The sequence below is a fragment of the Zingiber officinale genome, chromosome 6A (genome assembly GCF_018446385.1).
Source record: "Zingiber officinale cultivar Zhangliang chromosome 6A, Zo_v1.1, whole genome shotgun sequence".
Taxonomy (NCBI): domain Eukaryota; kingdom Viridiplantae; phylum Streptophyta; class Magnoliopsida; order Zingiberales; family Zingiberaceae; genus Zingiber; species Zingiber officinale.
In genome coordinates this window covers 106,014,022-106,085,320 of record NC_055997.1, presented here as the reverse complement: position 1 = coordinate 106,085,320, position 71,299 = coordinate 106,014,022, and the positions used below count along the sequence as shown (strand labels likewise).

The 71,299-nt window shown below is 35.3% G+C and overlaps 8 protein-coding genes across 10 annotated transcripts in view; 5 read left to right on the top strand and 3 right to left on the bottom strand.

Annotated features, from left to right (window-relative positions):
* The window catches only part of LOC121997264, a 6,425-nt gene extending 3,010 nt beyond the window's left edge, over window positions 1-3,415 (top strand). The window contains exons 4-5 of the mRNA XM_042551590.1: window positions 2,705-2,891; window positions 3,188-3,415. Coding sequence (XP_042407524.1) covers window positions 2,705-2,891; window positions 3,188-3,236 — 236 coding nt within the window. The 3' untranslated portion in view covers window positions 3,237-3,415. The remainder of the gene's footprint in view (window positions 1-2,704; window positions 2,892-3,187) is intronic.
* An 8,546-nt stretch (window positions 3,416-11,961) lies between these two features.
* Window positions 11,962-15,380, bottom strand: LOC121997263. Of its 3 annotated transcripts, XM_042551588.1 has the most exons (7): window positions 15,054-15,380; window positions 14,455-14,624; window positions 13,854-14,004; window positions 13,636-13,759; window positions 12,813-13,157; window positions 12,571-12,675; window positions 11,962-12,461 (listed from the first exon to the last, which is right to left on the bottom strand). In XM_042551588.1, exons 3-6 carry the CDS (start codon window positions 13,859-13,861, stop codon window positions 12,610-12,612), a joined length of 543 nt encoding a protein of 180 aa, XP_042407522.1. In that variant the 5' UTR covers window positions 13,862-14,004; window positions 14,455-14,624; window positions 15,054-15,380; the 3' UTR covers window positions 11,962-12,461; window positions 12,571-12,609. The 3 variants fall into 3 exon arrangements, with proteins under 3 accessions (XP_042407522.1, XP_042407521.1, XP_042407523.1); XM_042551587.1 differs by lacking the exon at window positions 14,455-14,624; XM_042551589.1 differs by lacking the exon at window positions 14,455-14,624 and having other exon boundaries at window positions 12,609-12,675.
* A 7,514-nt stretch (window positions 15,381-22,894) lies between these two features.
* Window positions 22,895-32,584, top strand: LOC121997262 (protein transport protein sec23-1-like). Its single transcript, XM_042551586.1, has 2 exons — window positions 22,895-23,664; window positions 30,812-32,584. The coding sequence occupies exons 1-2, from the start codon at window positions 22,999-23,001 to the stop codon at window positions 32,462-32,464; spliced, it is 2,319 nt and encodes a 772-aa protein (XP_042407520.1). The 5' UTR covers window positions 22,895-22,998; the 3' UTR covers window positions 32,465-32,584.
* A 1,238-nt stretch (window positions 32,585-33,822) lies between these two features.
* On the bottom strand, window positions 33,823-34,613 carry LOC121995117. Its single transcript, XM_042548943.1, has 3 exons — window positions 34,406-34,613; window positions 34,118-34,186; window positions 33,823-33,992 (listed from the first exon to the last, which is right to left on the bottom strand). Exons 1-3 carry the CDS (start codon window positions 34,611-34,613, stop codon window positions 33,823-33,825), a joined length of 447 nt encoding a protein of 148 aa, XP_042404877.1.
* Window positions 34,614-35,722: 1,109 nt separating this feature from the next.
* LOC121995116 lies at window positions 35,723-36,563 on the top strand. Its single transcript, XM_042548942.1, has 2 exons — window positions 35,723-35,806; window positions 35,907-36,563. The coding sequence occupies exons 1-2, from the start codon at window positions 35,723-35,725 to the stop codon at window positions 36,561-36,563; spliced, it is 741 nt and encodes a 246-aa protein (XP_042404876.1).
* A 6,837-nt stretch (window positions 36,564-43,400) lies between these two features.
* Window positions 43,401-44,583, top strand: LOC121997261 (LOB domain-containing protein 40-like). Its single transcript, XM_042551585.1, has 2 exons — window positions 43,401-43,696; window positions 43,786-44,583. Exons 1-2 carry the CDS (start codon window positions 43,507-43,509, stop codon window positions 44,379-44,381), a joined length of 786 nt encoding a protein of 261 aa, XP_042407519.1. The 5' UTR covers window positions 43,401-43,506; the 3' UTR covers window positions 44,382-44,583.
* Window positions 44,584-58,294: 13,711 nt separating this feature from the next.
* On the top strand, window positions 58,295-66,471 carry LOC121997259 (conserved oligomeric Golgi complex subunit 7-like). The gene is made up of 10 exons (XM_042551582.1): window positions 58,295-58,657; window positions 59,085-59,174; window positions 59,294-59,413; window positions 59,502-59,603; window positions 59,734-59,981; window positions 62,939-63,084; window positions 63,710-63,908; window positions 64,055-64,700; window positions 65,546-65,878; window positions 66,055-66,471. The coding sequence occupies exons 1-10, from the start codon at window positions 58,373-58,375 to the stop codon at window positions 66,334-66,336; spliced, it is 2,451 nt and encodes an 816-aa protein (XP_042407516.1). The 5' UTR covers window positions 58,295-58,372; the 3' UTR covers window positions 66,337-66,471.
* A 289-nt stretch (window positions 66,472-66,760) lies between these two features.
* On the bottom strand, window positions 66,761-67,933 carry LOC121997260 (phospholipase A2-alpha-like). Its single transcript, XM_042551583.1, has 4 exons — window positions 67,584-67,933; window positions 67,409-67,454; window positions 67,183-67,308; window positions 66,761-67,083 (listed from the first exon to the last, which is right to left on the bottom strand). The coding sequence occupies exons 1-4, from the start codon at window positions 67,710-67,712 to the stop codon at window positions 66,902-66,904; spliced, it is 483 nt and encodes a 160-aa protein (XP_042407517.1). The 5' UTR covers window positions 67,713-67,933; the 3' UTR covers window positions 66,761-66,901.
* Between the last annotated feature and the right edge of the window lie 3,366 nt (window positions 67,934-71,299).

Here is a 71,299-nt window from a genome sequence, read left to right as displayed (position 1 = left end):
GTTGCTTCTTCAAAAAAGAATGTTGTCTTCTTTCCTGGGACATTTAGCCTCAAAAGATGAACTTGTTCTTATCAGATCCATTAAATTCGGGATAAACTTTCCGACTTCAGATCTTACGGATAATTCTATAGAGAAAAATAATTAAATAATTAGGATCTTATCCGTCACTTCGGTTCGGTGTAATTTGGTCTGGTCTTGTCATGTCTGGTTTAATTTACTCTATCCACTTGAGGCGTCTTCAATAATTGGTTTGACACAGTAATCTTTCGGAGGCCATATCTTTTGACTTCGGATTCGGAATCAGGCTCTGTTAGTGGCCACGTGTGTAGGATTCGAAGATCTACATATGTATCTACAACACAGAGTTAGAAAAATATATGCATGAACAGTTTATATATATTTGAGTTAGATCCTGTCTTACCAAAATCAGGATCTAGTTTTGGTCTCAACCTAGATTTTCGAAATAGGTCTAAGTTGGACCAGCGTCCCAGTGTTCTCATTGGATCTCTCTCCTCCAGTCTTACCTCCACTTACCATTTGTAGTTTTACTTGACTCTGATCTCTTGACCTACCAGGTTTTCTTGCCAGATGCACCATTTGGACTTTAGTCAATCCCTGACCGAACTTCCTACTAGCTGTCTGGTCCTCTCTAACCCAATTGGACTTCTTGCCTGTCGTCTAGTCCTCCCTGACTCGACTTGACTTCAGCCTGGTGTCCTTTAGATCCATTAAGTCTTATCCTACACACTTAGCTCGAGGTTAAATCACAAGTCTAACTTTAATCTTTGTCATACATTAAAATTTGAGGGGACGTTTGGTTTAGGGGAATAAAGTGGGGAATGGGAATGAGAATCATTGATTGCCATTGTTAATATTTGGATTATAGGAATAGGAATAGGAATAAGGGAATGAATCCTTGAAATTGGGTAATAACTCATTCCCATGTACCTCCCCTTCAATGAGTCATTACCCTATTTTCATCAATCAAAATATTCTCTTATTCCAAAAATACCCTTGACCTAAAACTAAAATTTTCTCCCTTAATATCAAATATCAAAATTTATTTATTTATTTTTTTCTTCATATCACTGCTCTCTCCTTGTTCTCTCTCATCATATTTTCTCTCTCATCATTTTATCACACACTTTCTCTCTCCTATCACACTCTCTTTCCTCTTTTTTCTCATTACACTTTCTCTCTCATCATACTTTCTCTCTCCTCAATCTCTCCCATCACACTCTCTTTTCTCTTTTTTTTCTCATCACACTTTCGCTCTCATCACACTTTCTCTCTCCTCAATCTCTCTTGTCGCACTCCCTCCTTTTTTTTCTCAACACACTTTCTCTCTCATCATACTTTCTCTCTCATCATCTCTCCCATCACATTCACTGTTCTCTTTTTTTCTCATCACACTTTCTCTCTCCTCAATCTCTCTCATCACACACTCTCTCTCCCCTCATTTTTTCTCATTACATTTTCTATCTCTTCATCCTCTCCCATCATAATTTCTCTCACATCATATTTTATCTCTCATCTTCTCTCATCATGCTCTCTTCTATCACATTCTCTTTTCTCATTTTCTCTCATTACACTTTCTCTCTCTTCATTTTTTCTCATCATATTTTCTCTCTCATCATACTTTCTCTCTCATCATTATCTTTTATCATATTTTCTCTCTCACATTCATCTTTCTCTCACATCTAATTTTTTTCTATTATTTTCCTTTAAGGGTAAAAAAGGAAATATTGATTTATTCCGATAGAAAGTATGCAACTAACCAAACATTGCTTTTAAGAGTGATATCCATGCTCATACCCATTCCCATTCCACAATACAATGATTACCATTCCGATTCCCATTCCCATGCTCATACCAAACGCCCCCTGAATTTGATTATTGGTGCAAACTGCACCAACAATATTAACCACGCATTGTTGTCAATGCAAGCCATATTGCTCCATATATGATTGTTGCACCATGCATGGTAACAATGGGGAATTAGATTGGGCTTTGTTAACCTCTTCTTTTGCTTCTATTACTCTAATGTTGGAAGTTCCATCACACTCTTATCAATTGAAAGGAGAGATTGAGCAACGTTAAGTCTAAAGTGCCGCTTGTTGCCCCCGTTCATAATTTGCTTAGGTGGATAATTGATCTGGGTTGAGTTGTCTAAAGTGCTTTTGTTACAGCTCAGCTTGAATGATAGGGTCAACATGTACCACTTTAATGGGTGAACAACCCAACCCTTGGAACATATTACAGTCTCAGGCGGCGAAGAGCCGACACCCAGGTGTCAATCCTCCCCATCGATGTGAACTCTTCGGCAATTTCCTCTGATGATTCTAAAAATTTGTGTTAGTTCACTCTATCTATTAGGAAACCATAGTTATCCCAAATTTGGTTCTGCTGCCACCAAACTCCCTATTTCTCAACTTAGTAAGATTAAGGTAATATTCTGCTGCCACCTCCATTGAACAAACTCGGCTATATCACTGTTGATATTCGTATGTACTATCGGAGTCATACATTGCATCGCTAGATGTGTGGAGGTGGCTCCTAAGGGCACAGATTGTTAACGGTAGGGGTAAAAGCCTCACTCGAATTGGCTAGTGTTTGGTGGATGAGCATCTGCATCACTATGATTTTTTATAGTATATACTTTAAAAAGTTAGTTATCAGCCTTCAACTGTTTTCTTCCTTGCAGGAATTGCAATGCTGGAATATGCCAAAAACCATACCGAAAGTGTTCAATCTCCAAGCTTGAATAAAACATTGGCGTTATTTTACGGACATGGTTCAGCACGTTCGAGTGACCATGAACCTGGGACATCCAATGGAGGTTTGCAAACTCCAAGCAATGTCACTCCAAGGCGAAAGCGCATGTGGGAAGGGTAATTTATCATTATATGCACTAGCATGTTATAAATTTCTGCATCATAGACTGAAAGTACCTAGTATTTCATTAATCTGGCCAGTAAGACTGATTCAAAAGGATTGTTAGAAAACTCAATTATCTGAAATCTCATTTATTTCATGCTAAATGTTCTCTTTGAACATTCACATAGCTTAGTTATTTATTCCATCTACATCTTCTCATGAATATTAGAAACCTTGAGTTGTCGATTACTCTTGAATCTACTTGGTTTGCTTCTTTTACTAATAGTAAATTTCTGACATCCATTTATAGGTTATGTGAGAATGCTGCACCCAGATTCTCGAAAAGAAGGTGCTTGTAGGTAATAAAGGAAGATACAACCCTCACTAGTGAAGTATGAAGGCGTCTTTTGTTTATGTGCCCTTTATATGTTGTTCATCAAGTTCTCTTCTCTTTGTTGTTGTGGGGTTTGGGCACAATTCAATTTATCTATTCATTGAGAATTAAAATGAAACTAAATTGAAGTATTTTGATTTAAAATATCAACTTGAAACTAAATCAAAATTATTGTTTTTTTTTTGCAATTTGATCCGTAAATTGAACTAAGATTTATATCAAGAATAATGTATGAATTATTATAATTTAGAGTTTATGTTGATTAGTGAGTATAATAAATGAATAAATAACAAATATGCTGACATTTTAAGAGTAGGCTCAAATCCAATACCTAGCTTGTAAATCAATATTAAATTAATAAATAAAAATGAATTCTTTGGTTTTGATCGTTTTTTCCTATTTGGTCTATGATTTTAAGTTAAAGGTGCTGCCTCAGCCCTCCATGTCACTTCAGCTAGTTCTTGGATAATATTGTGCAAAGCATGTAAATTTGTTTAGTTCCGAATTCATCCTTTCAAATATATAACTTTGCTCGGTTTAAACCTCAGTGTTAATTAAATTTCCAATTTACCCTTAGTTTTTCAAGAAAAATAAAATAATTCCATAAAAATGCCTTTCAGGAGCAAAATCGTGAAGCCTTAACTCAGTTAACGTCAAATCATTTTTTGGGCAGATTTATGCTATCAAATGATAATATTAAACCTAAAGTGTTTTTGAAAGTGAACCAAGTCGTTGATGATAACGTTGAAAATTTTCAAATCCTGTATTTTTCCTTCTCAAAATATGTGTTTGGGAGTTTTTTATAATTACATTTCTAGATAAAAGAAACCATTCGATACGTCTTAAATTTTCATATGGCTTTCTTTGTGTGATTTTAGTTTATAATAAAACCATAGTACCATTTTATGAAGACTAATTGTTACTATGCTTGCTAATTAAGTTAACGTCCGGAAGGCAAAAACAAAAGCACACTTTGAAACGTTGAAAGTGATTAATACTAAAATTAAAATGTTGGTAAACTAAAATGAAGAAGTAATCATCTATCATTTTCTCCATAAACCTTTTATCCAATCTAAATCAACCACAAATAAGGTTCCAAATCACTATTTGTATGATATATACGATTAAATATGTATTTTGGATGAAAATAAAAGGGCATCCCTTTTATTAGCATCAAAAGAAGTCCCTATTTTAAAAAAATATCAAAAGGATTTTTCATATCCTAAAACCATCTTTGTTCAATATAGCAATTTTGGTTCAAAGCTATTATATATACGTATCAAAACTATTCGGATAGTATTTATCAATTTTGATAAATTAAAATAATTTTAATCAATGTTTGAGTAATTTTGATCTATAAAAAAAATAATATTAACTATAACTATTTAATATTACATATGTTGGAGTTTTGACCAAAATTAGTTAACAATGTTGAAAGATAAGTATTTTTGGATATTAGGCCCTTCTAATATTTATTCAAAATGAAAAAACCTTTTTATGATAATATAAGTTAATTAAGGGGCTTTTTTATTATCTATCTATATTTTATTTTTGTTGGGACAAGGACTCGTAAGGGTCACTTGTTAATATTTCAAAAATAAACCAACAAACAAATAAATGAAGCTACTATCGGAACCTTCTAAATCCCATTGAGTCGATCCAGAGCATAGTGAGATGTCCAAGGTAGATCTTCTCTCTCATAGTGTATATGATGGTAAAAAGTGAATACATTCGCCCCTAGCACCCTTTAATCTGTCTCAGGGCCAATATGGATGAGGTAAATCACGGACGACTACTAACCTTTGGAATAGTAACTAGCACATAAGGGAGACAGACGGGCCAACACGGATGAGGTAAATCACGAACGACTACTAACCTTTGAAATAATAACTAGCACATAAGGGAGACATTTATCTTTCTCATAATGTATATGATATGTCCCGTAGTGGTTAAATGATAGTGATGTTGATGCTCGATGGAAATTTTTATGGATCTATTGGACAATTTTACAAGAGATATTCTAAAAAATTACTAAATAAAAAATTATAGAATTTCAATTTTAGACTGTTAAGTAGGGAAAATTAATAATCTTTGATCATCTGACTTGATGATCTCTAACTGTCAAGTAGGGAAAAATGAACTATTTGGGATGAACTAAGCTACCTTGTAAGCTAGTTGACTTGGTTAAACTGCAATGTGCCAAGCTACCTTGGCCAAGCTGTAGAGTGTCGAGCCATCGTGACCGAGCTACCAAGGCTGAGCTGTCGAGTGCTGAGTTGTCTTGGTTGAGCTATCTTAGTTGAGCTACTTGACCGAGCTATCTTGGGTGAGCTGTATTGTTGCCGAGATGCTGATTCAACTGAGTTGCCGAGTTGAAAGAGATTCTTAGACTTGTGTTCAACACAGTTTCTTTAAAATAGAGTTGTCCTCTTCAACTGTACTTCGAGGTTACATTGGATGTTTGTTTCCTATGATATGAAATACCATATAGACAACCAAGTACTATTATTCATGATGAGCTGAGAGAGTAACCGAACGCTATCATGAAGAAAGTTGTCTTGCGAGTGCACAATAGAAATAAAGAATGGAGGTACGAAGGTGAAGAAGTTTATTTGCTTCTGTGTTTTTTCTATCTTCCTTTCTCTACCTAGGATCATAACCTCTTTATATAGGAACCCCCATCTTACTATCAAGATTGAGACTTCTACATACAACAGTCAACCATTATTGGTCAACCGTTTCACTCAGTGGTTACAGATTCTCATATTAATCACACATGAATGCATCTGTTTCTTATCGACAACTAGCAAAAGAATTATTCACATGATCAAATATTAGTTATTTTTCTTGAACAAATTTTGTTTCAACTGATTTGGCATTAGACACACACAAATTTGGTTTACATATGGATCAACTTAGTTAAGTGTAATCTAAACTTTGAATCTCTTGAGAGAACCTCTCCCTTTATATTTAATTACGACATCAATTCTTATGAATCAATGCAAACCCATGTATCTTAAACCTTCTACACTGGAACTAAATCTCATTCACACACTCTCTCCGTCCTTTTTCATTCACATATATCAGCCGATCACTTTCAGTATTTAATTGGTTCGAAGAGCTTGTGCATTGCCAAAAAAAAAAAAAAAAAATTCTTGAGTCGTTACACTATGGCCATAGTCGCTAGGTACTCCACCAGGACCTCCCTAATTCCAGAAAATAAAAGAAAAGAGGTAGAGAGCTGCCTGTGATTCATGGAGATTGAAGGTAGACAGCTGAAAGCACCCGCCAATCTCCGTTTGAGAACCTGAATCATGCTGAACAGCAGATATCGTTAGGGGCTCAAGCAGCACGCTCTACGAAGTCGCCCGGTTCCACCCTCTTGGCTAGCTTCTTTCCGCTGCTCACAGCCATCTCTGGGCTTCACTAGGCTGGTCGATCGCTTTTCGCCATTTCCTAGTTGATTGCTCGTGAATCTTGCGTTCTCAATTCTTCTTTTTTTGAAGTCGTTCCGGTTTCCTGGATTTGCCGAAAGCTTTAGAAGCCGATCAAAGTTTAACTGTTCGCCCCTCTTTCTGGAAATGAAAGATGTAGCATTCCTTCGGTTTTGTTTGTCGACATTGTTCGCCCCTGTTTCTCTCAAATTCTCAGTGATTCCATCAGCAGCGCGGGCCGCTCGCGCTGCCAGGCACCGGCAACGCCGCGGCAGCCAGCTCGACAAGGGGTCGGGTTCTCGTCATCGTGGTCCACCCGTGAGAGTCAAGCCCGAATCGTCTAGGGCACGCTTTGCCGAGCCACCACGGAGGTGGGCCTTCTTGAGTCGAGCGACGTCGCCGCCGACTGCGTTTCCTTCGGAGGTATCCAGCTCTTCGCTAATGGAGACCCATCGGCCAGAAGCGCGCTTCGGAGGGAAAATCCCCGCGCCGCTTGTGGATATTAATTTCCAGGGACGAAGGGATGAGTTCGTCGAGAGGAGGGCAGCGAGATTGTTGTATTAATTTAACAATTAGGGTTAGGATTTAATTTAATTTAATTCGGCAATTGAGGGGGCGTTTGATTTAGGGGAATAGGAGTGGAGAATGAGAATGAGAATTATTGATTGTCATTGTTAATATTTGAATTATAGGAATAGGAATACAAATAAGGAAATGAATTCTTGAAATTGAGTAATAACTCATTCCCATGTATCTCTCCTTCAACGAGCCATTACCTTATTTTCATCAATCAAAATATTCCCTTATTCCAAAAATACCTATGACCTAAAACTAAAATTTTTTTCCTTAATATCAAATATCAAAATTTATTTATTTATTTTTTCTTTCATATCACTCCTCTCTCATTCTCTCTCATCATTTTATCATATACTTTCTCTCTCTTATCACACTCTCTTTCCTCTTTTTTCTCATTACACTTTCTCTCTCATCATATTTTCTCGCTCCTCAATTTATTCCATCACATTTTTTTTTCTTCTTTTTTTTTATCATACTTTCTCTCTCCTCAATCTCTCCCATCACTCTTTTTTCTTTTTTTTTTCTCATCACACTTTCGCTCTCATCACACTTTCTCTCTTCTCAATCTTTCTTGTCACACTCCCTCTTTTTTTTCCTCATCACACTTTCTCTCTCATCATACTTTCTCTCTCCTCAATCTCTCTCATCACACACTCTCTCTCTTCTTATTTGTTCTCATTACATTTTCTCTCTCTTCATCCTCTCCCATCATAATTTCTCTCACATCATATTTTATCTCTCATCTTCTCTCATCATGCTCTCTTCTATCACACTCTCTTTTCTCATTTTCGCTTATCACACTTTCTCTCTCTTCATTCTTTCTCATCACACTTTCTCTCTCATCATTCTCTCTCCATTTTCTCTCATCACACTTTCTCTTATTTTCCTTTAAAGGTTAAAAAAGAAATATTGATTTATTCGGATAGAACGTATGCAACTAACCAAACATTACTTTTAAGAGTGATATCCATGCTCATACCCATTCTCATTCCACAATACAATGATTTCCATTTCGATTCTCATTTTCATGCTCATACCAAACGCCCCCTGAGGAGGAAGTGAGGGAAGGGGAGGGAAGCGGAAACAAGGGGAAGGAAAATTTAAACCTTGTTTGGGAGAAAGTAAGTTAGAAAAAGGAAGGGTAAGGAAAGGTAAACTTTAACCTCCTTTACCCATCAAATGAAAGAATTTCTTACACCCCGATTTGGAGTGTAAGGAAAGGTAAAGAAAATTAAAAAGAATTATTTTCCAATTTTATTCCTCAATTATTATATTAGTTATAAAATTCGTTGTTTTGATTGAGGTACCACGCTTGCACCGCCGACTCCAACATCTCGCACTTCACGACACCGGCGTTTCACCCCGAGGACAGGTAACCTTATCTTTACCCTTTTTCTCCGTGTCTTTGTATTTTTCTTTTCGTTCTTTCTTCTCCTTGCATTTTTCTTTACGTCGTTGTTTCTCCTTTTTCTTTACTTCGATGCAAACCATTACTTTATTTGAGTAGTTCAACAAATAAAGAATGGAATGAGTGAACGTTGATGCATCACAGAAACATATTAAAAGTGATTGACAAAGTTGATGCAGCCAACTCCAATCAATACATCTGTGCATGATGTATTGATTTACTTTTTTAAAGTAAATAGATCAATACATCTGTACATCTGTGTATTGGAATAAAGTAAATATTCCAATCAATACATCTGTGCATCTTTATTAATGGAATGTATTGACCTACTTAATCAATACATCTGTGCTCCATCATTATTGACAAAGTTGATACAGCCGGCCAACTCCAATCAAGTTATTATTACCCTATAAATCTATATCAACTTGTATATAGTTTCAAAGGCACTTAAGGATTTGATCAGGAGATGCAACAAAAGTTATGTTTCATGCACATAATTGAATTCAATTTGTTTACATAATTAAATTAATTTTCTTTTACCTAGGTGATTTCGTTTTCAATGTTCATTAGTGTTTTCTTTGTAATTTATTTTATTTTTCATTTATTTGATTATAGATGGGTGATCAAAATGGAAAATATAATGATTTCATTAAGTTGCATCGTATGCATCAACTCGCAGCGGCACAAGTGGTTTGTTTGTTTGCGACTTGGTATGTACAAAATAGGCACAAACAAAATATCAAAATTCCTCGTATTGTACCGTTAGAAGGGGAACGCGTGCGAAATGAATTAATGACAAAAGTATTAACTAATGATCAATGTCGTAGTATAATTAGAATGGGTCCTTCTGCATTTGTGGAATTGTGTACTCTTTTAGTTAAAGAAGGTGGTTTACGACCTACAACAAGGATCACTGTGGAAGAACAAGTAGCAAAATCACTCTATTTACTAGATCACAATGTTACAAATCGTGGACTTGGCTTCTTTTTCTATCGATCAGGAGAAACAGTGAGTCGTCATTTCCATAATGTTTTAAGAGCTATAATGGAGTTGGAGGATAAATTTCTCAAACAACCGGATGGGTCACAAGTTTCTTCAGAAATTTTCAATAACAATCGGTTCTATCCATTTTTTAAGGTGAAAATATTATTCTTATCTTTTGAGTACTAAAGATTCATGTCTATATATTCTTAAGTATTAATAATTTAGACATGGTATATCAGGATTGTGTTGGAGCAATAGATGAAACACATATTCGAGTTAAAGTTTCTCCCTTTGATGCCCCAAAGTTTCGCGGTAGAAAGGATTTTCCAACACAAAATATTTTAGCAGCATGCACATTTGATTTGAAATTCACTTATGTTTTAGCTGGTGGGAAGGGACAGCATTTGACTCGAGAATAATAAAAAATGCTTTGACCAGAAAAGATTGTCTTAAAATTCTAAAAGGTAAATTCAATGACATATGTTGTGATTAGACTTTCCTTACTTTTATAATTTAATAACACAATTTTTTTAGGAAAATACTATCTTGTTGATACTGGATTCATGTTGAAAAGTAGTCTTATTACACCATATCGAGGAGAACGCTATCATTTGAAAGAATATAGTCGCAATCCACCACGAAATGCTCGAGAGTTATTTAATCTTCGACATTCTTCTTTGTGCAATGCAATTGAAAGAGCTTTTGGAGTTGTTAAAAAGAGATTTGCTATTATAAGAAGTTCAACGGAGCCACATTATGGAATTGAAACTCAAAAAAAATTATTCTCTGTTGTTGTATTTTACACAATTACTTGATTAATACTGATCCAGATGAGAGATTGCTTGCCGAGGTTGATGCTGAACTTAATAATAATAGTGAACATCAAGTGGAAAATCATAGTAATATAGATAACAGTGAAGATGCAAAAAAGGGAGAATTGCTTACGGATTCTATAGCTACGACTATGTGGTTAGATTATAATATGTGATATTTATGTTTATATGTTTATCTTGTGGTTTTGACAAATTCTCATGCAATTGGATGATTGTAAATATTGACATTTTAATTTATTATGTTACTTGATTTTATGTCAATGATTGTTTATGTGATTGTGTGTTTGATTGCTACTATATTTTTATTTTTAAGGATGTCGAAAAAGAAGGACTTGCAAAGTGCAAATATAAGCAAAACAAATAATCAGTGTGTCTGCACTAAAGTAATGGATGATGCTCTTATTGATACATATTTGAACCAACATAATATAGGTAATAGAGTTGGTGGAACCTTTACTACACATGCATTTGAAAACATTGTGAATGAATTGAAAGCAAAATTTTCCGACAAACTTATCGATAAGGACAAGATTCAAAATCACATGAAACATATTAAAAGATGCTGGTTTTCATGTTATGATATATTCAAGAATGGAATGAGTGGTTTTGGGTGGGATCCAATCACAGAATTCTTCATTGCTGAACCTGAAGTTTGGCAACAATTAATTGAGGTACGTTTCATAATATGCATTTGAAAACTATAATTGATTTTCTCTTGTAATACTATTTATGAATGAATATCTAATGCAATTATATTGTAACTTATAGATAAAACCAGCAGCTGCCGAATGGAAAAACAAGCCTATTCGAAATTATGAAAAATTAGTTCAATTATATGGGAAAGATAGGGCTACAGGACAACATGCCGAAACTGCATCAGAAATGCGAAAGAGAAAAGCTAACATGGAAATGGAGAATAATGTTGGTGGACATAATTTTGAAACCATTGATGAAATTGAATCACTACAAGAAAACAGGGTTTCAGAGATAAAAAATTCCGTCTCTGAAAGTCATTTTTCCGTCTCTAAAGAATATTTGAGACGGAATATTCCGTTTCAAATATCCGTTAGTGAAACCCCCGTAGCTAAATTTGAAACGGACATATTCCGTCTCAAATATCAAAAACAAATTAAAAAATTGTTTGTGAATCTGTTTTTATTTGACCAAATGAAATTAATTGAAAATATAAATTCTGTTTTTAATTTTGTTTTAAATCCGTTATTAGTCTGCTTCAAATTACATAAAAAATATAATTTTGATTTGTTTATAAATTCATTTATAATTCGGTTTATAAATTCTGTCTCAAAATTTGTTTTAAACCCATCATTAATTTAAATTTTTATTTTTAAATTAAATTTATCACTAAATTTATATTATTATTTAAATTTATCATCTACATACTTTTAACAAGCACACATTTCAAACAAATTTATAATTTTTAAAACAATTAATTTCTAATACAAAAGTATCATAAAATTAATATTGAAATAAGTAAATATTCACATCATCTAAATACATTTAACCATTAATCAAAGATAAAGTAATTTAATCTTTATTTCGCTTAAATGATTTGTATATCCCGCCTCTTGAATCATTTTACAAACCATCTCTTTTAGATTTTCTTCTGTTTGCCTACCTTCCTCGATAAGTTGTTCTTCCCTCTGTCTATTTTCTTTGATAATGAGTTCCAATTTATTTTTGCTTTCAGTAATTTCTTCCTCCATCCTCTTGCTAATAGCACGCATGTTTTCAATTTCTTGAGATAATTCATTGTTCTTCTCATGAGAGCACATTTCATTGGAACTTCCATTGCATGATTTTCTAAAATGTTGATTGCGTCCAAATCCGTACACCCTCCTCTTACATGGATCGCCCACCACATCACACCATGATTTGAGATTGAATGAAGGTCGAGTAGACTAATCATCAACATTTTGTTTCTCTTTATATTGTTCCTGTCCATATTACAAGGGCTTATATTAGTTTAACAAATATAAAAACCAACAAGTAAGAATTAGTATAAGCTAATAGAAAATTAATGAATAACTAATTATGTTGACTTACACTAACAACCGATTTGTTATCCACAAACTCTCCAGTACCTTACTTTCTTTTATGCATTCGTTCAAAAACCTCAAATTCATCCACATCTCGTCCCAAATCTTTTTTCTACAATCATATATAATATATGTCAATATAAAATAAAACAAATGAGATACATTGAATTTATATGTAAATGTCAAATATTTAATAAATTTATCAGATGTGTAAATTATTGGAATAAACATGTTAGAAAGGAGGTTTACCATTCTCTCACGGTGTGCTACAAAAGAAATTGAACTCCCAGTATGTTTGATAGTAGACCCATCCTTCGCTGCCATTTTATTCTTCCGTGCAATTTCACATTTGATCTTGTGATCTGGTTTATTCCAATGAATTTTAACCAAGTCATTCCATATATTAGCTTTCATCCAATCAGGTCCTCTACCTATCATATCTAATATGTCTGATTTCCTTCCTAAATCTTCTTGTGCAGATGATAATGTTGCTTTCTTAGCCAAATGAATGGATGCCCTGTATCTCTCACCTGAATTTTCATTCCATACCTTTTTCATTTCTCTGTCGGTAAAATTATCCCAATTATATCTCAACTGCATCAAAACAAATAAATAATCAAGATTATATATAATATCATATGTGAATAAATAATCAATGGTTGCTCTAACTACACCAGATATAGTCCAAGCTCGCATATTAGAACATACAAATAAATAATTAAATAAATTAAATCAATAAAAAGAACCCAGCTATCCAAGGTTCTCTAAGCTAAAGGAAATCATCTCGGCACACATGCAACCAAAATGACTCAAATGGCACATATGTAATTGACTAATCATTTATACATATACCATCAATAAACTCAAAACCGAACTTTGACCTGACATATAGTTAAAATATGGGTTTAAGATGTTGTGTAACTTTCTTTGGGTCTTAAACACATGATACATGAACTCATTAGGCAGAGTTGTATAATTAACATAAGATTTTTTTTTCAAAGTAAATCTTCTCATTAATTCTATCACTTTGCCAAAAAAAAAAAAGTATCCAATTAAAAAATATATTACTTACCTTAAAATTTTCCCAAAGTAAATCTTTAATATCACTAGGCACCTTTTTCCACGTTGGCCATACTCCTTTAATCACTCCTTTGATATCATTTGTAATTTCACGAAGAACTTCATTTTCGACAAATCTAAAGATAACAAAATTATGAATATTATAACAACAAAATTAATTTAATACAAAAATATCAAAACTTAATAAATTTAAAAGGTCATATGACTTACTTATTCATAACCACATTTATTTTAGTCCGTCCATCAATATTGGTTGGAATTTGAGACCCTTGATTAGGTCCTCTTCGTCGAATGAACTATCTTCTTCGCAGCTTGCATCATTAATCACGTTATCATCTGAAATTTATCTTCCCACCTCATCCTATGACAAATAAATAAGAAAATTTAGTTCAATGTTTAACCATGGATATTAACCTTACGATTGTGATTTTCAAATAAATAAGAAAATTTACATTTAAATCAATTTCATCAAGGTGCTAATGCAATACAAGAGCTTAAATTTTAGCTAATTGAGCAGTATTGAAGTAGCAATACAAGAGCTTAAATTTTAGCTAATTGAGCAGCAATACAAAAGCTTAAATTTTAGTTAATTGAGCAGCATTGAAGTAGCAATACAAGAGCTTAAATTTTAGCTAATTGAGCAGCAATACAAGAGCTTAAAATTTAGCTAATTGAGCAGCATTGAAGTAGCAATACAAGAGCTTAACTTTTAGCTAATTGAGAAGCATTGAAATAGTAATACAAGAGCTTAAATTTTAGCTAATTGAGCAGCAATACAAGAGCTTAAATTAGTACAAAAAAGTTTGATTACAATTGTAGTTCAGCTTTTTTTATGTCAGGTGCACCCCTGCCATACACATCACAAAGTTCTCCATGAAGGGTCTTCATAGGCACCTACTTTACCGTTGCTATCCATACCAATATAATAAGGAATATTGCCTAAGATGCTTCCTTAAAAAGGATTATCTAAGAGCTTTGTTCCTGAAACAAGCACATTAGCCAATATTAGTTTCATTAGTGTTGAGATCAAAACGTAACTGCTATATTATATAAGTATTCAATTTTCAAATTAGTATACTTGATGCCCTATATACTAATGCTCATATCTGTTAAGTGGGATGTTTTAAAATTGTATTGTTCTTGATTTTAAGGATAACCTGTTCCATAGTACAGCAATGTTCTGGTAGCTCATCCATTTGGCTTCAACGTGTGAGAAAACCCATTACAATAACTTCTTTAACCTAGTAGCTCTAGCAATGTTAATTAAGATTAAATCATAGACCAATTATATTTTATGTCAGCCACGGCACGATTAGGTCACACGAATGACCTCGATCGCATGAGTAGGACGTAATTGGTGTTGCGCGTTCTAGAACAAAGAAGAAGGCTGGAAAAGAAGATTAGGATTACCTGAGCTTAAGCTTGTTCGGTGGATCGTGGAAAGAATGCCGGAGAAGAAGATCGCGTGCGCCTTAAGCCGGAGGGTTGCGCACCTTAGAGTCGTGCGTGATTTGGAGCTAGAGAAGAAGATCTCTTGCCCCTTAAGTCAGAGCCCTTAGAGCTGTGCTTGATTTGGGACCGGAGAAGAAGATCACGTGCAAGCCGAAGAAGAAATCGCGTGCGTGCAGCCTGAGAAGAAATCGCGTGTGCGCCGACGAAGAAGAAATCGTGCGCCGACGAAGAGAAATCGCGTGTGCGCCGACGAAAAGAAATCGCGTGTGCGGGATTTGGGAGAGAAATGTGAAGTTAATATGGGTTTAGGGCTTTTTTATTATTTAAAAGAAAATATATTTATAATTACTTAATAATCTATTTATCATATTTTATACTTTATAAACAGATTTATTTTCTGTTTAAAACAACTTTAAACTGATTTACAAACAAACAAAAATTCCGTATCAAATTTCGTTGATAATTCGTATTTATTTTTGTTTATAAAAATTAATTTATAAATTTTGTTTCTAATTTATTTTAAAATCCGTTTTAATTTTTTTTTTATATTATTTTTTAAAAGTTAAACAAAATAATAATTCCGTAGTAAATCCGTTTATAATTTATTAAAATTTAAAACGGATTTTATTTCCGTTTTAAAATTCTGTTTTTGATACCCTATTTTCTTGTAGTGAATTTATGATATCTCAACAGGAAATCCATTTGGACAATTCAAATGCAGTTAATGAGGACGCTCAAATTCCATCTCTTAGTTCTGAACCAACTAAATCTCAAACTACCTCTTTTGTTGGTGCATCATTAAAGAATAAGAGTGCAAAGAAATTTAAAGTTGATAATGACAGTATAACCAATGCAATTGATCATGTAGCTCAAGCTATTATGAGCTCAGCACATGAAATAATTAAGTCAAATGAACTTCCAATTCCTGAGCATGAAGTGTGGAGTTTGTTAATTCAATTAGGTGTTGAGCAACATATAATATCTACATGCTATTTGTATCTTGTTCAACGCCCGAAGATGTTGAGAGCTTTACTTGGATGTCCTTTCGAACATCGCAAAAACTTGTTATTTCAAATATTGGATGGAGAGAATCTACAACATGATTAATTTGTTGCTTGTTAGGTATTTGGATTATATATTTGGATGCTATGTATTATGAATTTGGATTATATGTACTTGGATGATCTTGGATGTTTGTTAGACTATTATTATTTAATGTACGACTTGTTAATTGATGATTAGATATATTTTGTACTTATGGTGGATTGGTTTTATAAAAATAGGATATATTTTGTTTCTGTTTTATAAAATAAAAATAAGAATAGTTTTCATTATTATTTTTGTTGTAGATGTTTTTTTCGTTTGAGGTATATGGAAATTCACAATAGATATTTAATATGTAAAGTCTAGTTCACCTTTCAATGCATAACCTATCTTATAACATCTGTAGATAGATTTATTTGTTAATCTTAACTTGATAATAACCTATCTTTTAAAAATTAATTTTCTATATTAAAAAATAACTATTTTAAACGATAATATAAAAATTTAATTTTATTATTCAAACAAGATCTAATTTATATTTATAAAATAAATATTAATATTATAAGAAATGTCTAATTTAAAAAGTAAGGATATTTTTATAACTTTATCTATTTAACTTCGGCAATTTACCAAAAGGCGCACGTGAAAATCTGAATTTACCAAATGCATAACTACTTTTGTATTTACCAAAAAGCGCACTTTTTTAAAAACATTTCCTATTTTACCCTCATGATAATTTGACTTTTTCTACTGTTTTTCTTTTCTTCATTATATTTATCTCACTTCTCTCTCTCCTCTGTCGGCAGAATATATGAATAATATTAGTCAATTTTAATCACATTTTAATACATTTGAAGAAGTCAAAATAAATAATGGACACCATATTTGGACTCCTTACAATTTTAGAAATCCACAGGAACTGAAATGGGTGCAATCGGAGCTTTCTAGGTCGATCAGTGGGTTTCGGTCAAAACCCACTAATGGACCTAGAGAGCTCCGATTGCACTCATTTCAGTTTCTATGGATTTCTAAAATTACAAGGAGTTCAAATATGGTGTATATTATTTATTTTGGCTTTCTATAGATGTTAACAAGAAAAATCAAAGAATCGGCATAAAAGCCCACGTTGGGCCTGATATGGAATCATATCAGGCCCAACATGGGCCTGATATGGAATCATATCAGGCCCAACATGGGCCTGATATCATTCCATATGAGGCCCAACGTGAGCCTGATATCATTCCATATCAGGCCCACGTTGGGCCTGATTTTAGTCCATATCAGGCCCAATGTGGGCTTTTTTGTCGATTCTTTGATTTTGCTTGTTAACATCTATAAAAAGTCAAAATAAATAATGGACACCATATTTGAACTCTTTGCAATTTTAGAAATCCATAGAAACTGAAATAGGTGCAATCAGAGCTCTCTAGGTCCATCAGTGGGTTTTGACCGAAACCCACTGATCGATCTAGAAAGCTTCGATTGCACCCATTTCAGTTTCTATAAATTTCTAAAATTACAAGTAGTGAAAAGATGGTATCCATTATTATTTTTGGCACTTCTAGTGGTGGACCAGAGGTTTTGAAAAATCCTAAATCTCTCTTTCTTTTTTTTTCCTTTTTTTTTGTTTAGGCCTGATATGAAGAGATATCATGCCCACGTTGGGTCTGATATCTCTTCATATCAGGCCCAATGTGGGCCTGATATGAGGAGATATCAGGCCTAGTAACAACAAAAAATAAAAAAATAAAAAAATAAAAAATAAAGAGAGATTTAGGGTTTTCAAAACCTCTGGTCCACCACTAGGAGTGCAAAAAATAATAATGAATACCATATTTTAACTCCTTGTAATTTTAGAAATTCAAATAAACTGAAATGGGTACAATCGGAGCTTTCTACGTCGATCAGTGGGTTTCGGTCAAAACCCACTGATGTACCTAGAGAGCTCCGATTGCACTCATTTCAGTTTCTATGGATTTCTAAAATTGCAAAGAGTTCAAATATGATGTCCATTATTTATTTTGGCTTTTTATAGAAGTTAACAAGCAAAATCAAAGAATCGGTATAAAAGCCCACGTTGGGCCTGATATGGAATCATATCAGGCTCAACGTGGGCCTGATATCATTCCATATCAGGCCCACGTTGGGCCTGATTTGAGTCCATATCAGGCCCAATGTGGGCTTTTTTGCCGATTCTTTGATTTTGCTTGTTAACATCTATAAAAAGTCAAAATAAATAATGGACACTATATTTGAACTCCTTTTAATTTTAGAAATCCATAGAAACTGAAATAGGTGCAATCGGAGTTCTCTAGGTCCATCAGTGGATTTTGACCGAAACTCACTAATCGATCTAGAAAGCTCCGATTGCACCCATTTCAGTTTCTATGAATTTCTAAAATTACAAGGAGTGAAAATATGACGTCCATTATTATTTTTGGCACTTCTAGTGGTGCACCAGAGGTTTTGAAAAACCCTAAATCTCTCTTTCTTTTTTTTTCTTTTTTTTTGTTTAGGTCTGATATGAAGAGATATCATGCCCAATGTGAGCCTGATATCTCTCCATATCAGGCCCAATGTGGGCCTGATATGGGAGATATCAGGCCTAGTAACAACAAAAAATAAAAAAAAAATAAAGAGAGATTTAGGGTTTTCAAAACCTCTGGCCCACCACTAGGAGTGTCAAAAATAATAATGGACACCATATTTTAACTCCTTGTAATTTTAGAAATTCAGAGAAACTGAAATGGGTACAATCAGAGTTTTCTAGGTCGATCAGTGAGTTTTGGTCAAAATCCACTGATAGACCTAGAGAGCTCCGATTGCACTCATTTCAGTTTTTATGGATTTCTAAAATTGCAATGAGTTCAAATATGGTGTCCATTATTTATTTTGACTTTTAATAGATGTTAACAAGCAAAATCAAAGAATCGGCATAAAAGCCCACGTTGGGCCTGATATCATTCCATATCAGGCCCACGTTGGGCCTGATTTGAGTCCATATCAGGCCCAATGTGGGTTTTTTTTTTACCGATTCTTTGATTTTGCTTGTTAAAATCTATAAAAAGCCAAAATAAATAATGGACACCATATTTGAACTCCTTGCAATTTTAGAAATCCATAGAAACTGAAATAGGTGCAATCGGAGCTCTCTAGGTCCATTAGTGGGTTTTGACCGAAACCCACTTATCGATCTAGAAAGCTCCGATTGCACCCATTTCAGTTTCTATAAATTTCTAAAATTACAAGGAGTGAAAATATGGTGTCCATTATTATTTTTGGCACTCCTAGTGGTAGACCAGAGGTTTTGAAAAACCCTAAATCTCTCTTTCTTTTTTTTCCTTTTTTTTTGTTTAGGTCTGATATGTTGGGCCTGATATCTCTTCATATTAGGCCTAATGTGGGCCTGATATCTCCCCATATCAGGCCCAATGTGGGCCTGATATGGGAGATATCAGGCCTAGTAACAACAAAAAATAAAAAAAAAGAAATAAAGAGAGATTTAGGGTTTTCAAAACCTCTGGTCCACCACTAGGAGTGCCAAAAATAATAATGGACACCATATTTTAACTCCTTGTAATTTTAGAAATTTAAAGAAACTGAAATGGGTACAATTGGAGCTTTCTAGGTCGATCAGTGAGTTTCGGTCAAAACCCACTGATCGACCTAGAGAGATCCGATTGCACCCATTTCAGTTTCTATGGATTTCTAAAATTGCAAGGAGTTCAAATATGGTGTCCATTATTTATTTTGGTTTTTTATAGATGTTAACAAGTAAAATCAAAGAATCGGCATAAAAGCCCACATTGGGCCTAATATGGACTCAAATAAGGTTCAACGTGGGCCTGATATCATTCCATATCAGGCCCATGTTGGGCCTGATATCATTCCATATCATGCCCACGTTGGGCCTGATTTGAGTTCATATCAGGCCCAATGTGAGCTTTTTTGCCGATTCTTTGATTTTACTTGTTAACATCTATAAAAAGCCAAAATAAATAATTGACACCATATTTGAACTCCTTGCAATTTTAGAAATCCATAGAAACTGAAATGGTTGTAATCGGAGCTCTCTATGTCCATTAGTGGGTTTTGACCGAAACCTACTGATCGACCTAGAAAACTCCGATTGCACCTATTTCAGTTTCTATGAATTTCTAAAATTACAAGGAGTTAAAATATGACGTCTATTATTATTTTTGGCACTCCTAGTGGTGGACCAAAGGTTTTGAAAATCCTAAATCTCTCTTTATTTCTTTTTATTTATTTATTTTTTTTATTTTTTGTTGTTCCTAGGCCTGATATCTCTCATATGAGGCCCACATTGGGCCTGATATGGGGAGATATCAGGCCCAACGTGGGCCTGATATCTCTTCATATCAGGCCTAAACAAAAAAAAAGGAAAAAAAAGAAAGAGAGAGGGTTTCTCTGGTCTACCACTAGGAGTGTCAAAAATAATAATGGACACCATATTTCACCTTGTAATTTTAGAAATTATGAATCGAAATGGGTGATCGGAGCTTTCAGATCGATAAGTGGGTTAAACCCACTGGACCCAGAGTCTCGATGCACCTATTTCTTCTATGATTTCTAAATGCAAGGAGTTCAAATAGTGTCCATTATTTATTTGACTTTTATATATGTTAACAAGCAAAATCAAAGAATCGCCAAAAACCCACATCGAGCCTGATATGGACTCAAATCAGGCCAGCATGAGCCCGATATGGAATGATATCAGGCCCACGTTGGGACTGATATAACGAAATATCACGTTGGGCCTGATATGATTCCATATCGTAGAGGACTTTTACGCCGATTCTTTGATTTTTCTTGTTAATATCTATAAAAGTTAAAATAAATAATGGATACCATATTTGAACTCCTTACAATTTTAGAAATCATAGAACGAAATGGGTGTAATCGGACTCTCAGGTCCATCGGGTTTTGACCAAACCCACCGATCGACCAAAGCTCGATCAGACTCATTTTCTTTTAATTTCTAAAATTACAAGGAGTTAAAATATGATGTCCATTATTATTTTTGGCACTCTAGTGGTGGACATTTTGAAAACCCTAAATCTCTCTTTATTTTTTATTTTTTATTTTTGTTGTTACTAGGCCCGATATCTCCCATATCAGAGCCCACATCGGGCCCGATATGGGAGATATCCCACATTGGGCTTGATATGAAGAGATATCAGGCCCAACGTGGCATGATATCTCTTCATATCGCACCTAAACAAAAAAAAGGGAAAAAAGAAAGAGAGATTTAGGGTTTTCAAAACCTCCGTCCACCATCTAAGGCTGTAATAATGACACCATATTTCACTCCTTGTAATTTTAGAAATTCATAGAATCGAAATGGGTGCAATCGGAGCTTTAGATCGATTGGTGGGTTTCGGTCAAAACCCACTGACTTCTCAGCTTCAATTGCCATCTTCATGGATTTAAAATAGAGTTCAATATTTTATTTATTTTGGCTTTTTATAAATGTTAACAAGTAAAATCAAAGAATCGGCAAAAAAGCCCACATTGGGCCTGATATGGACTCAAATCAGGCCCAACGTGGGCCTGATATGGAATGATATCAGGCCCACGTTGGGCCTGATATGATTCCATATCAGGTTCAACGTGAGCTTTTATGCCGATTCTTTGATTTTGCTTGTTAACATCTATAAAAAGCCAAAATAAATAATGTACATCATATTTGAACTCCTTGTAATTTTAGAAATTCATAGAAACTGAAATGAGTGCAATCGGAGCTCTCTAGGTCCATCAGTGGGTTTTGACCGAAACCCACTGATCGACCTAGAAAGCTCCGATTGCACCCATTTCAGTTCCTGTGGATTTCTAAAATTGCAAGAAGTCCAAATATGATGTCCATTATTTATTTTGGCTTCTTCAAATGTATTAAAATGTGATTAAAATTGACTAATGTTATTTCTATATTCTGCCGACAGAGGAGAGAGAGAAGTGAGAGAAATATAATGAAGAAAAAAAAACAATAGAAAAAGTCAAATTATCAGGAGGGTAAAATAGGAAATGATTTTAAAAAAGTGCACTCTTTGGTAAATATCAAAGTAGTGTACGTCTTTTGGTAAATTCAGATTTTCAAGTGCGCTCTTTGGTAAATTGCCGATTTAACTTTCATTCCCTTTCCTTTCCTCCCAACCAAAATAACATATGTTACGTTAATGAATCTTCCCTCCCTCCCAAACAAGGGGAAGTTAAATACTTTACTTCCTCTCCCTTTCCTTTCTGTTAATGAATCTTCCCTCACCCCATCCAAATACAGTGTCAGAGTTTTAGATTAGGGCCAAAGGAATATATATTATTGCACTTTTTTTTTTGAAGTTTCAAATTTTACACGATTATAAAATATTTTTACTTAAAAATAATTTTGAAGAGCTTAGATTTAATGATTTGCATTAAATGAGCACGAGTGCACTTTTAATAACTCTTTAATTTTATCCATATTTTTTTGTTTTAAATCTTTACATAAATACTTTTGTTAAAATGCTTGATGGATATTACTTGATTAAAATAATATTTAATCGATCGTTGACCATCATATATTTTTATAAAAGTGTAGGCGTATTTTAAAATTGAATATACATAAATTTAGATTCGTATAAATTAAGATTTAATTTGTTAAACTTAATTAATTGATTTAGTATAATTTGTGTTGCTATAGATTCGTTATAATTTAAAATTTTATGGTAATTTATTAAATAAGGTAAACTTTATGATGTTTCTAACAAATTCCTTAATTTTATTCCGGCAAGATCAATCCATGGCCGCACTCCCCGGTATCTAAACCCTAGCCCCCTCTGATGCTACCGCCGCCGCTTGCCACTCCATGGACTTCGCTGAGCTGGAGTCGATCGAGGGCCTCCGGTGGCCATGGAACTCTTGGCCGTTGTCGCAGAGCGATGCAGCAGCCCTCGTCGTCCCCCTCAGTGTGATGTGCACGCCGCTCATGCCAATCGCCGACCTACCCCTCCTCCCTTATGCCCCCCTCCTCTGCGCCGACTGCCGCGCCGCGCTTAACCCCTACGCCCGAGTCGACTACCGCGCCGCTCTCTGGTTCTGCCCTTTTTGCTCCCACAAGAACCCCTTCCCCCGCTCCTATGCCGGCATCGGCGAGAACACACTGCCTGCCGAGCTCTTCCCCACCTACAGCACTGTCGAATACGAAGTTTCCAGGAATCCCCGCGCCAACCGTGGTGCGGGAAGTGTGTTTGGATTCTCGACTTCTTCTGCGCCATCCTCGTCTTCATCGGAGAGGTTGGATGGGCTGCAGCTTCCGGGTCCAGCATTTGTTTTTGTGATTGATTTGTGCTCCGAGCAGGACGAGCTTCAAGCCCTCAAAAATGAAATCTTGCACATTGTCGCTCGTCTACCAGAAATTGTGATGGTGGGACTGATCACATTTGGATCAATGGTGTGGGTGCATGATCTCGGTTACACTGCTTGCCCAAAAGTTATGGTTTTTCCTGGTGATCGGGAGTCGTCATCAGAGAAGGTAATTATCAAGCATTTATATCATTTGATTAGATTGTGCAGTAGTGCAGATATTTCTAGTTAAAAATTTGTATTTTGATTGAGAAATTGATACAATTTGGCTCATATAAGATAGTGGCATGTTCTGATTGCTTCAGTATTGAAACAATGCTGATATAAGCAGTTGGAAATAATTTGGATTTGCTTTGAATGGAATTGTTCCTTCATGTTCTTCGTTCCATGCTTATAAGGATGGCTGCGTGATCTAGTACTCACTACACTTATCATCTAAAGAACAAGCCATATTACAAAACTATTTGAGGTTAATTATTTGTATCTTATTCCAAAATTAAATCATGCGAAGCAATATCATCAATGCAACTTAGCACATTTACTACCTTTCATAGGTAGAATTGATTCAACTTAGTTAACTGTAGACTTTTTGAAATAATCATATTATCTTAATTTAGTTTTTGTTTCAGTCATTTGTTGATGCTGCATCTATCCAATTCCCTAAAAACGAAAATTCTTGCTTTTATTTTTCCTAGTAACCTAAACACTCATTTCAACATTCTTCTCTGTTAGACTACTTGTTGTGCATATGTTTGTCTTTTTATTCATCGTTGATCAGGAAAGCATGATTATGAATCAGATCTTCATTAATCTTACCTTTTAGTTGAGTAATAGAGTCATTATACCTAAAGCTCTTAATTGCAAGTCAACTCTTTAAAGCCTTCTTGGAATAACTATTTCTTCAAGTTTTCTATTAATATCAATGTTCTAAAAAGCATATGCATGCAGTATGTGGTTATGCCATTGCATAACATGTATGTGATAAGTGGAAACATTTGCAGGTGATACAGTAATTTTTTAAAAATGGCATAAATTATATTCAGAACAACGTAAAACATCACCTATCAATAACAAAAAACTGGATTTAACATCTACTATATAATATGTAAACTTGAACAATTCAAGCAATCAACATTAACAATATTTTCATTTGGTACTTAATAATTAAAATGATCTTCCTAAGCAATATACAATTCTATATAATTTTTTGGTATATGAATCTAAGAAATGTATATAGTAAAATATACAGGATATTAAAAATGCATATTATCCAATTGATGCCTTCCACACAAATGAACATGTACATGTTGAACTAAGCACTATATTAGATATGCTTATTATTCCCCATTTAGTGAAATTGGTTTATCCTAATCAATATAAACATGAACATGATGTAGAACATAATAAGATGGAGTTTTCTTTAACCTAGGGAAGGTTATGTAGCCATAAGCACCATATGTAATTCTCCATTGCACGAGATTTTTAGTCCCATAACTAGCTTAGGTGATGATTTTGTAACATCATTCTAATTGTTAAAGTTTTGTCTATTTAGTTTTACTCCTAGTATTTTACTTAATTTAAATTTTTAGTTTTGCATGATCAAGACTTTGTTGTTTGCCTAGTGCACATCGACCTTGACTTACCAAGAATTCACTTGCATAAAGACTCTATGTCTGGGGCTTCACTCATTGCCCAAGATCCAATTCACCTCAACCTAACAAAACTTTACATCACCCAATCTCAGGTTAACCTTGACTAGCTAGGACTTCCACGGTTTGAAGACCTATTTTCTAGGATTTACTTGCCTAGAGACTCCTCATCTTCGGGACTTTACTTGCCTAAAATTCACTCCTCAGGAATTTCAACCTTATTTTCCATTTAGTCAACCTTCACTTGTCGAGACTTCTCTATTGCCAAACATTCGGTACTTCTTGACTTGTTTGGACTTTTGTCACCTATCTAGCATTCAATCCTCCATGATCTATTAAGTCCTCACTAACCTGACCTACTTGAACTTCCACTAGCAAGTCTCTAGTCCATGTTGACGTGTTTGGACTTCCACTATCAAATTTTTGATCCTTATAGATTTACTTAAATTTCTAGTCATTTGCTAGATATTTAGTCCTCCTTGACTTATTTAGACTTCCTCTGTCAACACTATTGAACTAAAATTTTCATTTGCCAACATCAGATTTAATTTTTACTAATGCTAGCACATGTTGGAACTCCATCCATGATGAACCAGTGATGGCCGGTCCCAAGCCCGGGTAAAGGAGGGTTGAGTTTGGTTGTCGGCCAACGTTAAAACTTTGACAAATATTCAATGAATGAATCCATTAAACTATTGTGCTAATATTAGGTTGTTCTCCAAAAGGAACACATTGTAAGATCCGACTGTAATGTCTCGGCAAAGATCACTACATCTCCAAAACTCTGGTGCAATACTAAATATGTAAGAGTTCGCATTGTAGGGTCCGACTGAAACATATCGGCAAGGACCGCTACATCTCCTTGAGAACTTGAGTATAGTGTTAAATAGGCAAGAGTTATCACATCATAGGTTGGATAAGAACAAATATGATAGGAAAATTAATAATCTAAGATTTGGAAAATGGAATATAGGAACCCTCACTGGTAAATCAATGGAGGTAGTAGATACAATGATTAAGAGAAAAATTAATATTTTGTATGTAGAAGAGCCAAAATGAGTAGGCAAGAAGGCAAAGATGATAAATAACTCAGGTTTAAACTTATGGTACACAAAAAAGAGTGAACCAAGAAATTGAGTGGGTATTGTTGTAGATATTTCGTATTTCGTTAAAGGATGAAGTTGTAGGAGTAGTTAGAAAAGAGGATAAAATTATAGCCCTTAAGATAATAGTGGCGAAAGAAACTATGAACATAATTAGTGTATATGCATCGCAAATAGAATTACATGAAGCTACCAAATCAAGGTTTTGGGACGACTTAGATGAAATATTATAAAAATTCCGTTAAATGAAATGATTTTAATAAGAGGTGATCTAAATGGACATATCGGAGTAAAAAATGAGGAATGTGAGAGGGTGCATGGGGGTTATGGGTTTAGAACGAGAATTGAGGAAGAGAAAATTATTTTAGATTTTGCGATAACATATGACATTATATTAGCTAATACGTTTTTTTAAGAAATGAGAAGAACACTTAGTCACATTCAAAAGTGTGAATAATAAATCACAAATTGACTTTCTTATAATTAGGAAGAAAGATAAAAAAAATTATAAAGATTGCAAGGTCATTTGAGAAAACTTAACTACCTAATATAAGCTAGTGATGTTGGATATACACTTCAAACATTGTATCAATAGAAAGAAAATATATGCTACTCCTAAAATTAAATGGTGGAAGTTAAAGGATGGGAAACAAAATATATTTAAGGAGAAGGTAGGAGTACAAGCATTAGGTGAGATATACGGTGACTCTAATACGATATGGGATAAGATGATATCAAAGTTGAAAATAGTAGCTAAGAGTGTACTCGGTGAGTCAAAGGGATATGCACCACTAAGGAATCTTGGTGGTAGAATGAGAAAGTATAAGAGAAAGTGAAAGAAAAATGAATAACTTATAAGCAATTATATATTTTTAAGCATGAGGAAAATTTTAAAAAAATATACAATAGCTAAGAAAAAAGCTAAGAAAGTAGCGAATGAAGAATGAAACTTTTTAATGATTATATTAAAAATTGGATACAAAGGAAGAGGAAAGAGACATTTATAGAATAGCTAAAGTGAGAGAAAGTAAGACAAGAGATCTTATCCAAATAAAATGTACTAAACATGAATGTAATAGGGTACTAGTAAACAATAGAGAAATAAAAGAGCGGTGGAAGAGACATTTTCACCAACTTTTTAATGAAGGTTTAGATGACCAACTTAATTTAGGTAATTTAAGTAGGTCAAATGAGTATAAGAATTTAAATTTTTATCGTAGAATTTAAACTTCACAGGTAGAGATATTCCGATAGAGGTATGGAAGTGCATAGGGAAATAAAGTATTGAACGACTTACAAAATTATTTAACATCATATTGGAAACGAAAAAATGCAAAACTAATGAGGGATAAGTAATCTAGTTCTCTTATATAAGAACAAGGGAGATGTATAAAATTATGTAAACTATAGCGGTATTAAATTAATGAGTCATACCATGAAACTTTGGGAAAAAGTAATAAAAAAAGATTAAGGAGACCTCGGTGATCGAAAATCAATTTGGGTTTATGCCTGGAAGGTCGATAATAGAAACTATACATCTTCTTAGACAATTAAATGAAAAATATCGAGAGCAAAAATAAGATTTACACATGGTATTCATTGACTTAGAAAAAACTTATGATAAAGCTCTAAGAGAAATTATATAGAGAATTCTAGAAAAAAGAGGTATTAGCGTAAAATATACTAAGCTAATTAAGGATATGTACGAGGATGTAACGACTAGAGTAAAGACTTCCGGCAGAGTAATTGAATCATTTTCAATAAAGATAGGGTTATATCAAGGATCAATTCTAAGTTCTTATCTTTTTATACTAATTGTGGGCGTACACATTCAAGAAACAGTACTGTGGTGCATGTTGTTTGCAGATGATATTGTTTTAGTAGATGAGATACATAAAGGAGTAAATGCTAAACTTGGCGTGAAATACTAGAAGGGAAAGATTTTAGGCTTAGTAGAATAAAGATGAAATATACGTAATTTAAGTTTAGCAATAGTAGACGTAATGAGACATTTCCTAGGCGAGGTAAGCCCGGAGACATTTCCAATGTCCAATTCGCCCGGCTCCATGCCGTCGGACGCCCATTCGAAGCAGTGGGTTGTTTGCACTGCCTCCACCCCGTAAAGCTCCAACTACATCCTCGGGCAAGACCACCTATTGGAATGCCTATTGCTAAGTCATCTCAATAAAAAAAGGCTTGTTGTAGTGTCTCACAGTAGGTACCCTCAAGAAATTCAGACATCCTACTCCGAATGTATTTTGCATGTCCATGCATAAAGTGAAGCATATGGTCATAGTACCAAGCTATCATATGTGGGTAAAATTCAACAAGTCGGCTTCCATTATATTCCATTACACTTTTTCTACTCTATATGATATTCATGCATTCTTGGAGTCTAGCAATATAAAATATTGTAGGATAATAATGTCTCTCAAACGCCTTTACGAATAACTGCCAAGAGATAATTAAATTTGATAAGATAGTCTTTTCTATAACGTCCTGCCCTCTGAAATGGTTGGTGGCTCATTAAATTTCATAGTACCCCACCTTTTTTGCATCTAAACACGACATGTACTCGAAGGTGTACTCAATGCGCTTCCCAAAGGCCATTGCTTTCGAGGAAGAATATAAAATGATCCTTTGTTAATCTAGCAAGCAAAGGAATATGGATTTTGTCCACAAGTACATCTTTTGTGGAGGTAGTCAAGTCAACTATAAGTGCTCCCCAAGGATCACCCACAGGCCCTAGTACAGGCTGCTGCGCATTTGATTGACAATCAACTCTTGCACCGGGATCATTCTGAGCTATTATTTATATCTCTGAGATAGAGATGGGTGCATCATCCCAGCCTTGATCAACTCCTAAGCAGTAGACACACATCTACGGCCACCTACCGCACTACCCTGGGCGAGGTAAGCCCGGAGACATTTCCCATGTCCAGTCCGCCTGGTGCCATGCTGTCGGGCGCCCATTCGAAGCAGTGGGTTGTCTGTGCCACTGCCTCCACCCCGTAAAGCCCCAACCGCATCCCCGGGCAGGACCACCTATTGGAAGGCCTATTGCTAAGTCATCTCAATAAAAAAGGTTTGTTGTAGTGCCTCACAGAAGGTACCCTTAGGAAATTCAGACATCCTAATCCGAATGTATTTTGCAAATCAAATTCCATTTTTTTTATAATCAATCATAATTATGATTGAAATATTTAAAACAACAGATAAAAGAACCCTAGAGGTACACCTCAACTTATGTGTAAATTTTTATATAAAAAAAAACATAAAATAGAAAACGAAAGCCTAGAAAATAGGAAACTCACATTTAAATTGCAAACCGAGCTCTAGTACCAAGTAAACTAAAAATTTAAAATAAACCCCAAAAATAGGAAACCCATAAGAATACTTCTAGATATTGATAATTTACAATTCATATTTGGTATGTATTACTTTGAAATGTTTTAGGCCCTAGTTAAGTATTTTTGCAGCAATTGATGGCCATTTTTAATGCCTTCTACACTGATATAATTTGATAGTCCAGTGGTTTTGAATGTATGGGTACTATCGCCTTTTGGCTCTACAGTAGGTTATATGTCTATTTAAGCTAAAAACCTAGTTGATTTTCTTTTCTTTGGGTCCTTGTGACAAATCTGTTATAGGATGTATTTTCTGAAGGTTATCTTGGTTGTACTTCTAACAAAGCGTGTTTGTTTTGTTTATAACTTGTTAAAACATGACACTCAATTACTCCCATGGTTTAAAGTGTCGTGCCGAAAAGGTTGAAACGAGCGAAACGTCTCGTTCCGCTCGGCGGCCGACACCGACACGACCCCGGCACCGGATCCACGACAGGTGCGACATGTTGCATGACCCCGTGGTCATAGAGGGGTCGCTCGACCCTGCAACAGTAGCGGAGAGGTTGCATAACCCTTCCGCTGCCGCCAGGGAGGCATCGTGCGACCCTGCGGCCACTGCAAAGGGATTGCACGATCAACGTGGTCGCGCCGAAGGAGTCATGCAATCCCCGCAGCCATGGCTGGTCGTGCAACCCTGCGGCAGTACCGAAATCGTGTGGGCTCGCGAATGGTGTCGGATTTCAGACTTTTTTTAATTAAACAGGTTAATTTTTTTAATCAACTCCTAGTTATGGTAGAGATAATCTAAAGAGACTTTATTAAATCCTAATGAAATTATCTAATTAATTTTATATTTCATTTATTTTAATTTAAAAATTATAATAAAATTTTTATTTATTTATTTATCTATTTTCATATCTTTTTTTTTTTAAAAGATTATTTTTTATCTTGTTTATTTTTTAAATATTTATGTTAAATATTTTAATTTTTAATTAATATATTTTATATTTAAAAAATACCGAAATAATATCGGCACGGTACGATATGGTACCAAAACCGTATCGTTCCAGTCCAGGACCGAAACCTCGGCATGGGTCGAAATTTTAATCCTTGATTACTCCTATGACATTTTTACTTGGTTTGTAGAACTTCTGAGAGCATGGTACTCAATTCCTCTTAGCCTTTTCTAATCTTTCTCATTGATTTGCACCTTTCAGATCCAAGAATTCATGGGAATCTCTAATCACTCTAAATTGGGAATGGTTCGGTCCATTCAAAAACATGCATTTTTGCTACCCGTTTCTGAATGTGAATTCAACTTTACGACATGGGTTGAAGAACTCAATTGTACACGGAATTCTTTACCAGGTCACCGTCCAACAAGGGCCACGGGTGCTGCAATCTCAATAGCAATAGCTCTTCTGGAGGGTTGTACACCTTATAATGTTGGTCGAGTGATGGTTTTCACATCTGGACCTGCTACAATTGGTCCTGGCATGATTACAGATACTGATCTAAGTATATCCATTCGAACACATCGAGATCTTGTAAATGATCATGCCCCATTCACTGAAAAAGCTCGTAATTTCTACAAGAAACTGGCTCAGAGATTGTCTGATACTTCAGTTGTTCTTGACCTCTTTGCATGCTCTCTTGATCAGGTTGGGGCAGCAGAGATGAGATATCCTATTGAAACATCTGGTGGTGTTTTAGTTTTAGCAGATTCATTTGAGTCGGAACAGTTCAGGAAGTGTTTAAATCACATTTTTATAAATGAAGGTACAAGTCACCTTAATATGAACTTTGATGCAACCATGGAGATAGTGACTACCAAGGAAGTTAAAATTTGTGGAGCCTTGGGGCCTTGCATGTCACTTCGAAAAAAGAACAACTCAGTGAGTGATAAGGAAATTGGCCATGGTGGAACCTATATGTGGAAGATGAACACTGTTACAAGCAAAACATGCATTGCGTTTATCTTCCAAGTCAGCACTAGTCGTGATGTGGAGCTACCGACTGTCTTCTTTGTGCAGTTCATGACACGTTATCGTCATGGGAATGGTGGATTTCGCCTAAGGGTTACTACTGCTGCTAGGAGATGGGTTAAGCTCAACTCTCCAGAACTAACTGATGGGTTTGATCAAGAGGCTGCTGCAACTGTCATGGCTAGACTGGCAGTACAGAGGGCCGAGGAATATTATGCTCGTGATGTCATCAGATGGTTGGATAAGATGCTCATACGTTTTACGGCAAAATTTGGGGACTATATGCCAGAGGATCCATCAACATTTCGATTGTCATCAAATTTTTCCCTCTATCCACAGTTCATGTATTACCTGCGGAGATCACAGTTCATTGATGTCTTTAACAGCACCCCAGATGAGACTGCCTTCTTCAGGTTGATGCTGAATCGAGAAGGGGTGATTGGTTCGCTTGTCATGATCCAGCCTACATTGTTCCAGTACTCATTCGATGGGCCACCTATTCCTGTGTTACTTGATGTTAGCTCAATCTCCCCTGATGTTATCTTGCTCTTTGATTCTTATTTTCACATAGTGATTCACTACGGATCAAAGATTGCCCAGTGGAGGAAACTTGGGTACGGCAAGGACCCAAATCATGAAAACTTTCAGAAACTGCTGGAGGCACCAGAGATTGATGCCGAGGCCTTAATAGAAGATCGGATACCTGTCCCTAAGCTGATCAAGTGCGACCAACATGGAAGCCAAGCAAGGTTCCTACTCGCAAGGCTGAATCCCTCTGTGACCCAGAAGACGGTCGTTACCGATGGTTCGGAGATTATATTTACCGATGATGTGAGCTTGCAGGTATTTATAGAACATTTGCAAGAATTGGCTGTCCAGGGTTGATAACCTATCGTATGTATACAATCTCTGCGTTTTGTGGGGTATATTTTTTTTAAATTGATTTCCCACATGTATTTTTGAGTGCAGAAGCATTGCTATAAAATATAAATATTACAAAAGGTAGATTATCTCGCTCTACATTCCGCTAAATTTAGGAAGCTAGTTGACTCTTAACGTAACACTCAAGCTTCATTAGTAGTTCAATTGTAGTAGATGTATGTTGCAGGAGAATTGAACTATGATGGTTTATGAAATCACTTTGTATCTTGCCACCACACTGAGCTCGGGGTAGTGGGGTGCCTCTTCCGTTCGTGGAAAGGCATTTGTATGGGATGTAAATTACAGTGATTGTGACATCTTTTTCGATGGGAGGAATTTTATTATTTAGGAGATTGTTTTTTTTGGAGATTTAATTTTTGTTCGTTTAGGATAATCTACCAATTAAGGATCAACCTGACTATATCTATTAAAAGAGTGAAGAAGCATCGCTGAATTACAATGGAGAAGACAATATCAATCATTCAATTAATGAACTTTACTTTTTTTCCTTACGACCGCCTATACAACTCGTGCATTGACCATTCATCCATGGGAAAGACAAATGGTAATTGCATAGGTTGTTATTACCAAAGGTCAATTTCTGTGAGTGAAATACTTATCGGCTTCTTGCCCTTTTTCATATAATAGTCACTGTTTAAAAGGTAAAAGAAAAAGTCATCCAATAAAAATCATCTATGATTTACCTCTCTATAAATAATTATGAGAACAGTTATATAGGGTGTTAGACCATCTCCAACCATAAAACCTATTTTGGTGTTCTTTCAACACCAATTTGGTGTCATTTGAGCACCAAAAATTTTTCCAACTCCAACCAATGCACACCATTTCCTACCCTAAAAGAAATATTCTTTAGAATATTCCTTTTTCCCATATTATAATTTATTATCAACATACATATTAATTTGTTAAATATTTTTATTACGATAATAATTACTATTAAAATTAAAAAATTTATTGTACATGATAACTAATTTTTATGATATTATGTTTTTAGTTACAAGAAAATTAAAATTAGTATTTTGTAATTTTGTTAGAAATAGTTTAATAAACATACTAATATTTAATATTTAAAGATATTACACCATCATAAATAATTTAGATAATATTTTTTAAATATTTTCACAAAACAAATAACACTTCATTAATAATACAAATAACACTTCATTAATAATACATCATTATGAACCTTAATTATCAGAATTACCAAATTGTTCCCACAAATGCTCAATTAATGCATTTCTAAGGGCAAAGTGAGCATTTTTATTTTTGATTCCTTCATATCTAGCAAGAAACTCTTGAAATTAGATATTGTCATCTACTGCTGTATCAACATCTGCAGCCGACAAGACTTCACCTTGATCAACAATTGATGTATTCATATCGCGCTCATCTTCAATTATCATATTATGCATAATAATACATGAAGTCATTATATCATGCAAAATATTTTTCTGCCAAAAACGTGAAGGTCCTGCAACAATTGCAAAGCATGATTGGAGCACTCCAAATGCTCGCTCAACATCTTTTCTACATGCCTCTTGTTTCATTGCAAACAACTTATTCTTTGTACAAGTGTAGACCATTTTGGGTATATACCATCAGCTAAATAGTAACCCATGTTGTACTCTTTTCCTTGAATGACATAACGAGCAGGGGGAGCAATACCTTGAGCAAGGTTAGAAAAAAGATGAGAAGACTCCAAAACATTAATGTCATTGTTAGATCCAGGAAAACCGAAATATGCATGTCATATCCAAAGATCATAATCAGCTATAACTTCTAGAATAATTGTTGACTTTCCACTGCGACCAGAATATTGCCCAACCCATGCTGTTGGGCAATTTTTCCACCTCCAATGCATGCAATCTAGACTACCCAACATACCAGGAAAACCACGTTGCTCACTAATATGAAGAAGTCTAACAACATCATTAGCATTGGGTGATCGCAGGTATTGTCCTCCAAATACTTCAACAACAGCACGACAACATCTTTTCACACTTTCTATGGCAGTTGATTCTCCTATTTTGATGTACTCATCAGTAGCGTCTGTCGGTACACCATATGCCAATATTCGAAATGCAGCTGTCATTTTTTGTAAACCTGACAAACCAAGTTTTCCAACTCCGTCTCTTTTCTGCACAAAATAATTATCATGATTACTAAACTCGTTAAAAATACGCATAAATAAATTTCTTCCCATCCGAAATCTTCTTCGAAACATTGCAGCATTATATGTAGGATTTTCGGCAAAGTAATCATTGAATAGATTACGATCAGCAGCTTCTCTATTACGATTGATCACTATGTGACCAGGAATAGATCCTTGATGTTTGCCTTTGTTGCTTTCTTCACTCAGATGTTTCAAAATGACCTGATTGTTTCGCTAGATCGCTTGAGTGATAAGCCTTCTGTGTGCTTCAAATATATCATCATCTTCAGAGCTTGAGGATGATAAATTTAATGTACCTTCATATCTAGCACTCATTTTTTGAGATGAAGAATGTGATTGAATTGTTTTCAGTTATGGTATGTATTTATAATGTATACACGACACTATTATTTTTGCAGGTGATGGGACATCACAATGCACACACTATTATAATTATTTCAGAAGATGAGACATTGCAATGAACACACAACACTATTATTTTTTTAGGAGATGATACATCACAATGCACACATAACATTATTATTTTTGCAGGTGACGAGACATCACAATGCACACATCATGATAATTATTTCAAAAGATGGGACATTACAATGAACACATAACACTATTATTTTTGCAGATGACGGGACATCACAATGCACACACTATTATAATTATTTCAGAAGATGGGACATCACAATGCACACATAACACTATTATTTTTACAGGTGACGGGATATCACAATGCACATACAAATCTTATACAATGCTCATAATTTTTTCCTATATAATGACATACTAGACATGACCATCACAATGCACCTTTACTCTTGAAAAAAATGAGTTCAAATTCTCGTTCATCATCCTACTCAGTTGAAGAAGATAAACATTTATGTCATGTTTATCTTCATATTTCTCAAAATCCAATCATAGGAATCAACCAAAAAAAGGATCAATTTTGGGCAAGAGTTGAGATAGAGTATAATCAAGATCCAAATTTTAAAAATTCAGAGCGACCGAGAAGATCATTACAAAAAAGAATGAATACTATGATTGCTGCTGTTTCCAAATTGAAGGGTTGCATACGACAAATCGAAGAATTGAATCCAAGTGGAGCATCAGAGGAAGATATTGTAAGTTGTTTTCATTATTTCTTTTGTAGATTATTCAAGTTGTTTTCAATATCTAATTTAGTTATTAATTTTGTTTCATAATTATATTATTTTCTTACAGATGAATCGTGCTCAAATGTTATTAGTACAAGACCCTAATTACTCAAAGGGCTTCAAATGTGGACATGTGTGGAGCATTCTTCAAGGTATTGAGAAATTCAACAATGACAACGTCAAAGCTGCATCTACGAGAGTGCAACGACAAACTGCTCAAGCTGATTATTCTCAATCATATAATCTCGAGAAAGATGTTTATTCACCTTCATCTCCACATGTCTCTTCGTTTAATCTTAACATCACTGATTCAGACAGTGGTGGTACTTCAACTAAAGGACCTATTGGGGTGAAGAAAGCAAAACTAAAGAGAAAGAATGAACAACAATTCAGTAAAATGGTTTCACAGAATGACGAACTTGTTGCGGCCTTGGATCGAAGTACTAATGTTGCTATGTTCAAGGAAGAGAATAAAATTTTATTCAAAGATTTGAATACTATTGCTGATTCGATAATGCGTGAATTTATTCGCAGTGAACAAGTCAGAATTATGCAAAAGAGGACTGAAAACCAAAAATCTCAATCAACTCCACATCAAGGAGAAGGATCTAGGATCAATTCGTCTCAAGAAGAAGAACAAGGATCTCAAGATCCTTTGAATGATTCCGGTAAATTTTATGATTACTTCGGTGGCTTATTAGGAGGTAATTTGCCAGAATATTAAACATTGATTTGTTTAGTATTGCATTGTTATTGTAGTTATTTAAATGTATGTTTATTTTAGTGTTTGTGGCATCTTTAAATTGTATGATGGACTATGTGTTGTGTATTTTGGAATTTTAAATGTTTAATTGTGTGTTTGTTATGAAATTATCAATATTATAAATTTTAATATATTGATAATCTTAGTAATATAACAAATATTAAATATTAATTATTTAAGTTAATAACTAATATAAATTTATAATATATAAAATTTACATAATAAATTAAATAAAATAATATTAATTTATAATATTTAAGAATATTTAAAATATAAATTTAAGAATATAATATATTATAATAATAAAATCCGTACTTGCACCAAAATGGTGCAAGTTTTAGGGCACCGGTTGGAGAAAATATGGTGTCCCTTTTACACCAAAATGGTGTAAAAGGGACACCAGGTCTCCTCCAATGGAGACCCCAAAACTTGCACCATTTTGGTGCAGGTGAACAGTGCAGCACGAAGATGGTGTTGCACTGTTCACTTGCACCAATTTGGTGCAAGTACGGATTTTTAAAATATATTATATTTTAATAAGCAAGTTATATTTAAAAAAATTTTAGGTGTTATTAGTCTGGTGAAAATATTTTTTTTAAAAATTATCTAAATTGTTTATGATTGTATATTATCTTTAAATATTAGTATGTCTATTAAATTATTTCTAACAAAATTACAAAAATACTAATTTTAATTTTCTTGTAACTAAAAATATAATATTATAAAAATTAATAGTAATTATTATCATAATAAAAATATTTAACAAATTAATATATATGTTGAATAATAAATTATAAGATGGAAAAATAGAATATTCTAAAGAATATTCCTTTTAGTGTAGGAAATGGTATTCATTAATTGGAGTTGGAAAAAATTTTGGTGCTCAAATGACACCAAATTAATGTTGAAAGTACACCAAAATAAGTTTTGTGGTTGGAGATGGTCTTAGAGATTAGCATATGACCTTTTGCCACTAAAGGTAAAATTAGGCATAACCTAAAGTTAGGTTCTTTGCACCCCTGAACTACGACGTAGGGTATTCATATAATTTTTCATGTATTCTAGGTTTAATTTTCAGTCGCAGTGCACTGTAGAATAGTTTTTTTAGTGGGATAAAAAATGGGTTGTTAGGTCGTCCGTCACTTACGTTTTTAAATTTATTTTTATGGGTAATAAAAATTTCTATATAGGCAGACTAATTACTTTTAGGATTAATCAATTTAAAAAATTGAATATCTGAATTATATATATGTATTGCAAACATAAGCTTTGATTATTTTATACCACCAAATAACTAGACAGAGCTTATAATACCTTCAAGTAAAATAATCATTTTCATTCGCAAGAAGTTATATATGTTCAACTAATATTTGAATTATAGCATATTATTTTAAAATTATATATATATATATTGCAAACATAAGCTTTGATTCTTTTATGCCACCAAATAATACCTTTAAGTAAAATAATCATTTTCATGACTTAAAATAATCATTTTCATTCGCATGAAGTTATATATGTTCAACTAATATTTGAATTATAGCATATTATTTTAAAATTTTATCTTTGTTAATCATAATTCAAATGAGTTTAGCCATGTTGGAGTTATCCAATGGCACCATGTTAGAGTTGTCGACTCAGGGGGCTTGACTTAAATGAAAATGGGTCAATCCATGTTGGGCCGCTGGTTCAAGTTGAATCCAGGGATCACGATCTGAGAGTTTAGGTCGCACTAGGCTTGCCCCATTTCGGTCCATTCCCTTTTGGGAATCAGGGATCGACCGAGAGCAAATCCCGACCGTAATTACCCTTGGATTCATATTTCTATTCAGATTATAATTGAATTGGAACAAGTGCCCAAGCCACCCCAGCTTGGCATCCGGCAGCCCAATTATCTGCTTACAGGGCGACCTCCGATTGCCTGTCCCGATTTAAATTATAATCTAGACGAGGAGTAAATTTAAGAAGGGATGATACGATCGAATTTTAACCGGCATTGGACTGTAATTGCAGAGCTGACCATGACCAAGGAGACCAGAGAGAGGAACAAAGAAAAACGGACCGACGATCCGGACTCGGCTGGGCCTGGCCCCGATCTCCTTATTTACTTACCATCGACTCCACCGATGTTGTCTGTCCGCCTTCCGATTGCCGTAGTCTCTACTCTTCTCCTGCGACGCTGCCTCAATCTCCCTTTCCGCCACTGGCGAAGAAAAGGGGTTTGAGCGGTCGTCCATCCAAGTGTTCGGTTTCTCATCGTCATCGGCAGTGTATCATGGTTACTCGCTCACCTCCGCTGCCTCCGTGGGGTCATCTGCCTATTGGAAGAGCAAGCGGCCGCGGCGACGGAGGAGAAAAGAAATGAGATGAAGAACCGTGTGGGCGGCGACCTATGGTGCCCCCGTGGGATTCTGTTCGCCGTAGTGGCATCCGTGGATTGTATAGTAGCTCACCATCCGATGGTTGGAAGAGGAATGCATGAGGCGGCCCAGCAGATCCACAGAGAGGTATTTCATCTTGAATTCGTTTTTCCTTTGGTTGTTGAATTAGAAGATCTTCTCTTTCCCTTGGATTATGGTGCTTATACGATTTGATGAATCAATTAGGGTCTACTTTACTTCTTGTAGAATCGGAACTTTGGATGCAACGATTATTGAAGAATTACTGCCTCTCTGTCCTTATCTTCATCTTTAGGGGGTAACTTAAGTTTTGTTAGTATACATTTTAGAATAGGTTACTTGAATAAAATAAAATGTTGCTTAGTCTTTCTTTTATTATTATTATTTTTTTTGGGTTTAAATTAAGTCATATGAAGGTTTAGACTGAGTCATGTCATCAGTCCATAAAACAGAGCATTGAGAGGTTTTTTAGTTGTAATAACTAATAAGACTTTTGAGTATGAGACAATAATTTTGTATTAATCTACTATTTGTCATTAATAAATGTTCTTCCTTTAATCTCTTCCTTTGAATCTACATAGATTAGTTTGCAGAAGCTTATAGATCCATTTATAAGCCAGGATAACACTTTTTTCCTTCATTCTAATATTGCATTCCTTTCAAATGGGAAATGTTTCCTTATCTTCTTTTTCAATAATTGTCTATGTGATTTTGATTGTTGATGGTGATAATATGACTATTCACGATGTCAAAAATAATAGAACAACCAATTCTAACTACAATATTAGTAAAATGAGGTAAAACAGGTGGAGATACTAGGATTGTCACACAACTTTCCTTTGAAGGGGAGGCTTGGTGCAACAATAAAGTTGCTCTTGTGTGACCAAATCACGAAACAACATGCAGGATAAAACTGTGTACAATAGATCTAATGTAGTTTGATCCTTTCATGGGACTGTCTCTTATACACAATTTCATCATGCTTCATGAAAGATGCGCTCAATGTAGCATGAAGATGCTAGTGTGTCTATCTTATGGAAGGAGGAGGATCAATGAGTTTGATCTTGTAGGGTCAATGACTATTTGTGAAGGGCAAGAACATTTCTCCGTATCTTCTTTTTAGAAGTTTCCTCCCTTATCCGCATACATTGAGATCTTATCCAATGCATGATGATGATATCTAATCTCAAACATTGGATCATGATAATGTAACCTTCCATTTTTCTTTGGAGAGAACTTTAATAATTTTTAATTAGTAAATATTACAATTTCTTACTTATTTATAAACATTTTTTATCTCAATGACAAAAGAGCTTATCTATCAATCTAAACCTCGTGCAATGAGAGTTTCTTCATCATGGCATTTCTCTTCAAACCAATATCTTGTTTGACCCTAACTCTCCTTCCGAGCCAGCCAATAACTCAGTTTGCTGATTTGGATATCAGTGAGCTCCAGTGAGGCAGAAGCATTGCTGTCAACTGGCATAGTTGAGTTCTTCTCAAGCTCTTCAGATTGTTGTGATGTGGCCTGATCATTCTTCAAGCTGGATTTGAAGAGAGGAGAGCAAACAGATGGTTTTCATTTATCAAGTTGAGTAATTCTTCCATTCCTTTCAGGGATCTTAAGGTTATACTGTTCTTAACATGATCTGGTTAATATCTTAGAAGAACTGTACCCCATTTTCTGCTTCAGTTAAAAGAAACATTACAAATCATTAGAACTTTAATTAACAAAAATACATGAATGGGATGTTCTAATGATCACTACCTAAACCCTAACAAGCCTTGTTTGAAGATCACTACCTGAAGCTCTCCTCATTCTGATTAATATTTGAAGGTGTTTTCGTGTTATAGGAATTAAAGTAGCTGCAACAGCTGATCTTTTGAGATCCAACATTTATGAAGGATGGCAGTCTTGTTGTGGTCTATCTTTCCTCGCCAGAAAAAAAAAACCAAAACTTTGGAAATGCACAAGTAACAACACTTGTTACCTTTTAAAATTTAAGAGCGAACGAGCAAAGGAGCTTGCGTTATCTATGTTGAATTGGTGTGGTACATTTGTAGGTGGTAGCATAATTGAGTTTCTAATCATCCTGTTGCCCTTCCAAGGGTTGGCTTCTTCCTCATATGACATGTTCTACATTCCAGGTTCAAAAAATTCTGCTGACATCACAATATTGTTCTAAATGATGGCGGTTGAGACGGCCACCTAAACACCGCCTAAGTGGGAGGCGGACCTCAATCGTATTGCCTTGTATTTAGGTCGTGGTAAAGTATTTCCGATTTGGACTCGAGACTCGTCATCGGACCCAGACGATGGATCCGGACTCGTCGTCGGACTCAAGCGACATGTCTGACGCCAAAATGCCGAAGTCGATCATCGAATAGAATAAGTTTTTTTTAACTTAGGTTTTAATCGAAATTTTAGATTAATAATTTTAATTATGATTGAGATAATTTAAATAGTCTTAATTAAAGTCTAATAAAATTAATCTATTATTTTGATATATTATTATTATTATTAATTTTTCATTAATATATTTTATAGTATTTTTCTAATTTTTGATCTTTTATTTAATATATTATTTAATTATATATAAAAATAATAAAAAATTTAACCGTCTAAACGACAGAGAGGATAGACGGTCACTGACCGCGCTTATCGCCTATCGTTATTTACATTAGGATTTTTTTTTCTTCTATATTTCATATAAGGATAAATGATGTTTCCCTCCTTAGCTGCCTTTTAATCTTCATAGGCATGAAGTAGTCTTTTAATCTTATGGTCACGGTTAAAAGACAGTTGGAGGATCATTTAAGAAACCATAGAATAAGAAATATTAGAGGAAAAAAAATGCCCACAGGAAAAACTTGCATGTTACATATTTAAACATGCTATGCGAGGAAAACCTTTGAAAGGGCAACAGGTGGTTGGGTAATTAATTATTCTACCACCTACAAATGTCTTGCACCGATCCAATATAAATCATGCAAGTTTCATGATGTATCATTCTTTGTTGTCCTCTTGTTCCCTTCTTATTATTTTCTGCACTATCATCATTCTACCATCCATCAAATCATTCTACCATCCATCAAGCCCCCAAACAGGATTGAGTAGGATATTACGGGCCGATCTTCTTATAATAAGTAGGAATCGATAAAACTAAATGAACAGTATAGTTAACTATAGTTTTTCATATTACCTCCTCACATATAGTTGTGAGGCCGATTGAGTGGAGCGACATATTCCACCTTTTTTCTACAATTCTACCATCCATCAAATGTTTTTTTTAATGTAGATATTCAATTTGTTGAATCGACTATTATCAATAGTCGTTATCATTTTATAAAATTTTTCACTAGCCATTAAAGATAAATTTTAGAAACTCTTGTACAACTATTTTAAAGTGAGATTTAGGATGAATTTAGGGATCAGGGTTATAGTAAGTAAAAATAGTTGGATGAAGTTTAAATAATTTTGACTTAATTGGTAAATAATATTTTGATACATCTTATAAGGAGTATTTTGGGATAAAATTATGAAAGATGTTTTTTTTTTTGATGATTTATAAAATTTGAAGCTTCCTTTTTATTTTTACCTAAATCTTTGGTAAGTTTTTTATTTTTTATTTATTTTTCCATTTTTGCTCATTAATATATTGACAGCCACTCTTTTTCTCCATTCTAATCGTTTTTTTTTTAAAAAATATATATTATTTCCACCTAACTTGTAAAATAGATTTGTGGATAGACACAAATCTACTGTGAAGGTGAAGAAACATGGAGCTGGAAAAATGGTGCAGGAGGTGTTTACCATGGGCAGATTCTTTTAGGACAACTCATTGTATTCATATTCTTATCTAAAAACCAAGCTTAAAATCTAAATTTAACTGACGGCAGAAAAAAATTGGAAGGAATAGAGTTCCGAAATCTGTGGGTCGGGTGGGTCCGTACGATGATAATCAAGAGGGACCATACCACACCTAGTCAAGTCTATGGGTAAGCATCGGTTTGTGGTGGTGGAGCCCATGGGGTGGGGTCCCTCCGTACCAAGAAACCACCGCTTTTTCCACAAAACCAGGAGCGTCCTTTCCATTCTGTTTTCGTAATTCCATTCCACGAACAATAAATAACAAAAATAAATTTATCTTCCAAATTCATCGTCTCGTCACAAATCCGCCGTCCTTGGGCTTCCATAATTCTGATTTTGAGTTCTTACCGACGTGGACTGCCAATACCAATTTTAAAAAAGCGCAAAAAAACTATTTATATTAAATAAAATCTAGCTAAACCCGCTTTCCTCCCCTCCCTGGAAACCACAGGCCAAACCCACGGCTCGCTTATCGCTATCCTTCCCCCCGCTCCGGACTCCCACCCGCTTAAAATACCCCTCCCTCTCTCTCTCTCTCCTCCACACTCACCCCACCCCGCTCCTCCTTTCTTTCCCCGTTGAATTTCCATCCCATTTCGTTCTTGAATTTGCTGCTGCCTCCTTTTGATCCGCCATGAGGATGAGCTGCAATGGCTGCCGAGTTCTCCGGAAGGGCTGCAACGACACCTGCCCCATCCGCCCCTGCCTCCAGTGGATCAAGTCCCCCGAGGCGCAGGCCAACGCCACCGTCTTCCTCGCCAAGTTCTACGGCCGCGCCGGCCTCATGAACCTCGTCACCGCCGCCCCCGACCACCTCCGCCCCGGTCTGTCTCTTCTCCGTACCGGTCGATCTGATTGATTTGCATTTTTTTGATGGAATCGTACTTAATTGGCTTTGTTTCGTTTCGGGCAGCCGTGTTCCGGTCTCTGCTTTACGAGGCCTGCGGCCGGATCGTGAACCCGGTTTACGGCTCCGTCGGTCTGCTGTGGTCCGGAAGTTGGAACCTGACCCAGGCCGCCGTGGAGGCCGTGCTCAAGGGTTCCCCCGTCTCGCAGATGCCCTGCGATACTGCGGCCGCCGCCCCCGCGCCGCCCTTCAAGGCCTCCGTTTGCGACATCCGCCACGTCTCCAAGCCTGCCGACGCTGGGCTGCACAAAGTCAACAAGCCGCGCTCTCGCTTCAAGCGCCCCGGCGTCGCCAAGCCCGCCAAAGGGCCGGCCGCGCCGCCAGTGGAGTTCGCCATTAGCCTCGGAGATGAAGAGGAGGAGGAGGAGGAGGAGACGATGTCGTCGGCGGCGTCGCACGTGAGCCAAGGCGAGCCTGGGACGGAGGTGGAAGCGGATGAGGGAGTGATGAGCCTGGAGCTCACGCTGGGGCTGGAGCCGGTCCCGGTGTCGGGCCACGCCGTGCAGGCGGCTGCAAGGGCGCTATGCGACCTCAGAGTCAGAGGGTGGGACGCCGACGCTCGAGCGGCGGATCTCGTCCTGTCGCCGCCTGGAACTTGTTGAACATAACCAACAGTAGCTTTTTTTTTTCCTTAACAATTTTGCCCTTTTTCTCCCTTTATATATCGGTAATAGCGGAGTTTGTAGCTTTCTTCCTTCGCTTTCCTCTGCTCTGTTCTATTCTGTTCTATCCTATCTTATGTTAATCAAATACCTGAAGTCAATGGTAGATTAATGATCGAGTGTATTCGCTCATTTGGTTTCAGTAAGTCTCTTTTTTTGTTTGTAAAATCTGTATATTCTTGTTGAGTTTGTTGACGTTGTTTATCGATAAGAACAATTCTATTTTGATGCTTAATTCAGATTGTTTTAGAACAATTGAGTTGGTAATCGAACTCACCCTATGGGAAATTGTACATTGGTATCATTGGATTTTTATTCGGGATCCAATTGGACCAATTAGATTTACCTCAATTCAGGAGGATTTGGAGGTACTAAATTGGGGAAATATTTTAACCCTAAATTTTATTTTCATGTTTCCCCCTCCCTTCTTCCTCCTATTCAGATCTTCCCGGCGCCCTATCCTAATTTGGAAAGGCCATCATTCCACCCTTTCCCAATTTTGAATCTCACTGGATTCTCTTTGTTTCCGAACTTGATCACTAGCCTCTCCTAGATTTGGCAATCTTGACATGAATTCTGAATTTGGAATGCTGAGTGTAGTCTTCTCCTCTATTGCCTTGGAAAGGGTCGTTGGTTTGATGACTTAGGGTATCTCGGTTTTTAAAGAGATTTGTGAAATGAAAAAGTTGAAGAATATAGATGCAAAGTTTAAGATTTGCAATTTAAAAACGATAGTGGAATTTTAAATCTTCTTTTTTATTTTAAAATTAACAATATGAGTGAGACCATTAATTAAAAATGTGAACAAGTTAATAATGTAGGATCAAAAAGAAATTATAGGGAAGTATTTTTTTTGCAGAAAGAATGATAAATTTTTATATTTTTAATATAGCATTGAGGTAATATTCTGGAGACTAAAAAAAAATTCATATTGCTTTGGAAAATCTCAGCGAAATAGATTTGAAGGCGAGAAACATTGAGATAGACTTATGGACGAGGATCATTAATGACATCGAAATTTAAAAGGTAAGTTGAGAGTATAAGGGAGATTGTAATTTTGTGTTATTGTCTAGTTAGATAAAGGTTTGCTCAACTAATAAATAGATGTTCGGGTGGCAATTGATATTTTGACTTATCTTGAGGTAAGTTAGGATTCTCGTCCTCAGCGTTTCACTTGTAAATAGGAAGGTGGTTATCTACCTATCCAACTCTGATTAATTTTCAAGATGATTGATTTTGATAGACGATTTAGTGTTATAAATTTTTTAAACTCTTCAATTGTAATATGTTTGGGTGAGATTTGAGAAGTCCGTCCCATTTTTTACTATTGTAGTGTAGCTCTGCAGTAGAAATTTCACGTCCAGTCCAATTAATTAAAAATTATTGAGAAATATGATAATTTTTATTGTATTCAAGTCAGCTAAATAGGTCTTTAACCAATTACGAAAGTATTCATTGATGAATAAACTTGCTTCTGCAGCCAAACTGATAGACTGGAATTTATTTAGTCGATTGAAATATATCAGTTGATTATAATAGATTCAAGTAGTAAAAGGGTGATTTATTCGTCCTTATCAATTCGTCTCTAGGTCAATATATAGGAAGTAAATCATGAACGACTACTAGCCATTAGTATTAATCTCTTAGAAAAAACTTTTCACCTTTTGGGAGTAACCCTTTATCCCTATAAAACAAACCTCATTCCTTTTACTCAACTCACTTTAATTCTTAAGTTGTGAATTTTCTTCTTGAGTTCTTTTCCCTCTCACTCTCTTAAGAGTTTCAAGACTTCAAAAGTTCGACAGGGCTTGAAATTTAAAGTGTTCATATTTTGAGATGCAAGTCATTGTATTTTCGAAGACGATTGTCATAAACCATAAACACCTGGGTGGAGCAATATCATCTTAAGAAAAGAAGGCCTAGTCTTCACCTTGACCTTAAGACTCTTATCCTTAGGGATTAGTTTATCTAAAGGAGTTGTGTCGATATCCGAAGAGATAACTAGACAATCGACAAGATTATATCGGTAACAACGATACCAAGAAGAGTATGTCTCTTACCTACTTCAATAATCCAAAGGGAATGTCGAGAGTATAAATGGGACAAGGTCCATATCGCCATATCGAGTTCCATCAGTTAGAGTCATCGACTCATCGTCGAAATGACTAATCAGACCCAACGGTTGGATCTCAACATCGAAGATCCATATATCCATATGTAAAAATACCAACAGTCCCCAATCCCCAGTCCCCAGTCCAGCAACCTTCTCGACTCATCTCCTCGACAACTCGATTCTCCTCGCAACGTCTTGACTCATCTCTAGCATGGCGACGCGCCACAACTTCAGGTTAAGTGGGTTTTATTTTATTTTATTTTAATTTTTTTGATTGTTTCTAAATTACAATGTATGATTTATTAATAATTATTGACTTATTTTACCTACAATTAACAATTGAAAAGTTTGGTTGTTTAAATGTTTAGTTGTTTTTGTATATTTGATTATTTGATAATTGAAATTTAGATTCTGTATATTTGATTATTGGATAATTTATAATTTAGTCTTTTATAAACTCGAAATCTGTGATGTAATTAGTTTTTTTTAATTAGTTGTTAGTTAATTGTGATTTGTGAATATTGATAATTTATGCTACATTAATTTTATTTTTTTTAAAGAATTATTTTGATGAATGATGCTAAATAATTTAATTGTGTTATAATGTTATTATTTATTATTTAATTGTTCATATTAAGTTTAGTAAAATAATAGTTTATGTTGATAATTTTTTTTCTATATATTATAATTTATAGAAAATATTGTAATATTTTATAAAGAGGGCTAGGAGTTTAATTGAACCATCTAGTATTCCCGATGGAGAGTCTACTCTACCACAAGGTCCACAATCACCACCTCCTTCTCGTCCACAAATTTTATTTGAAAATATTGAAAATCTGAGTAGTGAAGTAGAAATTATTGCTGATTCTGGTTTACGAAAACTAATTCAAGAGTATGATATTGGTGTTAGAGATCATATTCGAAAAGAATACGTTGCTATGAGTCCTTGTCAACCTCAAGACCATAATTTTCCAAGAAAAAATGGATAAAGACAATAATTGTTTTAGAGATGTTTGATTTAAATATCGTAATTGGTTGGAGTATAGTGTTTCAAAGGATGCAACCTTTTGTTTTTGGTATTATATTTTTAGACCTAGTAATATAGGGTTTGGAGGAGATAATGTGTTGGTGCAATTTGTACTAATGATCTAACTCAGATTTTAATGAATGACAAGGAGATTAAAGTTAGAGTGTTTTGTGATCTAATTGATTTACCAAGTATGCAGGAGTTGATAGGTCTGAAGGACCTGACACCAGGTTGAATCCAGCTAGGTCTACTGGATCTAATAGCTGATGTGAAGTCTAGATAGATCTACGAGACTTGATATCTGACGGGAAATCAGGTTGGATCTATGGGATCTGACAATCGATCGAAATCCAGTTGGGTTCGCAGGACCTGACAATTGTGCAAAGACTTGGTGAGTCAAAGGCAAGTCAAGAAACTGTAGTTGGTAAGTAAGAGGTAAGCAATTAAAGGAGAGATACAGTGAGGACGTGTTCCTAGTTAAGGGAACTGTAGGCGTCGATTTAGCTTAGGTCTATTTGGGAAACCTAAGCTGAGATCTTGACTAGATTCTAGTCTCGAGGAGACAAGATCTAATTACTACTATTATCCTGCTGAATTGTGCTAACTTTTTTTTTACAGGATAAACATATTTTTATTACCCAGATCTAACTCTTTTTTACAAGGAAGAAGGTTGGAAAAAAGGGTGTTTGAGCACTTAGACTCTGGGTGTCCAGAGCTGGTCCGGGTGCCCGAACCAGCTTTGCTAGGGTGGCCTACCAAGCACCTAGGCGGTCCTGATGCCCGGGGCTGGTCTAGGTGCTCAGACCAGAAATTTCATTTTAAAGTTGAGTTGGAGTGCAACAACTGGCTGAATCCACATCAACGGTCTAGACGCTCAAAGGGGGGGCTGGGAAGTCGGAAGTGGAAAAACTTGATGGATCAAGTTTTAATGAGATATCACCACATCAACAGTGGTTTAGGCGCCTGGAATGGGCTTATATAAAAGCCTTCAACCACCAGCATCAGGACATCACCTACTACAAGTTTCATTCTTGCTTGCTGCTCTGAAAAGGCACCGACAACACCAAAAGATTGCTCCGAAGTTTGAGGAACGAAGACTTCTTTAATTTCCTTTCTGTTTGTCGGTAACAGTTATATTTTTAATTCTTGTTCTCAATCTTTGTAATCCATTTATGAATTGACAGTGATTGTCCAACAAAAGTGATTGACGATCGCAGGATTTGGAGTAGGAGTTATCACATTCTCCGAACCAAGTAAAACTTGACATTGTTAGCATTATTTTTTTTTTGTTTCCCTTTTCCGCTACATAACTCATTTTAACTCGTGATTTTCGACGAACGCTATTCACCCTCCTCTAGCAACTTTACAATCCAACATGATGTGTTTACAAGATCTAGTTTCGTAAATTGGAAAAAAGCGATTGAAAAATTCAATAAACATGTAGGTAGAGTTGGTAGTGCGCACAATGAGGCAAGAATATAATTTGAGGGGTTCAAGAATCAAAAATAAAGTTTGGAGTATTCATTTTCATTGGGGAAACATGAGATTGAAGTTGTTTATCGCAAACGCTTGACTGCCATTTTAAAAGTAATTCAATTTTCATTTCTACAAGGATTATCTTTTCAGGGACATGATGAGTCTTCAACATTATCTAATAGAGGTAATTTTTTAGAATTGCTCGAATGGTATAGCTCGGAGTGTCCAGAAGTTGTGACAGTTGTTGGAATAAATGCACTTGGAAATAATCAAATGATTGCCTCAAAAATTAAAAAGCAACTGGTGAATGCTTGTGTAGTTGAGACCACAAATGCTATTCTAGCTGATCTTGGAGATAGATTGCTCACTTTACTGCTTGATGAGGCTCATTATTGTTTAGTGAAAGAGCAAATAGCAGTTGTTATTAGATATGTGAATAAACGTGGAGAGGTGATTGAATGATTTATGGCTGTAGTTCATGTTGCAACAACTACATTTGCTTGTTTGAAGGAGGCAATCGATTCTTTATTTGCTAAATATGATTTGTTAGTGGCGAGATTGAGGGGTCAAGGATATAATGGTGCTTCAAATATGTATGGAGGTTTTAATGTCTTAAAATCCTTGATAATGAAAGAAAATCCGTATACAAGATATATTTATTGTTTTGCTCATCAACTCCAGCTAGTGGTTGTAGTTGTTGCTCAAGAAAATCAATATGTTTGTGATTTTATGTAGATTGTTGGTTCGATTGTGAACACATCTGCATCATCTTGCAAAAGGGTCGACAAACTTCGACAACTTGAACATGATAGAAAAATTGAACTTCTTGAAAGAGGAAAGATTAGTTCTGGTATAGGACTAAACCAAGAAACTAGTCTAGCTAGACTTCGAGATACACGATGGGGGTCTCATCATTCAACTTTATATCGTATTGAACAAATGTGGTCATCTGTTATAGAAGTTCTTCAAAATTTAATTGATGATGGTGATTATTCTTCTAAGGGTTTAATTAGAACTTTGGTTGAAAGAATAGAGAAGAATGAATTGTGTTTATTCTACTATTGATGAAATGTATATTGACAATCACAAATTATTTGTCAATGGTTCTACAAGAAAAATATCAAAATATTGTGAATGCGATGCATTTGATCAATAATGTGAAAGGCAAATTGTAAAAATTGAGAGATTCTGGATAGGATGTTTTACTTGAGGATGTGAAGAAGTTTTGTAACACTCATTCTATTGAAATAATTAATATAATAGATACCATCAATAGCCATAGTCGTTTGAAGAGAGATGGAAAAAATATTAATTTTTATCACCACTACTATGTTAAAAAATTTTGTGAGGTAACTTCATAATTCTTTTTTTATTTACAGTCAATTAAATTGTTTTAAACATTATCATATTTATTAATTTTTATTTTTATTATTTGATTTTTAAATTGCAGGTTATTGATATTATTCTACAGGAGATGGATAGTCGTTTATGTAAAACAACTACAGATTTGTTGATTTGTATGTCATGCCTTGATCCTAGGAACTCATTCTCTAGATTTGATGTATAGAAGGTAGTACGTCTGACTCATTTTTATCAAGATGATTTTTCTTGGAATGAACATATGTTGGTTGAACAAGAGGTTGAAACATATATTGATGATGTTAGATCAGATGAACGGTTTGAAGGCATTTTAGATTTGGGAGCTTTTGCAAAAAAAAAAAAAAAAATGAAACAATGAAGAACCGTGTATTTCCTTTGGTTTATCAGATGATTGCCCCTCCATGCTTCTTGAATCCGCCATTGAACGTGGGCACCTTTGGTTAGGGATGAGAAAAATATTAAAATTTTTAATACATTATATATTTCATATTGATATATACTATTCATATAAAAAATTATGATACAGTATTATACTGTATTGAACTTTTCAGTATCAATATCGATATGAGATTTTTTAAAAATATTTTAGTTTCCAAAATATCAAATAAATTCTTTTATAAATTATTTATTTATTTAATTATGGTCTAAAAATTCATTATAAATTATAAGAGTAATGATGTTTGCAGCGACTTCCCTCAGCGAATTCGCTGAGTGACTTAGGTGGCAGCTGATGTGGCCAAGTCCAACTCAGAGAAAAAATCACAGACTTGGCCTTTCGTAATAATCTTCCCCTTTCGCAACCGTGCCCTAACTTCCCTCCTCCTCCATTTTTTCTCCTCCGTGCCCTAACTCTACTCCTCCTCCTCCGTTTTGTCGCGACCTCTCCTCCCGTGCCCTAACTCTACTCCTCCTCCTCCTCCATTTTTTTCTCCTCCGTGCCCTAACTCTACTCCTCCTCCTCCTCCTCCTCCGTGCCCTAACTCTATTTTGTGGTGGTGTGTGAAATCAGGCGTTCGAGAAGCACAGGCTGGAGAAGGACCTCTGAGATTAAGTATTGTTTAGGACGATTTGTGATTTTAGGTATACGTTATCTATTTATCAAGTTTATAGGGATTAGGCTATTTTGTTTCCAAGTCATGTCAAGGTTGGGCCTTTAATAGAAGATCCAACACCTCTTGTTGTCACCATCTTCATTCTTAATTAAGTTTGGTTCTTTTCACGAGCTTTTGTTAGTTGTTTGACCTGGTGCTGGATTAAAGTACTTCATGAATTTATCTATTATTTTCGTTTATTGGGTGTATACTTAAGCATCTTGATAGTTTCCTTTATGTATACTACTGATAGGTTATATATCGAACATAACCAGTTGCTAATCTTGTGATTTGTTTTCTTTCACAGGGTGCCAACTATCGGGGGCAAGGAGCTTGACCTTCATTGTCTTTTTGTTGAGGTAACATCCCACCGAGGAGGCATTGAAAAGGTAAAGCGATATTGAAATTTTTGCTCAAGAATTTAAAACATTATACTGCGTTCTGGTTAACTTATTATTGTTTGCTTGACACTGACAAACACCATATCATTTCTGTGATGTTCTCTGGAAACTCATAAGAATACTTGGTAAATTGCCTGAAGGATATATAGAATTGAAATCCTTGTTTAATATATTATGATTAAATTAGACATTAAAAGATATATCTCTGAGAGCCCAGTTATGATTTAAACTGTATTCTCATTAATAAGGATGTTATCCCAACTCCCCATTCAACCAATGGGAATATTATAGAATGAGAGGTTGAAAAACTTTGCAGTTTGTTGCTTGTGAACAATTGCAATAATAAAATACCTCGCAATTGGATATTTAAGTTGGGTCTTAGTTCTCGATATGATAGTTCTGTTGGCTTCATGAGCCTGTTTTAGTTTGACAGATTCACAGAACAGAATGAACTACTCTTTCTTTTGTTTTCACATGTTGGCATTGCATTTAAAATTGATGTTAATGAAAATATTTCTTCTCTTTGTTGAGAGTTTTTTTTGTTAAATTTATTTATTTTTAATCTAAGTGAAGGAAATTTGATTATTAGGTTGTTATTCCATGACATCCTCAAGTTATAGCAGCATCGACAATACAAGATTTGAACCTGTACCATGTAGGGACTGCGAACGAAGAATATTTGTGTGTGTTTCTAGATCAACCAAGAATCCTGGAAGACACTATTACAAATGTAGGCAACATGGATAACAAAAGTGGATGACGATCGATACTAGTTCATCGGGCAAAATTGAAAGTGAGCACAATGCTTCTCATGGACATAAACCGGGAATAATAAAATGTATCAAAATTTATTTGGATATTAGTGATGGTGAACTTGATTCTCTTAGCTGTAATCCTGATTAAGTTGTTAGTTCATCTTGCAAGTTAGTATTAAGTAGTGTTGGTGTTGTAATGTAACTAGCTTAATATTTGCAATTCTGGACATGATTTTAGTTTGTTAGTTTATATTGTTAACTACTTTTGAATCTTGAATCATGTTGGTATTGTAATTGTGTTAGGATAATTAGTGTTGAGTACTGTTGGATGATGCGAAGCATTTTGTTCACAAGCAATTTTGTTAATTAATTCATCTTGTTAATTAGTATCAAGTCCAGTGAAACCCTCTCCTCAACTAAACTCTACATGATCTAAGCTTAAATTCCTTCAAGTTTCAGGTCCTAAAACTTGAAGCTGATTCTGCAAGCTTCCTTCAAGTTTCAATTCCTAAAACTTGAAGCTGATTCTGCAATCAAAGGGAGGAAGAGAATATTTCCGTTTCAAAAAAAGATCTGTATGTGCATGTTTCTTGCTTCGGAGCTGAAACATAACTTTGATTCCTCATCTTCTCTGCATGCCTCGGAGCTCTCATCTTCTGATTCTGCAATCAAAGTTCGATATCTCGAAGATGAGACAAATTTGGTTTCCTCAGCCGTGTTCTTCCGGATTTCGGAGCCAAGCAAGAAAGTAAAAGAAAGAAAGACAGAAATGTCGCCTGTGGGTGGAGTTGGAGTGAGCCCTGGAACTGTGGCCATGTACTCCGAGGTATGCAGAAACAAATTTATTTTCCTCGGCCACATGTCTCATCTTCTTTTCTGCAATCAAAGTTCTGATTCTGCAATCAAATTGGTTTCCCTTCGAGATATCGAACTTTGCCAGAGGCATGCAAAGAAGATGAGACATGTCGCCACAAATGGCTGCATATGCATGTTTACTGCTACTTGTCAAAAACCAGAAGCAAAAACAAAAGGAAAACAAGATAGTCCATTACTCGATGTCGTATTTACATAGTAAGTTGTTCTCAATTTGATAGATTGCAACTAAATTGTATTAAAGAACGATAGAACCCACATAAATATGCTACTATTCCAAAACATCTACATAACTCTCTTCTAGAACAACTCGATGAGAGAATAATTTCTCCATGCATTTACATGACACAAATTTTGTAAACATCCACAAGCATCATAAGATCAAATAAATTTGAGAAGACATTATCCAACACCATGCCGGTGATAAGGAGATCTTCTGCTCCAAAAAGAAGGTTGTTATACCAGAAACAAAACTAAGGATAAGTGAATGGTATATGACAATAATAACTATGCAGCAAAAAATGATACCTTGTAACAACACCTAATATTGATCGCCTCCAAAGTCCAATACAAGAAATGTGTTTATTATAAGTGACCATAATTTTGAGAACATCTTTCTAATATGTAAGTCAGTGAAGCCAATAGTCAGTTATTTTAGCAAGTGTTTATCAATACATACTCTCATATATCCCAACTAAACCAGTATCATACTTTTGTTTGATATTAAATACCAATTGTTTTTATAATTATGATCCAAAATACTTGAAACATAAACACAATTTTGTACAAATAAGCTAAAGGATAGTATGCTCATTCACCTACTAGTCCTTGCCTGCACTTTTCCATGAGTCTTCCACCATGGACTTTCCAATCTTTATTGCTGCAAGATAGATTAGAAAAAAAAAATTTAAACTAGCTACAATCACATGAATCTACTTGAACAAAACAATAATACTAGACAATTATTTTAGGTATCTATTATATGTATCACTTACCTTCTTTTCGAGCCATTGCAACTAATTTCTTCACAATTTGTTCAATTTTAGATTGTTTCCTCTTTGTGGATAGACGACCTCGAGATCTTACTTTTAATGGAGAGTGTATTGCTTTTGCACGAGATGTAGATACTCCTTTCAGTTGTTCAACCCTTGAATGCTCAAGACCATTAACAATTAGTTTTTCCTTCGTGTCTTTCAAGATTTCCACCAACATAGAACAATTGTCGTCATTTTTTACACCAAGTTGTTGAATCTCTTGTATCAATGGAGTGAGAATATTATATCAATGTCTTTCTCCATCACAAACAAAATCATCATAGATGTTACTGATACTTTGATGCCCACGCTTAATATCTTTGTGCTATCAGTCCATAAAATAATTCATAGGAACCTCAGTCATCTTCATTCTTATCAACACTTTGATCACATGCCTACATAAAATTTCCCGAAACTCAAATAGATGACACATACATTTCAACTTGCAATCTAACTTCGTATAATGTACCCTAAAGGAAACTTCCTTTACGGGTTCTCCATTTTTTCCCAAAATAGTTTCTACTACTTCAAATATTAAAGTTGTCCCTTCTTCCTTCAATAATGAGGCATCGCAAAACATCAATCCTCTTATTTCATCTTGGAACAACTTAAATAAGTTGTTAGTGTAGGCATTTTGAAATTATATTTCAATAGGATGACCAAGAATAACTAGCATGGTAGAATTAAAAGTAACAAAATCCAAATGTTTTTCATTCTTAATCTTCTTCTTCAAAGCATTATCATATTGCTCAACAAATTACTTCAAGGATGTTTTAGAATGGATGTAGTCATCAAAAAATGCATTCATACTTTCACTTCTTTGAGATGTGGGCATACCTGCCCAAAAGTTATCTTTAACGTATATAGGTATCCATCTCTGTCGTTCTTCATGCAAAGATTTCAACCAATCATTATTTTCCAAATTAAACTCCTCAATCATTTTCAATCAATTCTCATCACACTCATCAACTGTAAGTGAATTATAAACAATGTTCTTCAATTATTTCTTTATCATTTTGTATTGAGCATGACCTCCAAATTTTGCTGGAATTTTTTTTCATGATATGCCAAAGACACAAACGATGATGCGAATTCGGAAATACCTCTTCAATTGCAATTGTCATGGCACGACGTTGGTCTATGATTATAGCCTTTGGAGCATGTCCAAGCATACATGTCAACCAAGATTTAAACAACCATATGAAAGTTGTTGAGTCTTCGCTTGATAATAATCCACATCCTAGCAAAATGGATTGACCATGATGATTCACCCCAACAAATAGAGCAAATGGCATGTCATAACTATTAGTCAAATAAGTTGTATCAAAAGTCACAACATCAGAAAAGTATTCATACGCAACTCTACATCTTGTATCTACCCAAAAAATATTTCTTATTCGGGATTCCCCATCTAAATCAAGCACAAGTTTGAGTTCCTACTTTGCATGCGACAAAAATAATTACTCAAACCTTCAGCATCTCCATCCCCTAACCTCAACCTTCTAGCTTCTGAAATATAATTCCTACACTTTCTCTCATCAAATGTCAAATTCTCATAGCCTCCAGCCTCAACTACAAATGATTGAAAACTTTTGCTTAAAGTTATTCCAGCTTGATCATTTAGCTCTAATTTTCTCTTTATAGCTGAATCCAATACTTTATTACATCTAAAATGTCGTGACTTTCCCGGGCTCAAGATATGATTATGTTTAAGACATAAACTAGTTATCACAAAGTTCTCATCATTTCGAATAACAACATTAACCTTAGCTTTGCAATTCATCTTAGCAGAAGGTCGATGGTATAAAATATTTTTTGCTTGAGATACTTTCCCACCATTTTTAGCACATCCAATAGAGAAATATTTTTGCTTTCCATCATCTCCATTTCTATCACCTAATTTGCAAATACCGAAACTAACATTCTGAGCATAGAAATTATAAAAAGTACGAACTTCTTCTTCAGATGAAAATGTCATTCCAATCTCAAGAATCTTGACTTCATTTACACTAGATGGAGATGAGTCTTGGTTTGTAGGATCATTGTTATCCTTTATCTCAATTAAATCAATTCTTTCTGCTTCTATGACACTTTCTTCACCTACATTTATTTAAAAAAAAAATACAGGACCAAAATTAATAGAAAATAGAGACAAAATAAAAAAACATGAAACAAAGTCCCTCTAAGACAAAACAAAGCTACAAAAAGTATACAGACCTAAATGACCTTCAATTCTTCACCCGATTCATATAATTTGCAAATAATAGACTAATTGCAAGCATAAAACTAATTTACAAACAACAATAAGTCAAGGGCTTTCACACAAAGATTCTACATTAGATAAACTGAGCAATGAAAAGTTATAAGGCGAAGAAAGAAATACTTGCCGGAAAGTAATAATAGCAACAAGCCTTGATTGATTAGAATCAGAAACAAAATTCAACAAAAAAAAAAATCCACATATGAGCATGAACATTGAGGTTGTTTCATTTCATATCTACATGAGGATCGGTGAAGTGCAGAGATGAAAAGAAAAAAGTGTGTTACCCAAATTGCAACTGACAATGTAGTGCCAAGTCTGTCCGTACTCGATATCGACCTCCTCCCTGATGTACTCTCTGAGGTCCTTCTCCAACCTGTGCTTCTCGAATGCCTGATTTTACACACCACCACAAAATAGAGTTAGGGCACGGGAGGAGGGGTCGCGACAAAATGGAGGAGGAGGAGGAGTAGAGTTAGGGCATGGAGGAGAAAAAACGGAGGAGGAGGAGGAGGAGGAGGAGGAGAGTTAGGGCACGGGAGGAGAGGTCGCGACAAAACGGAGGAGGAGGAGGAGTAGAGTTAGGGCACGGAGGAGAAAAAACGGAGGAGGAGGGAAGTTAGGGCACAGTTGCGAAAGGGGAAGATTATTACGGAAGGCCAAGTCTACGATTTTTTCTTTGAGTTGGACTTGGCTACATCAGCTGCCACCTAAGTCGCTCAGCGAATTCGCTGAGGGAAGTTGCTGCGAGCATCATTACTCAAATTATAATGGTGTTAGATTTTGAAATTAAGTAGCATTATGATTTATCGATATCAAACAATTTTGATAGACAATTGAACAAATATATTTTTTTTTACTTTTAAAATTTAGGTATATCAAAAATATTAAAATATTGAATAATTTTGATATCAACTCATACTTAGTATTTCAAAATTTTGATATATATTTTTTAAATATCAAAATTTTTTATAATATATCATTTAATATAAAATTTGGAATATGATACGTGTACCATCCCTATTCAAAGGTTGTCCCTCGAGCATTTTTTACATTGACTTGGATAGTATATATCAAGACTACTATACATACTATATAGATACATACACCATTCATATTAAAAATCTATACCATATCAAAATTTTTATTATATTTATTATTTTTTAATATTTCAATATATACTAAAATATTGAATAATTTTTTTATAAATTATTTATTTATCTAATTATGATTTAAAATTTCATTATAAATTTTTAGGATGACCTTGATATTAAACGATTTCAGGTCTTTAAAGTCCGGGCCAACAGGTGGATCAGGTCTGAGTTCTGCATTGTAAAATCTGCCCGATCAGATCGGATTGTATCAGGCCGGGTCGGGTTTACCCTGCCCGTTTGACATCTCTATCACATATTTCGACTTCAGAAGACGAAAGAGCTTGCCCGGTCTGGCTCGGCCCATTTAACAGCTCTCACATAACTGATAACCGGACTAGAGAAGACGAAGGAGCGACGGAGAAGAGAGATGGTTGTGGATCTTGGGGAGTTCGGGGAGGAAGTTTTTGATCCAAAGCGATGGATCAACGAGGCGTTGGAGTCGCGCCACCCTCAGGATCCTCTCGATCGCTTCCTCTCCGACCTCGAGGAGAACCTCCGCGCCTCCGCCGACAAGATCGCCGACGCCCTCGACCGCGAAAGCGCTGACGCCCTTCGCCGAGTCCCTCTCGCTTGTCGCGACATCCTCCGCCTCCGAGATGACGCCCTCTCCGTCCGCTCCCTCGTCTCATCCATCCTCTTCGCCCTCAACAAGGTCCTTTCTATCTCCCTCTCCCTTTCCCCAACTCCCAATCTCATCTCCACTCTCCTTCCATCTATGCAATTCAGTCTTGTTGGTAAACAAACGTGGAATTTACTCATCTTTTACTCTTAGATCTCGAGCTGCCTATGTTATGCGTGTAATTGTACGGTCTCCTTTGAATCTGACGATTTCCCAACCGCAGTGCATTTGATTTAGAAAATCTTCTAGTTCTCTTTCTCCCTTTTTCATTCCCGAAACATTTACATGACATAACACAGCAGCGTTTCAACTGAGAAATTAAGATTTAATTCCAGTGGCATCCATACATCTTGCACTTACCATTCAACTTATTCAAAGTTTAAATTGGGTGTAAAATTTTAATCTTCCTTCACCTGTCATAAAATTGGAGTTTAAACTGGTAAGTCAAATTTGATGGCAGGCGGAGGGTACTTCTGCCGAGTCTATAGCCGCCATTGCTAAAATTGACATTGTCAAACAGCGGATGGAAGCAGCATACGAGACATTGCAGGTAAAGCCTTATGCTCCAATTATTTTATCTCGTATAAGCAAGTAAATACATACTCTAATCGTCTGTATCACACATGCAATTGTCTGATTAGATTTGTCGTTCTTTTTTTAAAAAAGTAGGATGCTGCTGGCTTGACCCAATTAAGTGCGAGTGTGGAGGATGTTTTTGCAAGTGGGGATCTTCAGCAGGCTGCAGAAACCTTGGCCAATATGAGGCATTGCTTATCAGCTGTTGGTGAGGCAAGTTTTATTTCTTCCGTGGTTTGCTTGGTTAAACGTAGTTTTCTCTTGGATGACATTTAACTTAGAGGAAGGATTGTGATCTCAGGTTGCAGAATTTGCAAATGTGAGAAAACAGCTTGAAGTGTTGGAAGATAGGTTAGAAGAAATGGTTCAACCACGAATATCTGATGCTCTTCAAAATCGCAAGGTCAACCCTTCTCTCGTCCTTTTATATGAACGATGTCTGCTTATTTCTTGTTGAATTTCTCTAGCATATACCTCCTACCTAATGTATGTGAGACACTGACTTGTCTTATGCGACACTTATATATTTTAAGGTTGAAGATGTTCAAGATTTACGACGAATACTTGTTCGTATTGGAAGATTCAAATCTTTGGAATTGCAGTATATTAAAATAGGAATCAGGCCCTTGAGAAAACTTTGGGAAGGCTTTGAATCAAGACAGCAAGTTAACAAACTTGAATTGGAAAAACACCGTGATCAAACTAACTCTATTTCTTTCTCTAGCTGGTTGCCAAGTTTCTATGATGAGGTTCTACTATATCTTGAACAAGAGTGGAAGTGGTATGTTCTTTATTCTTCTTGAACATTTTTTTGCTTGACAAGATTATACTTGTTTGAACTTCTGATATTGATGATTATTTTAGTTACAACTATTATAACATTATTATTTTTTCCATCAAAAAGGTCAAAAAATGATTTTTGAAAACAAAAATTCAAGGAAATTACAAAGTTTGATAGGTGATTGGTCAGTTTATCAGCGTATGAAGCATAATATGTTGGTAGTTTATGGTAGTTCAGACCAAAAATCGAAATTGACACCAGATTAAGATCTTGAACATTGATATATTTATAGTAACCACCACTAGTGACATAGGAATCCTAACTTAATGCTAGGTATATGAGAACTTCTTTCATTTGTTGCTTCTAGATCATAGGATTAGCTCATTTAATTGTGTTACTGTAAACAAAAAATGTTTGCTTTGTTGGAATATACTAAAACTGAATTATTTAGGATTTACTAAACTCTTAATAGGAAACTATTTCCATCATCTAGATGTTGTAGGATAGTTGTAATCAATGATTGAAATTCTGTTCCGTGTCGTGCGGCATAGATGATTTTTACCATTCCGTGTTGCCCTACCGTTCTGTGCCAAGTGGCACGGATGATTTTTATCGTTCTAACATAGGGGCAAAATTGGCACATCACGCATGATAATTTCACGTGCGTCACGCGACAAAATGAATCGAGCACACGCGTTGCATGACAGAAGGAATCAGAATCATGACAGAAGGAATTGAATCAATTCCTTTTGTCGTTTGATTAATAAAAAAATACTATATAAAATAGGCGAGGCAGCAGTCAAGCCAACCGACGAGCGATTAGTAGCATGGAGGTAGTGGCGAGGTGATGACGAAGCAGCAGCGAGGCGGCAGGAGCATAAAGCTAGTGGAGGCATCCCGGAGGCGTCGCCGAACGACTCCGACGCCCGTGATCAAAGCGTGCCGGAGGCGCCTCCGACCCCTCTTCACATATGCCCAAGATGTCTTGGAGGCATCCCGGACGCCTCTAACCATGCTTCACACAAGTACCACGTCTCGAATACATTGCAGGCGTCGCGGGACGCCTCCGGCCCCACCAGAAGCATCGCCGGAAGCGTCTTGTGATGCCTTCGGTGCCGCCGGACACGCACGATGTTTTTGTTCTTGTTACACGATCGAAATTTAAACCTTTTAATTTAATTAATTCAAACAATTCCTAACTTTAGTGTGATATTTCGAACAGATTTTCATAAACCCTAATTAAAATTTTCTAATAAAATATATAAAAATATATTTAAAATTTTAATTTTTTAAATAAATTTTATTAATTAATATTTTGAAAATTTTTTTGTTTTAAATTTTATTTAAAAATTCCAAAAAAAATTCTAATAAATTAGATTTATATTCTGATAATTTTTTTATTATTTCCTTTTTTTACTGTTTACTGTTTATTTAATATTCTGATATTTTTTACTATTTAAAAATATATATTATTTAAATTAATAATTAATTAAATGAATAAATAGTTAATTTATATAATTATTATATATAAAGTAACATTTTTGTGTTAATTTATATACTTATTATAGATAATATGTTTTTTTTTTATTTTAGAATTAATTTGAAATTTGGATCATGAATATTAATATATTTAGCTTTTTAATTTTAAGATTCTTGCTTCCTAAAATATGAAATATATATTTTTGTCTTATATATCTGTACCTTATTTGCCTAGGAAATATTGCTTCCTAAGCATATGAAACATATTAATTTTAATTCGAGTTATTGAATAAAAAAATTACTAAAACTGCATCGACATGACACGATATGATATCGAAACCGTATTGTTTCGGTCGGGGATCGGAACCTCGACATATGTCGAGATTTTTAACCTTGGCTATAATGCATGACTCAGACTAGAGGGGAGGGCAAAATAAGTGGTTGCCTAAAAATAAAATTCTAAAACAACAACACAAACAAACAAGTTGATCATTGTTGAGTAAGGTGGTCGTGTGTGGATTCAATTGATCATGCCAATATTTGTGCAACGTAAATGTATGATAAAATAATAATAATAATAAAGATAATGCTAATAAATGATTTTATGTGGTTTAGAGCCCAACTCTTACTCTACGACCCATTGATTCATTGTGAAGAACTCGAGCCTGTTTACAAAATGATCCTAGTGTGAGCTCCAGCTTTGGTGTTGGTTGTCTTAAATTTAGCTTCTAATTGATGGCTGAGGCTCTGAACTTGAGCTTCGGTCAACATGTAAATGACAATGGAACTTTGTCAAGGCTTGTCCATTCAAGTTTTTGTTGAGGGATTATAACTTATAAGTGATAAATATTCTTTTGAATATCGTTCATAAACATCATGGAAATTCTTCAAGTTATATGCTTTATCCAAGGGTTTATGGTTCAACATAAATATTAATATCCTTATTGAATGCTATACCTATTTTCTCCTTGGTATTTTATTCATTTGGTGTGTTTTATACTATACTTAATACTTTGAATAGTTGGTAACGATAGCTTGTTATTTTCTTGGTCAGAGAAATTTAGGCCCATTCCACATGAAAACCACATTTCCTGAATTAATCTTGTATATTAAATGTATTGCCTAGACCATTTAAGAAATTTGGCCCATTTTCCTCCAACATTCATAATATTGAACCTGTTTTATCTATTAATTCAACTCTATCAAATTCTGCCTGCTTTGACAGTGTGATTACCTTGAGCTAAAATTCTATATTGCTATTGCCAATACTAATATGCATAATTATGTGGTCAATCATATCAAAATTGTCTTTGATGCTAATCTTAGAATGATGTTACATGTAGAAAGGAAAGGTGTAACAGAATACCAAAAATCACTTGCTCCGTTTGATACACATGCATTGATAATCTTAATTTCTGATAGTTCTTAAGGGAACTAAATTTTGATGTTGGTATAGTCTAACAATGTTTAACTTGCAGGTGCATGAATGCCTTACCTGATGATTACATATCTCTTGTTCCGAAACTGTTAATGGAGACCATGTCTGATCTTGGTGCGAGTTTTGTGTCTCGTGTCAATGTTGCAACTGGAGATGTTGTTCCTGAAACAAGATCATTAAACAAAGGTTATGAATATAAACAATACTAGTCTCCTTGTTATTGTTTTAAAATATTTCTAATTAAATGCATGCCCATCTGATTAGCATTGGCCAGGTTTTGCAACTTGTGAATTTTCTTGTATTGTTCAAATTATTTATTCTCCAAGTAGAAGCATGACATTTAAGTATTTACAGAATATCTGATGCAACACTAGATAGATCTCATATTAGAGGATCGGATAAAAGAATTGAATGTTTTTTATTTTCATGAATGAATAGAGTAATGGAGTAATGAGACGAAGACTTTGGCATCTTTTTTACTGCCCTAATTGGTTAAGATAATTTCTAATAATTGGATTCTTATAGATAGATCTGCCTTTATGAGTAGTGCTTGGTGTGTTGTCTGGTGACTTGAGTTAAACTCACCTTGTCTATTTATCTATGTTCAAAGGAGGTTTACAACTAGCAATATCATTATATGTTTGGGAAGCTCCACCAACTATCAACCATTTCTTTTAGTTTTTTTTGATGGTGATCATCATAATCATGATCAGCATAGTTGTTGTCTTTATTGTTTTTGATCTCCATACATCTTGCATGTGGACTTTTCGTGCATGCTAACAACAATACATATTATTTTAAAAAAATGCAGGTATAATAGATATCCTTTCTGGGGACATGCCAAAGGGCACCAAAGTTCTACACAAGCATCTTGAGTCTCTTATTGAACTACACAACATGACGGGAGTTTTTGCAAGGAATGTTCAGCATTTATTTTCTGAATCTGATGTTCAAGTTCTAGTGAGAACTCTGAAGGCTGTTTATTCTCCTTATGAAACCTTTAAGCTGAAGTGCGTTCTCTAAATCTTGTGTGCTTTACCTTTTTATACCTTTGCTTATGCTTGTAGCTAATGCATATCCTTGTCAAATGGTGAGTAGCTGCTGCCAAAGTACATGCTAAAGTAGTATCTCATTTACAAACTTGATTGTTTTTTAGGTATGGTAAGATGGAGCGTGCTATTCTTTCTAATGAGATTTCTCGGTTAGACATTCGTGGTGCTGTTGCACGAGGTCTGGGCGCACAAGGTATAGAACTCAGTGAAACTGTCCGAAGGATGGAGGAATCTATTCCACAAGTTATTATGTTTCTTGAAGCTGCTGTTGAACGATGCATTAATTTCACTGGTGGTTCTGAGGTCCATGAGCTTATTTTGGTGCTTGATGACATAATGTTGCAATATCTTTCAAACCTCCAAGATACACTAAAATCTGTGCGATCCATATATGGGGTTGATAATATTTCACAAAGTGATCAAAAGAAGGAAGGAGCAGCACACATTGCCGATATGGTCTCTGAGGAGGAGGAATGGTCTATTGTTCAAGGAGCTTTGCAGATTCTTACAGTTGCTGACTGTCTAACTAGTCGTACATCTGTTTTTGAAGCTTCATTACGAGCAACTCTGGCTAGAATTGGCACAACTCTATCAATTTCTGTACCTGGGTTAAGTTCAGACCAATCTAATGAAGCTAATGGTGAACAGAATGAAATGGGTGTTGCTAAAAGGGCAGGTTTTGATGTTGGCACTCTGCGTCTTGCAGATGCACCTGATAAAGCCAGGAAGCTTTCGTATCTCCTTGAGCAGGTATTTTGGTTTTCTATGTTTTTTCCTCTTATTTTCAGTAGTTTTCCCATCGGATGACCCAATATATATTTCTTTCAATTTTTTTTATCATCCTAATAAGTATTTTGTCGTAATTTGAACAAACTAAATGATGCATTTTTTCTTTTAATATTTTGGATTGTCTGTGACAGTTCAATATAATTTTGTGTTAGGCCTTTTACTGTCAGCATACACTGCTCATTGTGCTTATATTTCACTGGCAAAGTGCATATCATACATGAAATATGGTAAACTCATATTTTATGCTTGTGCATATGATGCACAAAACATGGTAAAAAAATATCATATTTCAACTTGTTTTATGAGATTCCACCAAACAAAGCGCAAATAGGTACTTCCATTTCTATGATGTTATATACTATGCTACTCCTGAGTGATACAGCCTTGTATTTGTTAGCCAAACTACAAATAACTGGGACTCATGGGTAATATGTTGTTGTTATAGCACTTTAATAAACAACATTAAATTTTTTATGATTTTTTTTTCTAGCTATTATTGTAAGTGAACATCTTTATGAACAAACTTGATACTCTGCATAATCGTCTAGGTTTATTGTCTATCTCCTTAGCTCTTTAGTAGATCAAAATTTAACTATTTGTGTAAGCTCAACATCATTTATAGTTGAGCTCAGTAAAAACCCAAGCTTATTATTGTTGAGCTTGCCTACTTTTCTAGCAAACAAACTTAGACATAGTGTAGCTTGGCCTGGCTATACTCACTTTAAAGACCTATTCTTAACTCTAACATGTAGCATTAAGATAGTTTAGGTGATTGTTACTTACAACAACATTGTTATATGTTGCAGTCCAAAGATCCACGATTTCATTCCCTTCCTATGACATCCCAAAGGGTTGCAGCATTTTCTGATACAGTTAATGAGCTTGTTTATGATGTTCTTATTTCTAAAGTTCATCAATGTCTAAGTGATGTGTCTCGGCTGCCAATTTGGTCGTTAGTGGAGGAGCAAAGTTCCCGTCCACTCCCAAGCTTTAGCGCATACCCACAGGCCTACATCACTAGTGTTGGAGAATATCTTCTTACTTTACCGCAGCAGTTAGAACCACTAGCTGAAGGTATCTCTACCAGTGAGTCTAGAACCGAGGAAGCTCAATTTTTTGCCACTGAATGGATGTTTAAGGTAACACTTCTGATCGTTTATCTTATGTTTTATTTTTATCATAAGATTCAAAAATTACATGGATTTTTTCAAGCATGGAATGTTTATCTTATTGTTTGTTCTTGGAAATTCTTGGCTGTTGTTTGGAGGAGAAATTCAATTCAAAGCTCACATAATGTGACTTTTATGCTGTTTAGGTGGCTGAGGGTGCCACTGCCCTTTTCATGGAGCAACTAAGAGGAATTCAGCACATCACTGATAGAGGTGCTCAACAGCTATCAGCTGATATCGAGTACTTGAACAACGTCCTCTCTGCACTCTCCATGACCATCCCCCCATTCTTGAACACATTCCACGTCTGCATCTCAACCCCAAGAGACCAGCTTCCTGATCTCATCAAATCAGACAGTGGGAACCAGCTCGATATCCCCACAGTTCATCTTGTGTGCAAGATCCGTCGCATATCCTTAGACCAATGATTTTGAGTAATCCACATTGCTATGAAAGAACCTGTCCATTCTTACATATTATGCTTGAACCTGGGTTACGAAGGTTTTTTTTGGCCGCTGCTGTTACTTTTTCCATCAAATTTTAGACAACTTTGATTTTCTCTAGCTTATTAGGGCCAATATGTATTCATCTTGTTTTGCTTCCACTAGCCTACATGACCCAGATATCATGGTCCTGTTAGTCTATCGAATCACGCTTGTAAGTACAGTTTGCATTCGACCTGAACTCGTCTACGTTTCAGGCGAGGCACTCCTACCATCTGTCATGAAGGCATTCTCCAGCTTTTCATTGATTGCTTGGTAACATGCTATTTAATTGACTGGAGATTTAGTTGCTGCAATTCTCCAGCCAATTAAGTTACCAGCCAATCAATGGGACAATGAATAATCAATCGCAATGAGCAGCAGCAATTAATATGATACAATTGATCACCATAATGCAACAAACAACAATCCCAACATTCACTGCGACGCCCATGCGCAGTGAAGAAAGCCTCCATTGTTTTGGGCCACATGGCCACCACTCAGCGAGAAGTCATGGGTTGTGGATCACTCTTCTGGCCAACAGCGCCGCCTCCAATAGCGCCTCGACGAGATCCGCCACCTCCTCCACCGAGCACTGGTTCCCCTTGAACGTCGCCTGCCCCGTGCCGGACGCCTTCACCTTCTCGATGCACTCCACCATCTGCCCGTTGCACTCCTCGTCCAAGTAGTCATCTGCCCACTCTCCACTCAATTAATCAACCAAAACCATACGACGAACACGATTACATTTCACTTAGAAACAAAAAAGGATTCGAGCAAGAGCAATTTAACTGTTCTTGGACCCGATGCAATCGTCGTGCACCATGCAGCAGGCGTCCAGGGCGTCGCAGGGCTTCTCGCCAGGGCACCCCGTGTAGAGAATGCCGCAGTACTTCCCGTATCTCAAGAAAGGCAGCACTGCCAATTGTGACAAAATTGTTCAACGATCACTGCCTATTCGACTCTAATTTAGCTTTTTTTCTATTATTATTAATTTTTTTTTAATTTATCCCCTTACCAGTGCAATGTTGAGATTCACACGTCCGGCTGCATTGTCTCACGCTCTGCGGAACAAGAAAGAAAATTAAAAAAAAAAAAAAAAAAGAAGAAGAAACAGAGCATTGCTTTGTTTCAGAAGGAAAGAGTACACGCGCAGCAACTTCATGCAAAATACTGGAATACGAGAGATTGACCTTGTCGATGGCTGCGTTGGCGAACTGCATCCCGACGTTGAGCGCGTTGACGGAGTAGAGACTGATGTGCGACAGCAGCAGCAGCAGCAGCAGCACAAAAAGCCTTGAAAAAGACACGGAAAGCTTCATCCTTTCCAGTTTCCCTCCACCAAAATAATCTGCTTCAAGATATTTTGATGCTCAGAAGGAAGGCGAGACGCGATTAGCTATATAGCAGAGCAGGAGAAGAGGGAAAAAGAAGAGAGAACAGAAGCTGCTCCGCTGTCCTGTTGGCAATCCTCCCCGTGACTAGCAGTAGATTCGCTGCTGTAGCTCTCCAGTCGCCATCCACGTTTTAAAACCCTGAGTCAAAATTTCAGGGCGTTGAGTCCGATCACTTCAACTGAACGATTAAACAAATTAACATCTAGATCAATCTGACTCTCTGTTACACGTATGCAATCATTTCTATCCTTCTGAAAATTTCATGTAGATGCTAAGTCAGATACCATGCATGGACAACATCCACATCAGTTGCCATAGAGTCCTTGTCAAGCATCAGAATATGACAAAATGTCAAAGTTCAAGTGAGAGGTTGCTTGTGGGGATGAAGGTTATGTACCAAACTGGCCTAGAAAATATCTCAGTGACTGGGCATCATTTCGTGCGCTCATCGGTCCTGATTTCTTTATACTATCAAAGAATGGTTTATGAGCTGCAGTTGTTTCGCGATCAGAGTTCATAATAAGACATCATAACAAATGCAAGAGCTTAATGTGGTACTTGGACCGGTTAAAATATTGCCACCGATAATCTAGAACCTAGATTATCGGTGGCATTATTTAACTTAATGCCACCGATAATCTAGGTTCTAGATTGTCTGTGGCATTATTTTAACTAGTCCAAGTATAGGTTTTAGAATGTAATCTTGTTGTGTTGTCCCTACATGTAGGCGCAGTTAGTATTTATATGGACGTTTGTTCTAACAGGTTTTGAAATTAATTTTTAACGGATGTGAAAATATTTCATTAGGGTTTTGATCTCTCCGTATAAAAGACCGTTGCGTTAAAATAAGAAGGTCGAACATTGGATTCTTGGCAAGAAGAAATTCTTGTAGGTCGGAAGACCGAATGCAAGTCAAGAAAAGTCCAAGAAGGTCGAGGACAGAATTCTTAGCAACAAAAAATCCTTGTATGTTGGAAGACTGGATGCAAAGGCAAGAGAAGTCCAAGAATATCAAAGACTGGACTCTTGGCAAAAGCTTGGAACCCGAGCAAATCGCGAGATCAGATGCTAGAATAGATGAAAACCCAGAGATGAGGAAGTTTCAGCACAAAGTCCAGGGAATAGGAGGTTCATTTGGCATGAGGTAATTGATTTCGACTGAAAATGTGTTCAAGGGTTTAGAATTGAAAAATCCTATGTTAAGTGTACCAATCGATTAATTAAACTCGAGCACATAGAAGCTTTCCAAATCGATTAGGAATTATCTAATCGATTGATGCAATCGATTAGGGGTTTTCTTCGCAAACATAATAGCTTTCTCAATCGATTAGGCATTGGACAATCGATTGATTGACTTTCTTCGAGAACACAGAGGTTTGCCAAATTGATTGCCCAATCGATTAGGAATAGCTCAATCATTTGGTGGGTTTTGTTCGCGATAAAAGAAAGCTTCCAAATCAATTGACAAATCAATTAAGTTTGCAAATCGATTGGAGACTTCCACCAATCGATCAGGATTCAAAATGGAATAATCTCAGTTGTTAATTTGGAGTCAATGATCGTTCAAAGGATAAATCAGACTATTGGTAATCAATTAAGTTGTTTTCCCAATCGATTGATGGTGACTAAAAGCAGAAAAACGACTCGATTCCAAAGAGTTTAAAAAGAGGAATTAGGGCATGAGGAGTCATTGTTCAATTGCTATTTTTCTGCTCTTCTCAGTGCCAAGTTCTCATCGACAAGATCTTCAAGCAACCAAGAGAAGGAGAACCAAGCCAAAACTTATAATCCTTTTCTTCTTCTTCTCTGGTGCTTTTTATTTGAGAGTTGTGTAATTTTGCTATATAAGATTTCTCCACCTTCGATGTCATTCTGAGAAGGAGAGATCATAATAAATGTTATGACTGCTAGTGTGGACCCTTAAATTAGTCAACTTAAGAAAATGGATAACTAATAAATCAATGTGTTAATGTTGTGGTGTGCTTAGCTTCAAATATCCATTGCAAAATAAAAAAATATATACCAAAGCGAGCTATTCACCCCGTCTAACTCTACCGGTCCTTACAAAGAATAGATTTAGGTCCTCACATAGCAAACTACTTAGAGAAGGAGACACTCAACATCAAAAAAATCCTAGAAGAATGCAAAATAAATGTACGGTTTAATAGCTAGTCCATTCTCATAAATAAATGTACGGTTTAATAGCTAGTCCATTCTCATTCTAGGTAAAGTTCATCTAGTTGAAATAGAAATGAATAGAAACAAAATAAACTTTAGACAATGTAACAAGTATACCAATTCTAATTCCAAAGACTCTAAGTGTTTTTTTTATTCCAAAAAATTCATGAACAAATATATGGATAGATAATTTCCACCCACCTAAGTAAAGAATCAATACAAATAAATAATGAAGAAATCAACTAGAAAACAAGATACATAAAAAAAATTCTAATACCTAGATATTCCGTTGGATAATCTCTCACTAAATTTTCTTCTGACTTGTAGATCAAAAAGCAATCTTTCACATTCATCTAGAAAAGAAATTATGAAAGCTATAAATCCTATGGGTTGTTGCTATAGATTCTTCCTAAAATCATAATTAGACTATGTATCAACAGTACTCGAACAAATTAGATAATTATAGTCAATAATAACACCACTGTTCCCATTGCTATTTTAAAATCGTGCATGAGATCAGCCTCATAACTCCTCTATGATACCAATAAATGTAAGGAAATGTTTAGTTTTATAACTTTCTTTTATTTTAGGTAGAAAAGAACAACTATCGCAAATAAGAAAAAGTATATTTTATTTATTAAAGAAAAAGGGCTTTAAAAGTATTTTAAAATTAAAGCAATAAAATTCCTAAATTAAGAAAAGAAAAACGGCATCAAAATCCATCCCAATATCCCTTATAATCAAAGTATATTTTTTATTTTATTTTGTAAGGTAATAATTTAAACTCTTCCATAAAGTTTATATTAAACTTATCTTTAATATTTCAACAATTAGAGACATTAACTAACGTTTTGAATGTACAAGTGTTGTCTCACATTCTAAGGATTGTTAGGAAGATATTAATATTATGAGGACTTTCGTTACGTTTATCTAACTCGATAAGATGAAAAATTATAATAAACGAGTAATTTTACTAAATAATGCAATTATAGTACATAGTTAAATGTTAGCACAATTTGATAGTTTATAGAGCACCATTATTAGCATTTTGTTGGGGCAAAAGAAGTAAAAGTTATCATTAAGGTAATATTTGTGTTGAATAAGTGTGAATGGAGAAGAGGAGGAAGAGAAGAAGTTCTATTGTGCATGGGACTTTAGTCCCATATTGGAAGTTTCTTGACATCTTTGTTGGTTTATATTGATTCACATACATTAAAAATGTGAATAAATGCATGGAGAGAGGCTCTCTCTCACGCGTGGGTGTGTAGGGGTGCAAATCTAGGACTTGGATTGTACTGAACCAAGTTGACATAGAAAGTCTAAAAACAAACATA

Bases quoted from the DNA above. Each gene is read 5' to 3' on its own strand.
- LOC121997263 (XM_042551588.1), bottom strand. The intron at 13,158-13,635 runs GTAAGTAATATA...GTTTTGATGCAG, and splicing joins TACTTTGGGAAAATTTTAAG to TTGAGATATAATTGGGATAA. The intron at 12,676-12,812 runs GTAAACCTCCTT...ATATGATTGTAG, and splicing joins TAGCACACCGTGAGAGAATG to AAAAAAGATTTGGGACGAGA.
- LOC121997262 (XM_042551586.1), top strand. From the start codon at position 22,999: ATGGACTTCGCTGAGCTGGAGTCGATCGAGGGCCTCCGGTGGCCATGG. The intron at 23,665-30,811 runs GTAATTATCAAG...TGCACCTTTCAG, and splicing joins GGGAGTCGTCATCAGAGAAG to ATCCAAGAATTCATGGGAAT.
- LOC121995117 (XM_042548943.1), bottom strand. From the start codon at position 34,613: ATGACAGCTGCATTTCGAATATTGGCATATGGTGTACCGACAGACGCT. The intron at 34,187-34,405 runs GTATGTTGGGTA...ACCTTGCTCAAG, and splicing joins TGAGCAACGTGGTTTTCCTG to GTATTGCTCCCCCTGCTCGT. The intron at 33,993-34,117 runs GTATATACCCAA...CAATTGTTGCAG, and splicing joins GGGTTACTATTTAGCTGATG to GACCTTCACGTTTTTGGCAG.
- LOC121995116 (XM_042548942.1), top strand. From the start codon at position 35,723: ATGATTGCTGCTGTTTCCAAATTGAAGGGTTGCATACGACAAATCGAA. The intron at 35,807-35,906 runs GTAAGTTGTTTT...ATTTTCTTACAG, and splicing joins GAGCATCAGAGGAAGATATT to ATGAATCGTGCTCAAATGTT.
- LOC121997261 (XM_042551585.1), top strand. From the start codon at position 43,507: ATGAGGATGAGCTGCAATGGCTGCCGAGTTCTCCGGAAGGGCTGCAAC. The intron at 43,697-43,785 runs GTCTGTCTCTTC...CGTTTCGGGCAG, and splicing joins CCCCGACCACCTCCGCCCCG to CCGTGTTCCGGTCTCTGCTT.
- LOC121997259 (XM_042551582.1), top strand. From the start codon at position 58,373: ATGGTTGTGGATCTTGGGGAGTTCGGGGAGGAAGTTTTTGATCCAAAG. The intron at 59,175-59,293 runs GTAAAGCCTTAT...TTAAAAAAGTAG, and splicing joins CAGCATACGAGACATTGCAG to GATGCTGCTGGCTTGACCCA. The intron at 59,982-62,938 runs GTATGTTCTTTA...TTTAACTTGCAG, and splicing joins CTTGAACAAGAGTGGAAGTG to GTGCATGAATGCCTTACCTG.
- LOC121997260 (XM_042551583.1), bottom strand. From the start codon at position 67,712: ATGAAGCTTTCCGTGTCTTTTTCAAGGCTTTTTGTGCTGCTGCTGCTG. The intron at 67,309-67,408 runs GTAAGGGGATAA...CACAATTGGCAG, and splicing joins TGAATCTCAACATTGCACTG to TGCTGCCTTTCTTGAGATAC. The intron at 67,084-67,182 runs GTTAAATTGCTC...GAGAGTGGGCAG, and splicing joins TTGCATCGGGTCCAAGAACA to ATGACTACTTGGACGAGGAG.